Consider the following 72,089-nt stretch of genomic DNA (forward strand, 5'->3'; position numbering starts at 1 on the left):
CTGTGATAAACCATAATGGAAAAGAATATGAAAAAGAATACATGTAACTGAATCACTTTGCTAAAAAGCAGAAATTAACACAACACTGTAAATCAACTATACTTCAGTTAAAAAAAAGAAGTGGTCTGCTAGTGAACTTTCAGATTTCTCTGAGCATGCCTTTATTTCACCCTTGTTCTTCTTCTAGATTTATTTTCACTGAGTATATCATTTCATGATCTCTATTTCCATTATTGTTATTGAAACCTGATAATCCTTTGAAAGTGTTTTGTGTTTTCTATCAAAAATTTCCCCTTTATTAACCTCTTTTATATTTTCCACTTTATTGTCTCTCTGTACTGCATTCTGGATTTCTTCAGGTTTATCTTTTTTTTTTAAATGATGTAATCGGAATATTTATTTATTTAAATTTATTTATTTATTTTTGGCTGCGTTGGGTCCTCGTTGCTGCGCAGGCTTTCTCTTGTTGCGGCGAGCAGGGGCTACTCTTCGTTGCGGTGCACAGGCTTCTCATTGCAGTGGCTTCTCTTGTTGTGGAACATGGGCTCTAGGCACACGGGCTTCAATAGTTGTGGCTCGTGGGCTCTGGAGTGCAGGCTCAGCAGTTGTGGTGCATAAGCTTAGTTGCTCCACTAATCTTAACCACTGGATTCTTAACCACTGTGTCACCAGGGAAGTCCCACGTTTATCTTTTATTGTATCATTTTTTTCTTCAATGGGGTCTATTTGCTTTTGTCTATTCCTTGAATTCTAATTTCAGTTACTGTATATTTTCACTTCTGTAACTTCTGATGCTAATACAAAATGTCTGTTTGCTCTTTTCCTCATTTTTAAGCTTTCATTGAACATATTAAATATAATTATTTTATATTTTACATCTGATAATGCCAAGATGTGAACCATTTGTAGGTCTGATTCTACTGATTCTCTTACATTGTGCCCTGTTTCCTCAGATGGCTTGTAAATTTTTATTTTAAGCAACTCATTTTCATTATAACTTTACCAACAGGAATTCTTTGACAATGATGATTTGTGCTGCTTCTGTCAGGCCCCTGGGAGTAGTAACAATCCAGGATCATTTTAAATTCTTAGAATAGAATTCAAATGCAAAGCATAGAAGGTGAGGAAGTGGAAAAAGGTAAGAAAAGCAAAGAGAGAAAAGAATAGGGCAGAGGGGACTTCCCTGGTGGTCCAGTGGTTAAGAATCCACCTTCCAATGCAGGGGATACGGGTTCAATCCCTGGTCAGGGAACTAAGATACCACATACCACAGGGCAACTAAGCCTGTGTGCCACAACTGGAGAGCCTGTGTGCTGCAACTAGAGTCCATGTGCTCTGGAACCCACGTGCCACAATTAGAGAGAAGCCTGCTCGCCGCAACGAAGGATCCCCCATGCTGCAACTAAGACCCAAGGCAGCCAAAAATAAATAAATAAATATTAAAACAAAACAAAACAAACAAAAAATAAAATAAAATTCTTAGCTTGAGGTCTAGTGTGAATTCAGGCTGCAAACCAGTGTGAGGGCTGGTTTGTGGTAACAAGTTTTCAGTAGAGATTTTTTATTTTTCCTGTTAGCAGCAATATTATAGAAAGATAATGTTCTTTGTTGGGAAAGAATTTCTAGATCACTCTTACACCTAGAAGGTATATACCCCTATGGAAAAGGGCTATTACTGGAGAAGACTGCTAAATGTTTTACTTTGATGGCTCTGGGTTTTGCTTCCTGATCCCTGAGCCCCCAAAAGGCCAGGAGAACCGAAGCTCACTTGATTTGGTAAATACCCTCAAGGCAATAGCCAGCTTCAGTACTCAGCTTACCTCACTGGGTTTCCAATTAGTGTTCAGTCTAAATATTCTTTACTTTTGTGCCAGAGCACTGATGTATTTTGTCCAGCATTTTAAGTTGTTTTCAGCAGAAAGGCTAGTCCGGGTACTTAGTTCCCCATGCCGCTGGAAACGGATGTTTACATTAGTTTCTGATGGCAGTATCTCTAACGTACATTACTCCGTACTTTAGAGCACTGGTTCTTAAGTTTCTTCTGCCTCCACACACTTGAGGAATTTCACTTACTCCTATCACTAAGAGTTGCTTGTTATGACAGTGATTTCCAACTGGCAGTAGGTAGAAGACATTTCCTTGGAGGTGAAAGGTGGTAATCAAAAATTGTGTGTACATTTTTTTTTCAAGAGGGTACTTCTTCTCATCCCTTTAAAAAATCATACTTTAAATATAGGAAAGGTATTTTAACCCCTTAACTATGATTCAGGCTATTATAAACAAAGATTTGGTAAAGAATAATACTTACAGGGATTGCTCAAGTATATAGGACTATTTGCCACTTTCTCAGTGTTTCTCAATAAGTGTGTGCCATGGATAAACTCTGGGGGCCACAAGTTTTGCAAATTTTCATTTTGTGTTTTCATTTCAATAACAATATAAAGAAAAAACCGAAAGACTTAAAAATAAACTTACTTCAGAAACTAAAGTCAGTGATTCTAAAAATGGGATATATAATTATTTTCTTTAAAAGGGATCCATATATTATTCCAGTTACAAATACTGCTTCACACTCAAAGGTCTCACATTTGCTATGCTTGAGTTACTGGATTAATCTTCCTAGTTCTATATCCTAGGCCTCAGTTGTACTGTAGTCACTGTACCTGATTATACAGGTATATGATCCCTTACTTAAAATCCTTGAGGGCAGATATATTTCAGAATTCAGAATATTCTGGATGTTAGAAAGGGACTACAATGCACATGTGATATGTTATACAGTGTGTCAGTGAAGTCTGAGGCAGGACCCCATAATAAAAATGTTAATGTTTCTGCAGAAAAATGGATATTCACAGTAAGAAGGGAGTAAATAAAGACCATCAATAGTCTTATATCAGTTCAGATCATGTTTTAACACTACATGGGTTAAAGAGAAAACTTATGGCTTTTGGAGCATTTTGGATTTCTAAAACATGGAAATACAATTATAGAAGCATTATCTGCTATAGACTGGAAAGCCAGATAAATTTCATTAGAATTTCATATAAGATATGATAATGGTAAAGAGTTCACCTTAAGGTGCATGAATTTAATGCATCAACTTTGTAATTTTTTCCCCAAATACTTAGGAACCCTTTTTTGTCTACTTGTAGTTTAATAGTTGAGGATACAGAATAAGCAATCTCCTGATAACCAGGAAATGTATTATATTATAAATTCTAAAATGTCAGAAATATCTAAATGTATATAGGAATTTAAAGTATATTCCAAAGCTAACATATAAGCTATATTGGATGATTATAATATCTCTACATCTGGTAATGTGGATAAAAGATAGAGAAAGCGAAGTATAAGAGATACACTATTCAGAATAATCTCTCCTTGTCCTTTTCTAAGACGCTTCAAGAAGAAACCTTTTACTCCTACTACACTCATGGCTCCGTTGTCACAGGTGTTAGATTCTATGGTAAAAGTGTACAACTATAAAATGAAAGGCTTCTTCCTTGAGAAAGGAATATATATATATAATACTAGAAGGTACTATACAGAAAGTTGGGGAGGCAGTACATTTGAAGTTAAAATTGTGAAAGATAAGGCAATTTCATATTATAAAGTCATAAAAGTGAAATCTAAATCATTATTATTAACATTAGAATCACATCTGGTGGCAGTGAAGCAGAGGGTTAAAGAGCATGAGCTGTGAAGAGATATTGCCTGGGTTCAAATCCCAGGTCTGCCATTCAACAGGCTATAAGACCTATCAATGAAGAATTCTAACAGTACCTACTTTCATAAGATTGTTAGTACAAATTAAATGAGAATAAATATAAAGGACTTAGAACAAAGGTAGAGAATAAGTACACAACAAATACTAGCCAATGAGATGGTAATTATTATTACTGTTATTAATTTTTCAATTATTATTAGCTTTCTTCCTCTAGTAGTAGATTTATAAATGTTATATCTCTCGAATACAAAAATATTAGGGTATAAAATCAGTAACTATACTTTGTGTTTTGAAGAAATTAAAAAAAAAATTCTAGTATTAAGGATGGGCCTGCTTTATGACCAATGACACCCTCTGGTGAGGCAGAAATTAGGACTTCTCAGAAGCGTGCTGCAATAACAGTTTCATCATTTTCTTTATGATGTGAATTTCACTTCCTTATTCTGTTTCCATGAACTTTATGTATGTCAGTCTTTTACCAATCATACCACATGACAGAACCTTTCTTCAAATCTTTCTAGTTTAATAATCTAAAAGCATTTAAACCATACAAATTTTCAGAACTTTTTTTAGTTTTTTGTTATTAATGGCCCCAAAAGATTTTAAGTTCCTTTATTAACAGCTGCCTAATGCTAACATTTTAACAAAAGAATTTATATAAAAAAAATAACTACATTACCTCTGAAATAAAATATGTTGAGTTTTCACTAGTAATGATATTCTCAATAACAAAAAGATACAGTGGCAAATATAATGCTATAATCAAAACAGGACAGGAATATAAATATCTACATATATAGTTATATTTATTTGTATCTGACTAGTTCAGAATCTATCATGAATCTACAGAATTCTTACCAAGTTAAAATATTCAAAATAATTTCTTTAAGATATTACTTATATTACTTATACTGTAAATTTCAGGATAACATCTACAGTACCTTAAAAATAGACTCATGTATATAAAATTTAACAACCCCAAAAAATCAGGCTCTCAGTCCAGCAGTTCTCATGAACATAAAAGTTTTTTAATGTGTACCTTAGTAATATAAATCCATAGCAAATAAGAAATAATTGCAATTAATTCAGTTCTACTAATGTGTTTAATACTTTTAAAAAGTGTTTTTCAAATTATATTATTGAATTTCTTCATGTTACACTTTTCAACTTTAACTGTTTTTATCTTACCTGTATCATAGTTCTTAGAACCCTAAATCCGTCAGTTATTGTTTGCAAGATACTTTTTTAATTGTTACAAATTTAGATTTAATCCATAATATTATTTAAGAATTCCTTTTAGGAAATGAAAAAATAGCACTGAAAAAAGACATCAAAATAAAATAATAGTTAATTTTTGATATCTCAAAGGAAATTTATTCCGATTTATTTCTTCCCTGCACCTTTGAGCCAATCATTGAATATTTCTGTCCTCATTACACAGAAAGGATAAATGAGGAAAATCAATTTTGCTGTTTCTAAAAAAATTTTACTACACTGGACTAAAAAGGAAGCATGCCATCTGTTATGTTCTACTAGAATTGGAAAGCAGTTGAAACCAGCTCTTGAGCAATCGTACTGAGAAGCCCCAAAGAAGACTTAAAGCATGGGATGATTAATCTGGAACTATATGGCAGCATCTGACCTACAGATACAGTTGTTTCTCACCATCTTCACCCTACTAGTCTAGCTTCCTATTTAAAATCAGTCTCATTATAAATACTTTAAACATCTAAATTCCTGAAGCACATGACAAATGAGTATATTTGGTTATATTTAATTATATATATTTACAATTTCTAATTATGCTTTTTTACATGGTCTTAAGACATCTGGAAACTTTATTTCTATTGACTTGCTATTTTACCTCTCACCAAGAACTTAATGTCATCAGTAAATTAAACAATCTTAGAAGTGTGAAAAGAGTAACCCCCTTCTCAGATTTGTTGCTTTCCTATCCAATCACTTTAAAGTAACCAATATAAAAAGCCGCATAGCACAGGGAGATCAGCTCGGTGCTTGGTGACCGCCTGGAGGGGTGGGATAGGGAGGGTGGGAGGGAGGGAGACGCAAGAGGGAAGGGATGTGGGAACAGATGTATATGTATGACCGATTCACTTTGTTATAAAGCAGAAACTAAAAAAAAAAAAAACAAACCAAAAACCATTTGACAGGCTAAGACAACCCTAGCAAGGGGAAACAGGCTGTCATTCACTTAGCTCATATGACTAAACAATGTTTTCCATAGGAAAAAAAAAATCTACTACAGAGTTAAGGCATACATAGAAATCCAAAATGTTTGTGAATTTTATCAGAACTGCCTGGCAATTACTTCAATTCTTTACTGTAATTTGAGCTTTGTCTCTGATTAAGATTTACTATATAATAAAAGGAATTTCCGTTCAATTTCCCCCTCCTTTCCTCACCTTCACCTCCTTAGGAATAAACCATTTTTATTAATTAATTATAAAACGTACCATAACTCAAGACTGGAAGCCACAGTACTATATATTTTTTTCTTTTTCTTTTAAATTATTTATTTATTTATTTATGGCTGTGTTGGGTCTTCGTTTCCGTGCGAGGCTTTCTCTAGTTGTGGCAAGCGGAGGCCACTCTTCATCGCGGTGCGCGGGCCTCTCACTATCATGACCTCTCTTGTTGCGGAGCACAGGCTCCAGACGCGCAGGCTCAGTAATTGTGGCTCACGGGCCCAGTTGCTCCGTGGCATGTGGGATCTTCCCAGACCAGGGCTCGAACCCGTGTCCCCTGCATTGGCAGGCAGATTCTCAACCACTGTGACACCAGGGAAGCCCGTCAGTACTATACTTCTTAGATTTATTCAGCAGTATAATAAGCTTATAATAAGCTCAACAAAATATTTTAGCAGTTTACAGATACTAATTATTTTCAAAATCTTAGGAGTTCCTCATTTTTAAATAAGGAAAACAATTTTCTTGTTAATTTATCACACTGGTAGTGATAATAGTGTAACACTTATTGAGCACATACTATTTGCAAGGCTTTGTGTAACAAATTTAACGCTAGAACTTTAAAGATATTCTATTAACTCAAATTATCTGATAACTTTGGTAACCCTGAGGTAAGAAAATTAAGCCATATAAAAGGAACTCACAACCTTTCCTACAATACATTCTTTGTTTTAAGGTTCTCTATTATAAATACTGTCCATCGCATAAAATCCAATATTGAGATTAGAGGGTAGATTCAAATCCCAAAAGTACTACTGCAAAAAGATGTATGTTTGATTATAATGCTACATGATGTCATGTATCCAGGACAACTGAAGCATTATGAGCTCTTAGGGATAAAACTGCCTCTTGGTCATAGATTTAGGTGACACAGCATGTGATCCATTGTCTCTAAACAAGAAATGTGTGCAGCTGCATTTTCCAGTCAAGAAAGGGAAAGGGAGGGAAGGACGCAGAATACAAAAGGGTCAAAGATTTGTCTCATAGAGAAACAGTTTTTCAAATAGCGGTAAAAAAATAAAATAAAATTGAGTGTGTGTGGCGGGGGGTGGGGGGCGCTTCCCTGGTGGCGCAGTGGTTGAGAGTCCGCCTGCCGATGCAGGGGACATGGGTTCGTGCCCCAGTCCGGGAAGATCCACATGCTGCGGAGCGGCTAGGCCTGTGAGCCATGGCCGCTGAAGCCTGCGCGTCCGGAGCCTGTGCTCCGCAACGGGAGAGGCCACAACAGTGAGAGGCCCGCATACCACAAAAAAAAAAAAAAAAAAATTGAGTGGGGGAAAAAAACTTTCCCCAACTCGTGCTAAAAGCAGAAAACACTAAAATTGGGGAGAGGAGTGGGATCTGTTGTGGTAATCTTCCACTGAATCCACTTTTCTCCTAAGTTAACTTGCCCAAATACATTGTGTAAACCATGGTTCAAATGCCATGTCTACCTAAACAATTTTGTGCTACTTGCATACAGTATATAGAGGTTCCCTACATACTGTTACAGCACTTGTCTCCCCCCACCCTCCAAAAAAGTCTCAGTTGTTCATTTGTTTCTTGCAGAAGTTAAAATGAAGCAATAGCTTTACAAGTTAAAAAAAAAATTGCTTCTAACCAGTAAACAAACATGATATTTTCCGTATAAAGACCAAATACTTTTTTTTTTTAACAATGAATTCCCTAGCACATAACCCTGCCTTTCATGCAGAGAAATACTGGTTTCAAAAAATAGTACCACAAGAGATCTAAATTGAGTGAAAACTGTTTTCTCTGTCGAGAAAAATAGCTATTTCTAATAAATGTTTTTTAAAAGTTGATGACAAAATAATTTGTAAACTTCTATTAGTATCTAAAACATAGCAGTAGTTTACCTTACATGTTATTAAACATAGTGATAGAAAAAAAGCACTACTAGCTTTCAGAGTAAATCTAGCTGAGAAAACCCATCTTCTTAATCTTTGGGACTGCAATCAATGCCATATCTGAACCAAAATGTGTTAAAGGCTGAAAAAAACTGACAGTACAGAAAAACAAACAAACAAACCACAAATGGAGAGAAATGTCCTTACCATCTAGAATTAGAAGTAATGTCACCTGTGCTACAAACCATATAGTGACCAGTTAGCCAAACAGCACTTTGGTTTTTTGATAGCCTTGTAACTGTACTTGAAAAGTTATTTTGAAAGGAACAAAGTTACAGAAACCTGAAAATCAACAGATCTAATGTCCTAAAGTACAAAGATAAATTTTGTTGGCATGTGAATACAAACAGGTGGTATTCTTTATCACCAAAATTTATTTATGTGTAATATGGTTTTCAGTGCCTTGAACATAAGCTATAATTAGTCAGCCATGCAGTAAATCTACAGTGAATTGTTCCACTGAAAATAAGAATCTTTTAAAAGCACATTCATGATCAAAATAAATTTAATAAAGGCAGACAGTGATATCTTACCTTACTAATAACCCCCATATCAAATTTGGAAACCAAGATTAAAGCTTAAGATGGTTGATTTAATATACTGATTTTATATGTACTTCTAAAAACAATACAAAAGCATGATTAACTTAACACAGAATTAAGTCTTCTTTAAAACAGGACTAAACTAACCCTATATGAACACTTACTTAAGTAAAATATATTTATGCTAAAAATTATTAAAGGTATATATTATTGGTATTTCCCTGGTGGCACAGTGGTTAAGAATCTGCCTGCCAATGCAGGGAACATGGGTTTGAGCCCTGGTCTAGGAAGATCCCACATGGCGCAGAGCAACTAAGCCCGTGTGCCATAACTACTGAGCCTGCGCTCTAGAGCCTGCAAGCCACAACTACTGAGCCCGCATGCCACAAGTACTGAAGCCCGTGTGCCTGCAGCCCGTGATCCGCAACAAGAGAAGCCACCACAACAAGAGAAGTCTCCACTCGCCGTAACTAGAGAAAGCCCACCCGCAGCAAAGAAGACCCAACACAGACAAAAATAAATAAATAAATTTATTTTTTAGAAAGTATATGTTATTAAATAGACTATCTCCAGAGCATTTTAGAAAGTAGTAATACTTATCTGTAATAATCATTCAAGTTTCTAAATAAACTTACATGGAATATAAAACCCGAATTCTAAGTAGCCACGTCAACTGCAGCTATTTACAGCTAGTTGTCACTACTAGTAGATAGAATCAGCAACTGAGTGGATGTTAGTTCCATTTGATAATACTATAGAGAATACTGAAAGAGAATATGGCTGTTTTTCTTCTTGGAGGTAGATCAATGTTTGTGGTGATGTGTGTGTGTGTGTATTTTTTGTTTTGACCTGTTGAGTTGGAGATACTTGTGAGATACTTAAGTAGAGTGGGCGTTTGGGATATATGTGATCTAAAGTTCAGGAGAGAGGTTTGGTCTGGAGATAGATTTTGGAGTTGTTAAACCTGAAATCTGCCCATCTTTCTCCACCTTCACAGTCACAACTATAGTCCAGGTCAACATCATCTCTCATCTAGACCACTGCAATGGTAGTCTACATGAATGGTACCCCCTACGGTTTGTGTTCTACACAAACATACACAGTGGCTCTGATACCATCTTCCTAAATTAGTCCCCCTGCATCTATGCCTGATGCTCCTAATTTGTTCTCTATAATATAGCATAATCTTAAAAAATGCAAAACTGAAAATGTCCCTTTCTTGCTTAATCCATCAAAGGGACCCTTAGGTCAAAGTCCAAAGGCCTTAACATGGTGTACGAGACTCTGCCTAACTTAGCCCCTGTCTAACATCTCTGGCCTTATCTTTTGCCACTCTCCCTTGTTCTCCCCACTTGAGATGTCTGAATAGGCCATGCTTTCTCCTCCTCCCTCAGGGTCTTTACAAATGCTACTATCTTTGCCTAAAATACTCTTCATTTCATTCTTACTTGTATGTACATTTCACCTAGTCCTGGCTAATGGCTATCATTCGTATTTCAGCTTAAAAATCTTGAGAGACTTTCTCTAACATCCCAGACTACAGAGGGCCCCAAGTTCTTTTCTTCCATAATTGCCTATACTTTTTAATAACATTTGGCACACCTGAGATGGCTCAATACGCATCTTTCCTAACTGACTGAAAGCTCCATAATGGCAGACAAAACAGTTGTCTGTTTTGTTTACTGCTCAAATATTTACTGTCTAACAGATCTTGGTTCCAGCTCTGCTACTACATAACTGTGACATCTATAAACTGAGATGGTTGAACTTTTGTTCTACAATAATCTAAGTGCTATTAAAAACTGAAATTCAGGGCTTCCCTGGTGGTGCAGTGGTTGAGAGTCCGCCTGCCGATGCAGAGGACATGGGTTCGTGCCCCGGTCCGGGAAGATCCCACGTGCCGCAGAGCGGCTAGGCCCGTGAGCCACGGCCGCTGAGCCTGCGCGTCCGGAGCCTGTGCTCCGCAACGGGAGAGGCCACAACAGTGAGAGGCCCGCGTACTGCAAAAAAAACCAAAAAAAACAAAAAACAAAACCCTGAAATTCAAATATTACTAGCTTTCCTGTAGATATATACATGGTAAGACCTACCTTTCCTACTTGTATGTACATTTCCAACATGTGTGAGTGTGTGTATAAATTATGTACACATAATTTATGTAAATGAGAGCTAGTACTTTCTTACATAAAAAAATTCATTGAATGCTTATTGATACCAGGTGTTTTACTAGTATTAACTCTTTTAATCTTTGTAACAACTCTACCAGGCAACTGCTATTATCAGTGTCCATTTTATGTGGAAACAGATGCAGAGAGATTAAATAGTGTGCCCACATCACAAATCTTGAAGTGGCACAACTGGGATATAAGCTCAGGGAATAATGTGACTCCAGAGCTCATGTTCTTCACTAGTATACTAGCTGTCATCCTACCTAGATTGCTTCATAAGAACAACAACAAAAAAAGCTACATACTATCGTCAATATATCTGACTCAGTATCTATCAATACATCCTCAACCTAATGCTCTTCCATATGAAGTTAGTCCAAACTAGACAAACCTGTTCAAATACTTCCTGCACATTTCTCTATATGCTTGCTCCCGCTATTCTAAACATCAGGATTGTCTACCCTCCCTACCATCAATCAGTCAAAACCCTAATATTTAAGGCCTCATTTAATGACAACTCCTGCATGTCATTCCCACCTGAACTTCTCTTAGGGATTTTCAATCTCTCTCACAATGTTCCAATTGCATTTATATGTCCTCTTTTTACAGTAGTTATTTGTGTCAACAGCTCAAAAGAAACAATTGACATGAAATCACTTTATAAACACTAAAGTTCTATATTATAAAGTATTTAATCCAGACTAAATAAAAAACCAGAGGAGACTAGGAAACAATGGGTTCAACACACCTAAGCAGAATACTTCAAGCAAGTACAACCTGGCTCTAACTTGCTGCGAACTAGACGAGAAACACAAAGGTAAAATTATACTGAAATTATACTGCATGATAAGTTTTTTTCAATTAAACAAAGGAGATATTTTAATCAAACTATATGGAACAAAAAGTTGAAGGGTGAAATATGATATTCATTAAAAAAATATTTACTGAGCAATTAACTTTCAAGTAAAGAATATTATGTTAGATACTATGTTCCATTCTGCTCTGTGATCTTTTCACTTCCTAAATTTCAGTTCTCTACTTCAGAAATATTTGGCAAATAGTTTTATCACAAAAGGAAACTTTAAACATCAATTATTTTAATTCCATCTGAACAACATGTTCTTTTGAAGTTGCAATTAAAGAATGCCTAATGCTAATCCATGTGTATGAAGAACTACTAAAGGAAAAGTTTGAAAAAAACAGAGATAATGAGTTGTTAAAGGTACTGACACACCATTAATAAGACTCCATTATGACTATAAAATCCACCTCACTCAATCCCACTCATTGGGGAAAGTTCCTACTCTGTGTTCCCACAGTACTAGAATTCATGTCTAGAAGGGTATGTCTCACACTGCAATTATTTACTTTCATGCATCTGATTCTTGTTATTAAACCCAATTTTTTCTCCGTAATTTAAGAATGGTCCTAGGTGTACACAATGTAGGTTAGCTTCTGAATATTGGAAAAAGCTAAAGCATTAAAAGTCAAAGCACTAACACTTGTATATGTGCAACAGAAAGACAATCCCATGACCCTTTCACAACTTCCCAAAGGATCTTTAATAGATTCTTAAAGGCTCTCTTAACTATGAAGAAATAATCAGGGCAAAACAACAGGTTCAGAATTTTGTGACATCTATATACAATCAGTGGACGGCATTAAGTGGCAACAATTTCAGAAGAAATTAAAGTTTTTTGTCAAGATTTTAGGAAAAAAAGACGTGACCACTCCCTGAATTAAAATTATCAGGAAGATGATTTTGGGAAGATGGCAGCTGTCGTGGCAGCAAATTTTTGATTCCTTGCAAATCTTCACATAAAAACAGGCAGAGCAGCTACAGAGTAAACCCCAAACCCATGGGTAATAACTACAATAAAACTATTTAACAAAGTCTCCCTGCAAACCTCAAAATACAAGGACGTAAACAAACCACCAACAGCCCACAGACTTATTTTCTATCAGTGTCTAAGTGAGAGAAAATAGAGGGAAGCAATGAGGTGTCTGAGGGACTTGAGAACAGAAGCACAAAACAGCCAAAAGGTATTCCCTGGAAAGTACTGAGAGACAGTTTGTGAACAGAAGCTGAAGCTATTCCAAAAGTGGGTAAGTGCAAGGGGTCTACAGTAAGACCTACAGGCATGGAACAATCTAGTCCCTTTGTGCTCTCAAAACTTGGCCTTTGGGGCTCTCTTCCAAGACAGACCCTAGACTTAAGAGGAAGTACTGGGAATAGAAACAAAATTGAGGATAGGGAAAAATAAGATTAAGGAAAGAGGGTCCAGATATAAGTGCCAGAAAGAGTAGAAAGAGCCAGAAAATCTCTGAAAGCCATCCACCATTTTTTAAACGATGGATAAAAACAAAAAACAGAGGACTGTGAAGTTAAAAGAGCTATCGGAACCAAGCCTCCTCCTACAAGTTCAAGAAAACTAGTTTCATAAAAAGAAATGATGAAAAGTGTTGAGGGTTGAATATCATACAAAGTTACAATAAGGAAAGAGAAACAGAAAAATAGTTAAACTCAGGACTTCCCCAGTGGTCCAGTGGATAAGACCCCACGCTCCCAATGCAGGGGGCCTGGGTTCGATCCCTGGCCAGGGAACTAGATCCCACATGCATGCCACAACTAAGAGTTCTCATGCTACAACTAAGAAGCCCGCATGCCGCAACTAAGAAGTCCGCATGCAACTAAGAAGCCTGCATGTTGCAACAAGGATCCCGCGTGCTACAGCTAAGACCCAGCACAGCCTAAATACATAAATAAAATAAATATTAAAAAAAAAAGAAAAATAGTTAAACTCAGAGAAGCAGGGCAGAGGGGGAAATGGGAGTGTTCCATGGGTAAAAGTTTCCATTTCACGAGGTGAATATGTTTTAGAGATCTGCTGTACAACATATTTCCTATAGTTAACAATACTGTATTGTACACTTAAAATTTTAAGAGGGTAGATCTCGTGTTAAATGTTCTTACCACAGTAAAAATAAATAAGTAAATAAAATAAAGATATAAAAGAAAAAACAGGGAATAAAATATCCTACAATGAAAGCATGCCAGAAAGATATGCTCACAGGAGAGACAAAAATGAGCTTCTATTTCAAAAAGAGCTTAAAAAAATTACGTAAGACATGAAAAAAAATCAGAATTAGAACAGCTCAGGAAAGTGGCAGGTGTGTGTGTGTGTGTGGTGGTGGTGGTGTGATGAATGGGAGATTGGGATTGACATGTATACACTAATATGTAAAAAACAGATAACTAATAAGAACCTGCTGTATAAAAAAATAAATAAAATTAAAAAATTAAAAAAGGAAAAGCTCAGAAATAAAGTGACAGAGCTCAAGAAAGAATTTGAAATAAAAGGAAAAAAAAACCATTTCAGAAATGAAGACTTAAAGGACTACAAGAAAAAATAAGCATATAAGATAAAGCCTTAAGAGAAACAAAGGGTAAAAAGGAAGAAAACTTAATCAGAAAGAAATAAAGAGGAAGGGAGAGAGGAAGGGTGCAAGCAGGCTAACCACACTGTCTAAGGACACATACTTGGGTAATAAAACCAAAAAGAAACTTAAGGGATTTTCAAAAAAGTTAGAATAGTGATTAGTTTTTTTGTTTGTTTGTTTGTTTTCCGGTACGCGGGCCTCTCACCGTTGTGGCCTCTCCCGTTGCGGAGCACAGGCTCCGGATGCGCAGGCTCAGCGGCCATGGCTCATGGGCCCAGCCGCTCCGCGGCATGTGGGATCTTCCCGGACCGGGGCACGAACCCGTGTCCCCTGCATCGGCAGGCGGACTCTCAACCACTGCGCCACCAGGGAAGCCCTAGTGGTTAGTTTTTGAAGGAAGGGAGTTATATTTTGGAAGAGGCACTCGAAAGGGCTTCTAAGGTGGCTGGCAAAATTCTATTCCTTAACCTTGAAGATGGTTACATGAGGGTTGGCCTTAGAATAATTCACTAAGCTGCACATTTCTTGTGTGGTTTTCTGCATCTACATTTTACTTTACAGTAAAAAGCATTTTAAAAATTTAGAAAATAAAAAACCATAAATGGTATTAATTTAAAACTACTTCTAGCTATCAGTAGAAAACATAGTAACAAAAAGCTCTTGGAATAATCTTCAAAATGACTTAAAAAAATTACACGGCAAACCAAGAGACAAGTTTCCCACAGTGTTTCATCCCGATGTTTGGCAAACAGGACAATGAATTAAAAGTCCACCATCTTATTATACAGAACATACCTGTTCTGTTTTTCACGTGTAACACATGGTTTAAAAGTGTTTGACATTTACTCATTCTTAGAATAAATTGCAACTAATACTTAAAATTTGTAAAAGATTTTTTTCAGTTAAGAGGTACTCTAAAACTGCCAAGAAAACTCACCTTTGAGACAAACAAACGTGGTCTTCTTAAAAATAAATATAATTAAATTCAACAAGCATTCACTCAGCACATGTTATTACGAGGTGTTTACAATTTAGTTGAAGAGATATGTAACACATATAAGAGGAAGCTATATATAGTAAGTGTTTTGAGAAAGGTACAAAGTAATATGGGTTCAGAAGAAGAAAAGGGCATCCCACCTGCATTAAAATTCTAAGCAGACGCATCTCATATTCCTCCAATCCATCTTCTACAATACTGGCAGAATGATCTTTCAAAGACGCCAAATCCCCCTTTTAAAATACTTCACAAAATAACAGTACACAGCAGACAATTCAAAAGCCTAACAAGAACCAGGCAGGCAACAAACAAGTGAAGCTGGTCTGCTGTAAGACAACAGAGAATGATGGAGACTGCCAAAAGAGGGCAGCTGCTTATAAGCTTCACCCAATCAACCCATGAAACCAATGCTGCCACGATGTTCAATTTTTCAAGGGACAAAAGAACTCTAGATTTTTGTGTGAAATGTACCAATATTTAAATGTTGGCAAATATGCAAAAAAAATTTTTTTAATATTCCAGGCCAAACAAAACACAGCTGTAGGTAAAGGTTGCAAACTGTGGCTTACAGAAATGGTCTGTTATTAATATTATAATAGAGGGTCCCTACTGTCCTCAAAATTGAATAATGGCTGTCTTCCAATTCAAAGGAAAAAAATGAACAATTTTCTCTTATAAAGTTTTCTTCAAACTTTAGCACCTGCTACCATTAGTCTGCTAGCAATAGCAAAAATGCAAGAAAAAGTAGAAAAGAACATTTGATCGTAGCCTCAAAACGGCTTAATCTTTTTTTGGTTGTGATTGTTTTTATCAAAAGTTGTGCTCATACCCACCATTTTATACTACATAACGTGCTATATGGTCAAATTTTCTATTCCTAAAATTGTTTCTAGATTGTATGATAGAATCAAATATACAAATGTATCTGTTCTTTAGCAAAAGAATGCCATGAGACTCCAGAAAAACCATGGGCCTAATAAAATCTACAATCTTTAGTACGGTGGCCTACAAATTCCACAAAAAATCTGGCTCCTGTTTGCACCTATTTCACACCACCCCAAGCTTCCTGAATATACAATGCTCTTTAACTTCTTCATGCTTTTAGATGTATTTTAGGCTCTCCACCCCATGTTTCAGAGAGACTCAAAGTCATCTCTCTAGGAGCCTTCCTTGAATTATACAATTTTTTCCAATCATGCTTCCTTAGCATCCTATTTAGAGCCCTATTATAGAACTTACTTGCTATTTCTGATTATTCATAATTATTTGCTTATCTTTCCAACTCAGCCACTAGACAAGCAGTTTTCAAACTTTTGATGCTATCCCACAATAAGAAGTATATTTTTGTAAGAGATCCATGATACACTTACATATGTAACGGAAACAAAATGAAATAGCACTTTTACCCTTACCACATATAACACACTGAAATTTTCTATTTGATTGTATTTAAGAGATGTTGGTCACAATTTACTATATTGATTCTCTATCATCCACTTAAGAAATATTGTACTAGAATATAAATCCTTGTAGGCAGAACAAAAATACATTCATTTTTATGCTCTACTGCAGACCATAACATTTAGTAAGCAAATGTTTAAATGAATGAAAATAGCAGCATCCTGTACTAGAAAAGTAAAAGACTAATAAGGTTTTGAAGTCAAGCAGACCCATCACCTACCAACTTTCTTATGCAATCTCTGACAAATGACTTAACCCCCTTACATCCCAAGGAATAACACCACTTACTTAATTCACTATGACAATAAAGTAGTGGCATTCATGTCACAGAATAGGCATTCTATAAATATTAGTTTGCTCTCTTTACCCTGTATTCTTCCTTACTTTTTCCGGGGAAAGAAGTATCTCATCCTGGCAAATATCCATTTTTCAAAGACTTCAGGTCACAGCACAAAGAATATGAAATTTAAAAATCTGACAGACCTGGGCTCAAACACCCAGGTCTGCATTTACATAACTTCTGTTTCTTTATAATAAAATATGTCCTGCACAGTTGTTTTGGAGAATTAAATTATATACTCATGTGTCTAGTATAATGCCATGCCAGAACATAGTAGGCACCTGATAAAAGGTAGTAATTGTTGCCATGATTATTAATAAATGTTGCTCAATCAGCATAGAGGTAGAATTTAAATTGAACTTTTAAGGATGGAGGAGTTGGACAGAGGCATAGGGCAGGCAGAAGGAACAGTAAAATCTCAATTTACAAGAAATCTCTTCCTGTTTTCCTGTATTTCCTCTTTTAAGATAAACAAACCACAAGGATGTAAGTTTATCTATTTCCTCAACTCTCTACCTCCAAGGTTATATAAAAACTCAAAATAACTGTTCTCTGTGTCAAAATTCTAATTTAAATATTAAATTATGCTCAGTGGGCTGAGCACTATAAAATGTGAAAAGTGTAAATGTATTAATAATACATTTTAGGGAGAATTTCAATAAGAGTCCAAAGTAACAGTGCTTTTAGTTAACCCAGTTAAGTAGAAAAAATTAACTGAAATTCTTATTCAACACGTCTTTCAAACCACTTCTTAGAAAAAAACCTCTAAGTAGCAAAAGCACCAAATGCCTCTGAAATACAATCAAGAAGCCAAGAATTTTCTTATACAACCTGCAAACTTTGTAAGATACGAAGATAATTAACAATAATTAAACTATTCTGCTAATTAAACAGTAATACACCTACTTGGAGTGAATCAAAGTAATTTTCCCTTATCCATGTTCCCTTAACCATCCAAGATGGTTATTTTAATGGTATATATATTTAATCTTTTTGATAACAGCATATTTTCTAAATGGCTACTTAAGAACTTTATTTAGCCTTTTAGGCTTACAGTAATACTATGCTTACAACTGTCAGTGAAATAATACCTATGTAGGTGAGGGGATAAATTCTATTTATTTTATGTTCACATCAGGCAGACTCCAAAAGAGTAGAAATGATGTCTCTTGCTCACCACTATATCCTTAGCACTTAAATACAGAAGATGCTCAATGAATATTTGTCCAAGTTTAATGTTTATTTATGGACAAGAAAATTAGGTTGAGGGAAATAAAAAAATACATGAATTAAAATTAGGTCAAGGCCTTGAGCGTGAGCTGTGTGTGCTTGGAAACTTGATTCCAAAGAGTATGATTGGGTGGGGAGTGAAACCCAACAAAGACCTCAAACAGGTGATCAACGTTTGTTAACATTATATCAATTTTATGTTCTTAGTATATACCCTTAATACGCTGTGAAGAAAATGGCACTTCACCTCTGTTGTCTTCCTCCCTAAAACTCTAACCCCAGTCTAATCATGAGGAAAATGTTAGATAAATCTCAACTGAGGGACATTCTATAAGATTTCTCACTAGTACTCCTAAAAATTGTCACAATCATTAGAAATAAGAAAAATTTGAGAAACTAGAATTCTGGAACAGAAAAAGGACACTAGGGAAAAACTAATGGAATCTGAATAAAGTATGCAATTTAGTTAATAGTAAAGTAGCAATTTTGTTTCCTTAGTTGTGACAACTGTACCACTGTAAGATGTTAACAATAGGGTAAACTGGGTGAGGTATACTCTACTATCTTGCTACTTTTCTGTAACTGTAAAACTATTCTAAAATTAAATGTTTATTTAAATTTAAAAAGTTAGGGTAAGGGGAATAAGAAATATATGAATCAAAATCCTTTGGAAGTGAATGATGATAAACATTCTTTTGGTTCTTATATATTTGGTAGCACTCATTCATAGAGTGGAAATTAAGTTACTGAACAAGTCTACAGTATTAATTATGTAGTCACATATGACCAAAGCAGATGCCCCTTATTCTTGTTTCCCAAAGCATCATTCTTAGGCCTCAACACTTCAATTACTAACTCTATAACAAAAAATTGTAACATTAGCTGTCACCTCTATATTGAATGGATTATCTCACAGCTCTAATCTCTAGTCATTAAAGGTTATATTCACCTTGATATCTCCCACTCACCTAACACTCCAACTAAACTCACCATCTTCTTGATTATGCTCCCCTGCCAAACCTCCTTCTCAAAGTTACTAATTTGTCCTTTAATAGATCTCTTTCCTTCCCATAGTCAATAATTAGTCCTGCACACTGCTGTCAAATGAACCTTCCTCAAATAAGGATTTTATCCTATCATGCCGAAGCTTAAATGCCACTTTTTTTTTTGGCATTAAACCATGCTTAAATTCAAAAGTGATGTTTTCAAGCCCATCCATAATTGGTTATTCCTTTGTACCCTTCACTTATAAAGAAAGACCTTTCCATCCATCTCTCCACCTCATAAGTGCTGCCTTTCCTTTACTCAGAAAATAATCAAATACTCACTAAGCATATAACATATACCTGAGGTGGGGGGAAAAAGACTCCTCTGGGTGGTCAAAGACTATAATTTTCTTGGGGTGATAAAACCTAAAAAGATAAAAAAGAATATGGGAATTTGTCTTATTCAAGGCTGTAGCCTCAGTTACTGTAACAATGCCTGGCACATGGTAGGTGCTCAAAAAATATTTATTAAATAAAAACAAGGCAGTATAAAATGCTACAACCCAACAGAATAATATGCTATTAGAGAAAAGAATTTCAGTTGGAGAGGTGGAAGACAGGTCTAAAATTCTATGATTCTAAGGCTAGCAGGGCAATCAAGATTTTAACCAAGCCTCAAGTTTGAGAAGATCTTCAACAGTTAAGAGGATGTGTGCAGGTGCATTTCCAACAGAAAAATGTTGTATCAGCAAATGTTAAAAGTAGTAAATTGTTATACCATGTTGAAGTAGTGAATAATGAACAGTTCCTGTACGTCAGTGGAAGATAAGAAGGGAGAAGACTGGGACCAAAGTTTGAAAAATCTTGAGAAGAAATTTGGTATTATGCTTGATATAAGGTGTTTTGGTTGTTAGAGTGATATAACCTTTAGGAAAATTAATCTAATGGGAGTGACATGAAGGTTAGACTTTTGAAAACAAAAGCCTTACTTTCTTCAAGAAGCCTCCCCTGTCTATATCATCTCACATTGTAAACTTTTTTTCACATATATTAATCATGTCTCTTCAACCCAAGAATAGGGATCAAATATTAGAACACTTTTTCTTCCCTAAGAAATCAGCAAAGGGACTTCCCTGGTGGTCCAGTGGTAAAGAATCTGCCTTCCAATGCAGGGGACCCAGGTTTGATCCCTGGTCAGGGAACTGAGATCCCACATGCCGTCGGGTAACTAAGCCAGTGTGCCACAACTAGAGAGAGAAAACCCGAACACCACACTAGAGAGAAGCCTGCGGGCCGCAACGAAGACCTCACACAGCCAAAAATTAAAAATTAAAAAAAAAAAAAATCAGCAAAGAATTGGGCCCTCAAACCTCTGTTTTTGGAGGACTTTTCTGCATTTATGCAAGACCCACTTACTAAAATGACAACAATCTAAAAGCAAGGCACACACATACAAGCTGCCATAAGAACAAGATTAATCCTTGTTTGGATGGCACTTTTTAAAGTTTTATTTGATAGTCGGATCCCATAACAAATAATGTAGCTATCTCCCAGCATATGTTTTCAGTGCTTCCTGCTTTATATAAGTATTTCTTCACCTCATTTAGTTTTCTTTCTCAACTATGCACTGCTTTCAGTGGTCAGCACACATATTCATTTCTCAATTGCATTATCTTTTCAGCACCTAAGCCTCTCCAATCTTTTTAACTATTAGCTTCACTGAATTAGAATTAGAATTAAAATTCTAATGGTACTACTGTAACTTCTCCACACAGTTCTTTTAAATATTCTAAGTGTTTTCTGTGGTTTAGCACTCTTCAAGTAAAACTGATTCAAATAAAAACATGTTACAGAAATAATTCAAATTCACCAAAACATTTACAAAATGAAACATGATGCACTAATAACCAATGATTGTATGTAGTTCTTAAATTCTAAAAATTCCAAACTCTCCAAAAGTTTATCTTCAACCTTTTTTTATCTTTAGAATAATTTATTTAAAATTATTTCATTTTATTTATTTTACTTTTTATTAATTTTTTGATCTTCAGCCCTTGACCTTTTACTTTTATACATTCTAAAACTTTAATTTCATTCCCTTAATATCTGTTGATGTTAACATTTATATGAACTGTTAATACTTTTCCTTAAAAAAGCTTAAGTGCCCATGCACAGATCAAACAAGTATTTGTTTATCCCTAAACAAGTATTTTCACTGGTGATATATTTATATCTTTTCAGATCACAATTTTTATGTAAAAAGAGAAAAACTGAGATTTTTATGAAACTATCAAAAAGAAATCCTGCAGAATGTGATTATTTCTGATTACATCAGAAACTTTCATTAACGACTCTGAAATTCAAACGATCTTTTTCCAAAGTTGAGAAACTCCATAATGTACTCTTCTATTCCCCATCACTCCTTAATGGTACCTAACACTGCTGCTTAGATTTTAAAGATAAATCATCAAAACAGCAGAAAGCAAAAATGTCAATATATACCTTACAAGGACTGCCTGAAAACAAAGTCTTCCATTCGGTTGGAACAGAGATAGACATGAACGGTTCAGCTTTTTCCACTTCCCCATCTCAGAAAACACCAAAATACATGTGGATGCAAAGCTACTGCATGGTTACAAAGCCCCCTGGCTACCAGTGAAGCCTCAGCCCTAGCTGCGCTAGGGCGCTCAGTTACACTCAACGGGCCACGTGGCTGTCACAATCAGAAGACAAGATTAACAGCGTAAACCAACCTGGAAATAATAACCTCCTCCCACAACCTCGGAGTTGGGGTAGAAGAAATAAAGTATGTGTCATTTCTTTGCACGCTAAGACTTTTTTCTGTAAGGAGAAAACCAAGTACAGAGGCTGCTTTAAAGAGGCTTTAAAGCAGAAATCAGGTCCAGGAAGATCCCGAGAGTACGCCCCCAGTGAATTAAGACACGCCAGCTCCCGTAAGCTGCGATGGGAACAGAGGCATTCTGCAAAGGGGCAATGGGGTGGAGTTGGGTAAGATGGAGCACTACGCACATGGGCCGCTTTCCCCTGACTCCCACGTCCTCCCGGGTTCCAGCCTCGCTGCTGTTGCGATGGGGCGAACTGAGAAGGCTGAAGGGCCTCGCACACGCCCACACGACCTTTCACCTTCCCGGTAAGGGCAGAGATAACCAAGGGCCCAAGAGAAGCAGCGAACAGGAAGTGTCCATATTGCAGCGCTGAAACACTAACTCCCATCCCACCAAGACAGCCACCCTCGGAGGCCCCCCGGGCGCCCGCTGGAGGAGGGGCCAGAGGGTGCCTGGGTCGGCCACCCCCACATCCGGGACCCGCCCCTGCCCACCCCCAACGCCCAGCCGCCCCGCTGCTCGAAGTTCACTGCCGGCCGCGCCCGGAGCCTCCCCGGGCACTATTTGGCCGGGCCCAGCCTGTCCGCCCGGGGCCGGGCGAGGGCTCCACGCCCCGCACGTCTCGCTGCACTTTATGCCGGGGGCGGGGGGAGGGGTGCGTGTGTGCTGCAAAGACTCCCGACGGGCTTGGGGCGCTTCCCCCAACGGCAGATTCGTCCCGAGTCGAGCCCTAAGCGTCCTCGGGGCCACCTCCGAGCCTTTCTGAAGAGCCGGCACCCCTTGCCGCGGTTTCCGCCGCGCGACACCCGGTCCCGGGCGGTCATTACACCCCTCAGGAAAAACTCCTAACTCCTCACGGGGCCGCACTACCCTCAGTTCGCCACCCCGCCGGGAGCCCACACGCCACCCAAGGCGCGCGCAGGGGAGACCCCCGCGCCAGCGCCAATCCCTCACGGGACAAAAATGTCCGGGCCCGTCACGGGACAGCCGCCTCAGCGCCCCACGCCCGGCGCCCGCCGCACGCGCTGCCCGGAGCGCGGACGCCGGGCGGCGACGGCTGGGGAGGGCGCCGCTCCTCCCGGGACTCACCGTCAGCTCGGCCGCCGCAGCGGAGGGGTGAGGAACGAGCAGGGGAAGACACAATATGGCAGAGCACCGCAGCTGCTCCCGGCGGCTTCCAGTAACCGCCTCCGGGAAGACGCGGCAACGAGTAAGCACCGGCAGCTGCGGTGGCGGCCGCGGCAGTACCACATCCCCCTCCGGCTCTCTTCCTCCCCTCCCTCCGCCCTCCCCCGCTGCCATGGCAACGCGGCGCCAAGGAGATGAGCCCCGCCCCTCCCTCCGGTCCCCGCCTCCAGCGACCCCTTGGAAGGGGGGCTCCGCCCGTCCCTCCCTGTCCCCTCCCACCTCCTACCGGGGGGCCAGGCCTGGGACCCGGTAGGCTGCCCAGGCGGCGGGTGTGGGTGGAAGGGGGATGCGGTGTCCGGAAGGGCGGGGCTCGCACGGAAAGCAGGGCGGAGACGTTGTGGGCCAGTCGGGTTTCGGGCTGAGGAGGGGCTGAGGAAGGCGGGAAAATGGAAAGGGCTCGCTTGCCCCGCGAAAGACCTATAGGAATGCGGCGGGGCGCGGCGAGGCCGCTGAGTGGCCGAGATGGGGCGGAGGCGGGACGAGGCTGGGCGGAGCGACGGGTGGCCGCCCGGCTGGTCCGTTTGCGGAGCCTGTGCTGCGACTGCAGCGACGTTCCTCAAAAGCCCGAGCTGTTGTGGGTTTCCTCAGGAGCTTTCCGCCATTGGCCAGGCTTTGAAAGAGCTTTAGGAACGATAAAGAACTAATAGAAACTTAAAGTAGTATCACCCTCGCTTGACTGAAATTTTATGTGGAAACTAAGCTCAACGTGTCTGAGATAAAAAAGAAAAAAAAAAGACTTAGGAATCAGATCCAAAATTTAATAAGCATATACTGGGCGCTCACTAAGTGATATGGGCTGGGCTAAGTTCTTTACATGCATTGTCGTAACCATAGTGCTAAAATAGCATTGCCAGATAAAATACAGGTGTGCCCAGCTAAATCTGAATTTCAGCATAAGAATGTTCCATTTGGGAAATACTTCCTAGTTTATTTTGGGTTTTTTTTTTTTTTTTTTGCTAAATCTGCCAACCCTATCCTAACTCTTACTAATTCCAACTTTACAGATGAGGAAACTGAGGCATAGAAAAATAACCTGTCAAATAGAGGGTAAGTGACAAAACTAAGGCTCCATTTTACTGCTATCATTTTGATCCTGATAATTAAATCTCTGAATTTCTATGTCTATATCTTCAAAAACTAGAGTAGTGATACCTATCTCACAAATGTGTTGAATAGATTTTTTTTTAAGGGTATATGAAAGAGACCTGGACAGTGACTGAGGCATAGTAGGTGCTAACAAGTTCATTTCCTTCCTGAAAAATGAATGTTAACTGTATATGTGCCAGGCTCTAAGTATAAAGTGGGCAGAATATGAAACAAGCTGCCTACTGACAATTAAACAAGTCAAGCTATGGGGGTGACAGAGATACAGAAGAATTATAGGAATCGCAATATATAATAACAAAAATGGAAGTTTCATCCCCTCATTCCACAGATGAAAACACTGTTTATACGATTTGTCCAGTCATCTACTAGTTCCATTTGTTTTTCATTACCCTGTCCTGGAGGGCCTCGTAGCTGCATTCAGAGAGACCACAAGGTAAATTGTACAATGTGCTTCAGTTGAAGCAAGAGTTGCTTCATTTGAAACAAGAGTTGCTTCACTTTCTCCCTTAAGCTCAATCACTGTTACCCCCCTCATGTGGACAAAGTCAAGGAGGTTTCTAGAGGAACAGTGTAGCAGAAAGGGAAAAGAGGTAAGAAGGAAGAAAGTTTGAGAGAAGGTGGCTTCTGGAGAGCGACAGTCTCCTCAGACCTCAGTCTTGTTTTATCTCTGCTGGTCATTGTCATGGTGGCCACTAACATAGGTCTTCATCTCCTTATAGATTATTGCATTAGTGTCTTACTCGATATATGGAACTTTAGTTTCTGTTTTTCCTTCTAATCTATTTTAAACTCAGGTGACAAAACAGTCCTCCTCAATTCCAGAAGAATTGCAGAATTTGAGAACTGGAAGTTATATATACTTTAGACATATATCATCTAGGAGCCCAATCTATCATGGATGGGAAAACAAATCCAGAAAAGTGGTAACTTGTCCATGGTCAAATAATGAATCTACTGCATCCGCATCCACTAAGCTTTCTCTGCTGGTCCTCTCTACTGACTGATTCACCCCAGAGAGCCTGGCACATTTAAATAATCTCTGCGGTAAGGCTCAGGTCTCTTAGGAAATCTGTCACACAGTTCAGAGTCCAGGGGCACTTTTATACTTAGAGGCTATTTTAGAGGGCTTTGAATACCTACCAAGGAAAAGCTCTGATTAAAAATAATGATGTTTCACAGTGAGTAGCTTTTTCCCAGGAGTTTACAGGAGTAAAAAGTCTAGGAAACCAGAGCCTAACTCTTTAGGAAAAAAAGGATCCTGGCGTTTAAGATCTCCTGCAAAGCTTGTATTCTTTTTTTTTTTTTTTTTAATTATTTATTTATTTATTTATTATTTGTTTTTGGCTGCGTTGGGTCTTCGTTGATGCGCACAGGCTTTCTCTAGTTGTGGCGAGCGGGGGCTACTCTTCGTTGTGGTGTGTGGGCTTCTCATTGTGGTGGCTTCTCTTTTTGCCAAGCACGGGCTCTAGGCATGTGAGCTTCAGTAGTTGAGGCATGCGGGCTCAGTAGTTGTGGCTCGCGGGCTCTAGAGCACAGGCTCAGTAGTTGTGGCACACGGGCTTAGTCGCTCCACAGCATGTGGGATCTTCCCGGACCAGGGCTGGAACCTGTGTGCCCTGCATTGGCAGGTGGATTCTTAACCACTGCACCACCAAGGAAGTTCCGAAGCTTGTATTCTTCTTTCTCCAAAATACTTTAAAAGAACGTACTCATTAGTAAACTTTACTACAAGACAAATGCATTAGAAAATATATTGTTTAAAATACCCTCATGTTTAGGTTGAAAAATGATAGGAACTCAAATATACATGTTTAAATTTTAAATGTATTTATCATTGTATCATGTGTATTTAACAAAATACTTTTTGATCATGAATTGATGCGTCCAAAAGTAACCAGTTTACCAACACGGAATCTAGACTTCAAGCCCCTTGAGGTCAGTGATCATGTCTTTTTCATCCTTATAATGTAATTTCTTAGAATAGCTTTCGGAACCAAGATGATGTTCAATAGTATTTGTCAATAAAAGAAGTAACTTTCCTCACGTGATATCAGAACTAGGATACAACATTCCTAAATACTGAGCTGCCACTTAGACTCAAAAGATTGTGAATGAAAGTCTTAATTCTTTTTTCCTTTAAGCATCGTTTTCAAATTCCTTCTTAAAAACAACTACCTAGGGCTTCCCTGGTGGCGCAATGGTTGGGAGTCTGGCTGCCGATGCGGGGGTTGCGGGTTCGTGCTCCGGTCCGGGAGGATCCCGCGTGCCGTGGAGTGGCTGGGCCCGTGAGCCGTGGCTGCTGGGCCTGCGCATCCAGAGCCTGTGCTCCGCAATGGAAGAGGCCACAACGGTGAGAGACCCGCGTACTGCAAAAACAACAACAACAACAACAACAAGAAACACAACTACCTATGTTCAATCATAGCTACATTTGTATAAGCCCTGGTATTGGGATTAATTTGGACCAATCCTCCTACTGAGGAGACTAGAAAAACTCAACAAAATATTTAAAAATCAATTCAAAGGCATCAGAGAGCTAACAAGATAGGAATTACCAGGCCATGGATCTGAGGAATGATGGAGGCCCAGGGACGTCCATTTATCAAATCCATAGAAGGTTGCTGAGAGGATGAGCAGGGATGAGGGACAGTGATTGGAATTCGAGGTGTGCTAAGGAGGCAGCAGGAGAGCTCTGTTGAAACTCCCTTGCTTTGTACTAGGAATCCAAATGGCTACATCCTAGAAGTAAATAGGTGACATCTCATTTTCAAAACATCTCAATCCTGAGAGTGGATTAGGATAATTCCCTTGAGCTAATACCCACAAGCCCTTGGTGGAGGCAAACTAAAATCCTTCCTGGAGTAAAGTAATATCATGCTAGGCCTGAAGTGATTTCTACTAACAATTTTGCAAATACAAAGTCTAGTGTACAATTAAAAGTAAGTCATAAAAGGAAAGAAAATCAACAGAAACAACATAGAACAAAAACAGACCCAAAAGGAGTTCAGAGAGTGAAATTATCAAACATAGATTTAAAAATAACAATGCTTACTATATATAAATAAATAAAACACAAGATTAATAATTTAGGCAGATAAATAGAAACTTGAAAAAAGAATCAGATGAAAATTTTAGAACCCAAAACTTCACTAACTGAAAATAACTCAGTGATGGGTATAATAACATATTAGACACAGGTATAAAATTAGGGAACTAAAAGATAAGTCAGAATAAAATGCTCAGAATGAAGCACAAAGAATAAAAAGGATGGAAAATACAGAACACAGGGAAAGCATGTAGACGATACAGTGATAAAGTTTAATATGCACGTGAATGGAATTCCAGAAGGAAAGAAAAGACAGTATTGGGCAGAAATAATATATTTTTTAAGACTTTAAGACTTTATTTTTATTCATTTATTTATTTTTACTATACTATCCTTGTTGGTTATGTACTTTATTATTATTCCTATTTATTTGTTTATTTTTTTACATCTTTATTGGAGTATACTTGCTTTACAATGGTGTGTTAGTTTCTGCTTTATAACAAAGTGAATCAGTTGTACATATACATATGTTCCCATATCTCTTCCCTCTTGCGTCTCTCTCCCTCCCAGCCTCCCTATCCCACCCCTCTAGGTGGTCACAAAGCACCGAGCTGATCTCCCTGTGCTATGCGGCTGCTTCCCACTAGCTATCTATTTTATGTTTGGTAGTGTATATATGTCCATGCCACTCTCTCGCTTAGTCACCGCTTACACTTCCCCCTCCCCATATCCTCAAGTCCATTCTCTAGTAGGTCTGTGTCTTTACTCCTGTCTTACCCCTAGGTTCTTCATGACATTTTATTTTTCTTAAATTCCATATATATGTGTTAGCATACGGTATTTGTTTTTCTCTTTCTGACTTACTTCACTCTGTATGATAGACTCTAGGTCCATCCACCTCATTACAAATACCTCAATTTCATTTCTATTTATGGCTGAGTAATATTCCACTGTATATATGTGCCACATCTTCTTTATCCATTCATCCAATGATGGACACTAAGGTTGTTTCCATCTCCTGACTATTGTAAATAGAGCTGCAATGAACATTTTGGTACATGACTCTTTTTCAATTATGGTTTTCTCAGGGTATATGCCCAGTAGTGGGACTGCTGGGTCATATGGTAGTTCTATTTGTAGTTTTTTAAGGAACCTCCATACTGTTCTCCATAGTGGCTGTACCAATTCACATTCCCACCAGCAGTGCAAGAGTGTTCCCTTTTCTCCAAACCCTCTCCACATTTACTGTTTCTAGATTTTTTGATGATGGCCATTCTGACTGGTGTGAGATGATATCTTATTGTAGTTTTGATTTGCATTTCTCTAATGATGAATGATGTTGAGCATTCTTTCATGTGTTTGTTGGCAGTCTGTATATCTTCTTTGGAGAAATGTCTATTTAGGTCTTCTGCCCATTTTTGGATTGGGTTGCTTCTTTTTTTGTTATTGACCTGCATGAGCTCCTTGTAAATTTTGGAGATTAATCCTTTGTCAGTTGCTTCCTTTGCAAATATTTTCTCCCATTCTGAGGTTTGTCTTTTGGTCTTGTTTACGGTTTCCTTTGCTGTGCAAAAGCTTTGAAGTTTCATTAGGGTCCCATTTGTTTATTTTTGTATTTATTTCCATTTCTCTAGGAGGTGGGTCCAAAAGGATCTTGCTGTGATTTATGTCATAGAGTGTTCTGCCTATGTTTTCCTCTAAGAGTTTGATAGTTTCTGGCCTTACATTTAGGTCTTTAATCCATTTTGAGCTTATTTTTGTGTACGGTGTTAGGGAGTGATCTAATCTCATACTTTTACATGTAGCTGTCCAGTTTTCCCAGCACCACTTATTGAAGAGGCTGTCCTTTCTCCACTGTACATTCCTGCATCCTTTATCAAACATAAGGTGACCATATGTGCATGGGTTTATCTCTGGGCTTTCTATCCTGTTCCATTGATCTATCTTTCTGTTTTTGTGCCAGTACCATACTGTCTTGATTACTGTAGCTTTGTACTATACTCTGAAGTCAGGGAGCCTGATTCTTCCAGCTCCGTTTTTCATTCTCCAGATTGCTTTGGCTATTCGGGGTCTTTTGTGTTTCCATACAAATTGTGAAATTTTTTGTTCTAGTTCTGTGAAAAATGCCAGTGGTAGTATGATAGGGATTGCATTGAATCTGTAGATTGCTTTGGGTAGTATAGTCATTTTCACAATGTTGATTCTTCCAATCCAAGAACATGGTATATCTCTCCATCTAATTGTATCATCTTTAATTTCCTTCATTAGTGTCTTATAATTTTCTGCATACAGGTCTTTTGTCTCCTTAGGGAGGTTTCTTCCTAGATATTTTATTCTTTTTGTTGCAATGGTAAATGGGAGTGTTTTCTTGATTTCCCTTTCAGATTTTTCATCATTAGTGTATAGGAATGCCAGAGATTTCTGTGCATTAATTTTGTACCCTGCTACTTTACCAAATTCATTGATTAGCTCCAGTAGTTTCCTGGTAGCATCTTTAGGATTCTCTATCTATAGTATCATGTCATCTGCAGACAGTGACAGCTTTACTTCTTCTTTTCCGATTTGGATTCCTTTTATTTCCTTTTCTTCTCTGATTGCTATGGCTAAAACTACCAAAACTATGTTGAATAAGAGTGGTGAGACTGGGCAGCCTTGTCTTGTTCCTGATCTTAGTGGAAATGCTTTCAGTTTTTCACCATTGAGGATGATGTTGGCTGTGAGTTTGTCATATATGGCCTTTATTATGTTGAGGAAAGTTCCCTCTATGCCTACGTTCTGGAGGGTTTTTATCATAAATGGGTGTTGAATTTTGTCGAAAGCTTTCTCTGCATCTATTGAGATGATCATATGGTTTTTCTCCTTCAGTTTGTTAATATGGTATATCACATTGATTGATTTGCGTATATTGAAGAATCCTTGCATTCCTGGAATAAACCCCACTTGATCATGGTGTATGATCCTTTTAATGTGCTGTTGGATTCTGTTTGCTAGTATTTTGTTGAGGATTTTTGCATCTATGTTCATCAGTGATATTGGCCTGTAGTTTTCTTTCTTTGTGACATCCTTGACTGGTTTTGGTATCAAGGTGATGTTGGCCTCATAGAATGAGTTTGGGAGTGTTCCTTCCTCTGATATATTTTGGAAGAGTTTGAGAAGGATGGGTGTTAGCTCTTCTCTAAATGTTTGATAGAATTCGCCTGTGAAGCCATCTGGTCCTGGGCTTTTGTTTGTTGGAAGATTTTTAGTCACAGTTTCAATTTCAGTGCTTGTGATTGGTCTGTTCATATTTTCTATTTCTTCCTGATTCAGTCTTGGCAGGTTGTGCATTTCTAAGAATTTGTCCATTTCTTCCAGGTTGTCCATTTTATTGGCATAGAGTTGCTTATAGTAATCTCTCATGATCTTTTGTATTTCTGTAGTGTCAGTTGTTACTTCTCCTTTTTCATTTCTAATTCTATTGATTTGAGTCTTCTCCTTTTTTTCTTGATGAGTCTGGCTAATGGTTTATCAATTTTGTTTATCTTCTCAAAGAACAAACTTTTACTTTTATTGATCTTTTGCTATCGTTTCCTTCATTTCTTTTTCAGTTATTTCTGCTCTGATCTTTATGATTTCTTCCCTTCTGCTAACTTAGAGGTTTCTTTATTCTTCTTTCTCTAACTGCTTTAGAGAAAGCTTAGGTTGTTTATTTGACATGTTTCCTGTTTCTTAAGGTAGGATTCTATTGCTATAAACTTCCCTCTTAGAACTGCTTTTGCTGCATCCCAGAGGTTTTGGGTCATCGTGCCTCCATTGTCATTTGTTTCTAGGTATTTTTTTATTTCCTCTTTGATTTCTTCAGTGACCACTTCGTTATTAAGTAGTGTATTGTTTAGCCTCCATGTGTTTGTATTTTTTACAGATCTTTTCCTGTAATTGATATCTAGTCTCGTAGCGCTGTGGTCGGAAAAGATACTTGATACGATTTCAATTATCTCAAATTTACCAAGGCTTGATTTTTGACCCAAGATGTGATCTATCCTGGAGAATGTTCCATGAGCACTTGAGAAAAATGTGTATTCTGTTGTTTTTGGATGGAATGTCCTATAAATATCAATTAAGTCCATCTTGTTTAATGTATTATTTAAAGCTTTTGTTTCCTTATTTATTTTCATTTTGGATGATCTGTCCATTGGTAAAAGTGGGGTGTTAAAGTCCCCTACTATGAATATGTTACTGTCGATTTCCCCTTTTATGGCTGTTAGTATTTGCCTTATGTATTGAGGTGCTCCTATGTTGTGTGCTTAAATATTTACAATTGTTATATCTTCTTCTTGGATCGATCCCTTGATCATTATGTAGTGTCCTTCTTTGTCTCTTCTAATAGTCTTTATTTTAAAGTCTATTTTGTCTGATATGAGAATTGCTACTCCAGCTTTCTTTTGGTTTCCATTTGCATGGAATATCTTTTTCCATCCCCTTACTTTCTGTCTGTATGTGTCTCTAGGTCTGAAGTGGGTCTCTTGTAGACAGCATATATATGGGTCTTGTTTCTGTATCCATTCAGCCAGTCTGTGTCTTTTGGTGGGAGCATTTAATCCATTTACATTTAAGGTAATTATCGATATGTATGTTCTTATTCCTATTTTCTTAACTGTTTTGTGTTTGTTATTGCAGGTCTTTTCCTTCTGTTGTGTTTCTTGCCTAGAGAAGTTCCTTTAGCATTTGTTGTAAAGCTGGTTTGGTGGTGCTGAACTGTCTCAGCTTTTGCTTGTCTGTAAAGGTTTTAATTTTCCATCAAATCTGAATGAGATCCTTACTGGGTAGAGTAATCTTGTTTGTAGGTTTCTCTCATTCATCAATTTAAATATGTCCTGCCAGTCCCTTCTGGCTTGCAGAGTTTCTGCTGAAAGATCAGCTGTTAACCTTATGGGGATTCCCTTGTGTGTTATTTGTTGTTTTTCCCTTGCTGCTTTCAATGTTTTCTTTGTATTTAATTTTTGACAGTTTGATTAATATGTGTCTTGGCATGTTTCTCCTTGGATTTATCCTGTATGGGACTCTCTGTGCTTCCTGGACTTGATTAACTATTTCCTTTCCCATATTAGGGAAGTTTTCAACTATAATCTCTTCAAATATTTTCTCAGTCCCTTTCTTTTTCTCTTCTTCTTCTGGAACCCCTATAATTCGAATGTTGGTGAGTTTAATGTTGTCCCAGAGGTCTCTGAGACTGTCCTCAGTTCTTTTTCATTTTTTTTTCTTTATTCTGCTCTGCAGTAGTTATTTCCACTATTTTATCTTCCATGTCCCTTATCCGTCCTTCTGCCTCAGTTATTCTGCTATTGATCCCTTCCAGAGTATTTTTCATTTCATTTATTGTGTTGTTCATCCTTGCTTGTTTCATCTTTAGTTCTTCTAGGTCCTTGTTAAATGTTTCTTGCATTTTCGCTCTTCCATTTCCAAGGTTTTGGATCATCTTTACTATCATTATTCTGAATTCTTTTTCAGGTATACTGCCTATTTCCTCTTCATTTGTTAGGTCTGGTGGGTTTTTATCTTGCTCCTTCATCTGCTGTGTGTTTTTCTGTCTTCTCATTTTGCTTATCTTACTGTGTTTGGGGTCTCTTTTCTGCAGGCTGCAGGTTCGTAGTTCCCGTTGTTTTTGGTTTCTGTCCCCAGTGGCTAAAGTTGGTTCAGTGGGTTGTGTAGGTTTCCTGGTGGAGGGGACTAGTGCCTGTGTTCTGGTGGATGAGGCTGGATGTTGTGTTTCTTGTGGGCAGGTCCACATCTGGTGGTGTGTTTTGGGGTGTCTGTGGACTTATTATGATTTTAGGCAGCCTCTCTGCTAATGGGTGGGGTTGTGTTCCTGTCTTGCTAGTTGTTTGGCATAGGGTGTCCAGCACTGTAGCTTGCTGGTCGTTGAGTGGAGCTGGGTCTTAGCATTGAGATGGAGATACCTCGGATAGCTTTTGCCATGTGAAGTCTTTGGTGCACCAGTGTCCTGAACTGGTGGGGCTCGGTGCTCTTTGGTGGATCAGTGTCCTCAACTCGGTTCTCCCACCTCAGAGGCACAGGCCTGACACCCATCTGGAGCACCAAGACCCTGTCAGCCAAATGGCTCAGAAGAAAAGGGAGAAAAAATAAAGAGAGAAAGAAAAAAATAAAATAAATTGAAGTTGTTTTTTAAAAAAATTTTTAATAAAAAAATTTTAAAGTAATAAAAAGAAAACAAAGAAAGAAAAAAAGAAGAGAGCAACCAAACCAAAAAAGAAATCCACCAATGATAAGCAGCAGTAAAACTATACTAAAGCAAACAAACAAACAAAAAAACAAGAAATATGGACAGACAGGACCCTAGGATAAATGGTAAAAGTAAAGCTATACAGACAAAATCATACAAAGAAGCATACACATACACACTCACAAAAACAGAAAAAGGAAAATATACATATATCTATACATAAAGAAAAAAGAGAGCGACTAAATCAATAAACAAATCTACCAATTATAGTAAACTCTAAATACTAAAGTAAGATAAACATAAAACCAAACACAAATTAGTTGCAGAAAGCAAACCCCACGTCTACAGCTGCTCCCTAAGTCCACCACCTCAATTTTGGGATAATTCATTGTCTATGCAGGTATTCCAGAGATGCAGGGTACATCAAGTTGATTGTGGGGCTTTAATCTGCTGCTCCTGAGGCTGCTGGGAGATATTTCCCTTTCTCTTCTTTGTTCGCACAGCTCCTGGGGTTCAGCTTTGGAGTTGGCCACGCCTCTGCGTGTAGGTCTTCTGAGGGCGTCTGTTCTTCGCTCATACAGAACACGGTTAAAGGAACAGCTGATTAGGGGGCTCTGGCTCACTCAATCTGGAGGGAGGGAGGGATACAGAATGTGGAGTGAGCCTGCGGCGGCAGAGGCAGACATGACATTGCAACAGCCTGAGGTGCGCCTTGTGTTCTCCCGGGTCAGTTGTCCCTGGATAACAAGACCCTGGCAGTGGTTAGTTACACAGGCTCCTGCGAGGGGAGGTGTGGAGAGTGGCCTCTGCTTGCACACATGCTTCTTGGTGGATGCACCAGCAGCCTTAGCGTTTCATGCTCGTCTCTGGAGTCTGTGCTGATAGCTGTGGCTCATGCCCGTCTCTGGAGCTCGTTTAGGTGGTGCTCTGAATCACCTCTCCTTGTGCACCCCGAAACAATGGTCTCTTGCCTCTTAGGCGGGTCCAGACTTTTTCCTGGACTCCCTCCCAGCTAGCTGTGGTGCACCAGCCCCCTTCAGGCTGTGTTGATGTGGCCAACCCCAGTCCTCTCCCTGGGATCTGACCTCCGAAGCCAGAGCCTCAGTTCCCAGCCACCACCCATCCTGGCGGGTGAGCAGACAAGCCTCTCAGTCTGGTGAGTGCTGGTTGGCACCGATCGTCTGTGCAGGAATCTCTCTGCTTTGTCCTCTGCACCTCTATTGCTGCGCTCTCCTCCATGGCTCCAAATCTTCCCCGCCGCCACCCCTCATCTCCGCAAGTGAAGGGGCTTCCTAGTGTGTGGAAACTTTTCCTCCTTCACAGCTCCCTCCCAGAGGTTCAGGTCCTGTCCCTATTCTTTTGTCTCTGTTTTTTCTTTTGCCCTACCCAGGTACGTGGGGAGTTTCTTGCCTTTTGGGAAGTCTCAGGTCTTCTACCAGCATTCAGTAGGTGTTTTGTAGGAGTTGTTCCACATGTAGATGTTTTTCTGATGTATTTGTGGGGAGGAAGGTGATCTCCACATATTACTCCTTCACCATCTTGAAGGTCTCCCTTGGTTTCCTATTGGTGTGCAAGAAACTACCCCCAAATTTAATAACTTTACCACCATTTTACCAATATTTCATGATGCTATGGGTCAGGAACTTGCATAGGATGCAAAGGGAATGGCTTATCTCATCTCTGGGTGATTTTCTGCTGGGGCTAAAGCATCCCAGATAGATTTACTCTCATGTCTGGCACATCAGTTAGCATGGCTCCAATGGTGAGTGTTAGCTGGACCAGCTTGACTGAGATCATATGTATAGGGCATTGGTTCTCACCGTTGATTGGATTCTTTGATTTTTGTACAAATAGTTTCATGACTTCTTCCTTTCCATGTGCCTCTCCATGTAGTCTCTCCAGGGAGATAGGCAGACTTCTTATATACACACTCAGGGCTTCCAAAAGGGTTAGGCTTGGAACTAGCACATTGTCACTTCTGCCACATTCTACTGTATAGCAAATTACAGGTCCATCCCAGAGTCAAGGGGAGGGAAGTATTTAAGGACATAAATATTAGGAGGTGTGATGAACCTGGGGCCACTGGTCCATGTAACCAGCTAGCACAGACTATCAGATTGGACAAAAATTCAAAATCCAACTACATGCTGTTTACAAGGGACATATCTAAACTATAAAAATACAAAAAGTTCAAAAGAAAAGAGATGGAAAAAACTAAACCATGCAATACTACCAAAAGAAAGCTGGAATAGATTAAGTAGGCTCTAAAACAAAAAGTAGTGCTAGAGATAAAGGGAGACTCTTCATAATGGTAAAGATTTAATTGGCCAGGAAGATTTTTAAAATTCTAAATTTGTATTGTTCTAATAACATAACCTCATGGTACATAAAGCAAAAATTACAAAATGACAAGGAAGAATAAAAATTGACAATTTTAGTGAGAGATGTTAACGTATTCTGTTACTGATAAAATAGGCAGAGAAAAAGTTCAGTAAGAATATAGGTTTGAACAACACTTCTAGCGAAGTTGAATGTAACAGCATATTGAGTCCATTTCTATAATCCTTTACATATGAACAAATTCAACACTTATTTTATTTCTGTTTGGGCTCATGAAGCTGGAAGAGACATCCAAGGATCCCTTTTGGAACATATCACCTGTTTGGAACACATTTGTATTTTACAGATCTGTTTACCAATGTGTACCTTTACCTCATTCATTAAGTAAGCATATTCAGTTCCTACTATGTGCCAGGCACTGTACTTAGCACAGAGATGAAAGCTATAGTTAAAATTATGGACCAGAGAGGGCAGACAGCAGAAGCAAGAAGAACTACAATCCAGCAGGCTGTTGAACAAAAACCACATTCACAGAAAGACAGACAAGATGAAAAAGGCAAAGGGCTATATACCAGATGAAGGAACAAGATAAAACCCCAGAAAACCAACTAAATAAAATGGAGATAGGCAATATTCCAGAAAAAGGATTCACAATAATGATAATGAAGATGATCCAGGACCTCGGAAAAAGAATGGAGGCAAAGATCGAGGAGATGCAAGAAATGTTTAACAAAGATCTAGAAGAATTAAAGAACAAACAAACAGAGATGAACAATACAATAACTGAAATGAAAACTACACTAGAAGGAATCAATAGCAGAATAACTGAGGCAGAAGACTGGATAAGTAACCTGGAAGACAGAATGGTGGAATTCACTGCTGCAGAACAGAATAAAGAAAAAAGAATGAAAAGAAATGAAGACAGCCTAAGAAATCTATGGGACAACATTAAAGGCAACAACATTCGCATTATAGGGGTCCCAGAAGAAGAGAGAGAGAAAGGGACTGAGAAAATATTTGAAGAGATTACAGTCAAAAACTTTTCTAACATGGGAAAAGAAATACCCACCCAAGTCCAGGAAGTGCAGAGAGTCCCATACAGGATAAACCCAAGGAGAAACACGCCGAGACACATAGTAATCAAATTGGCAAAAATTAAAGACAAAGAAAAATTATTGAAAGCAGCAAGGGAAAAATGACAAATAACATACAAGGGAATTCCCATAAGGTTTCCAGGTGATTTCTCAGCAGAAACTCTACAAGCCAGAAGGGAGTGGCATGATATACTTAAAGTGATGGAAGGGAATAACCTACAACCAAGATTACTCTACCCAGCAAGGATCTCATTCAGATTCGATGGAGAAATCAAAAGCTTTACAGACAAGCAAAAGCTAAGAGACTTCAGCACCACCAAACCAGCTCTACAACAAATGCTAAAGGAACTTCTCTAAGTGGGAAACACAAAAGAAGAAAAGAACCTACAAAAACAAACCCAAAACAATTAAGAAAATGGTAATAGGAGCATACATATCCATAATTACCTTAAACATGAATGGATTGAATGTTCCAACCAAAAGACACAGGCATGCTGAATGGATACAAAAACAAGACCCATATATATGCTGTCTACAAGAGACCCACTTCAGACCTAGGGACACATATGGACTGAAAGTGAAGGGATGGAAAAAGATATTCCATGCAAATGAAAATCAAAAGAAAACTGGAGTAGCAATACTCATATCAGATAAAATAGACTTTAATATAAAGAATGTTACAAGAGACAAGGGAGGACACTACATAATAATCAAGGGATCAATCCAAGAAGAAGATATACAATTATAAATATATATGCACCCAACATAGGAGCACCTCAATACATAAGGCAACTGCTAACAGCTCTGAAAGAGGAAATTGACAGTAACACAATCATAATGGGGGACTTTAACACCTCACTTACACCAATGGACAGATCATCCAAACAGAAAACAAGATGGACTTCATTGATATTTATAGGACATTCCATCCCAAAACAGCTGATTACACTTTCTTCTCAAGTTCGCATGGAACATTCTCCAGGAAAGATCACATCTTGGGTCACAAATCAAGCCTCAGTAAATTTAAGAAAACAGAAATCATATCAAGCATCTTTTCTGACCACAACGCTATGAGATTAGAAATTAATTACCGGTAAAAAATGTAAAAAACACAAACACATGGAGGCTAAACAATACATTACTACATAACCAAGAGATCACTGAAGAAATCAAAGAGGAAATCAAAAAATACCTAGAGACAAATGACAATGAAAACACGACAATCCAAAACCTATGGGATTCAGAAAAGCAGTTCTAAGAGAGAAGTTTATAGCTCTACAAGCCTACCTCAAGAAACAAGAAAAATCTCAAATAAACAATCTAACCTTACACCTAAAAGAACTAGAGAAAGAAGAGCAAACAAAACCTAAAGTTAGCAGAAGGAAAGAAATCATAAAGATCAGATCAGAAATAAATGAAGTACAAATAAAGAAAACAATAGCAAAGATCAATAAAACTAAAAGCTGGTTCATTGAGAAGATAAACAATTGATAAACCATTAGCCAGACTCATCAAGAAAAAGAGGGAGAGAACTGAAATCATTAAATTAGAAATGAAAAAGGAAAAGTTACAACAGACAGGGCAGAAGTACAAAGCACGCTAAGAGACTACTAAAAGCAACTCTATGCCAATAAAATGGACAACCTGGAAGAAATGGACAAATTCTTAGAAAAGTGTAACCTTCCAAGCCTGAACCAGGAAGAAATAGAAAATATGAAAAGACAAATCACAGGTAATGAAATTGAAACTGTGATTTAAAATCTTCCAACAAACAAAAGTCCAGGACCAGATGGCTTCACAGGTGAGTTCTATCAAACATTTAGAGAAGAGCTAACACCCATCCTTCTCAAACTCTTCCAAAAAATTACAGAGGAAGGACACTCCCAAACTCATGCTATGAGGCCACCACCACCCTGATACCCAAACCAGACAAAGATACTACAAAAAAAGAAAATTACAGACCAATATCACTGATGAATATAGATGCAAAAATCCTCAACAAAATACTAGCAAACAAAATCCAACAACACATTAAAAGGATAATACACCATGATCAAGTGGGATTTATCCCAGGGATGCAAAGATTCTTCAATATATGCAAATCAATCAATGTGATACACCATATTAACAAACTGAAGAATAAAAACCGTGTGATCATCTCCATAGATGCAGAAAAATCTTTTAACAAAATTCAATACCCAGTTATGATAAAAAAAACTCTCCAGAAAGTGGGCATAGAGGGAAACTACTTCAATATAATAAAGGCCATATACAACAAACCCACAGCAAACATCATTCTAAATGGTGAAAGACTGAAAGCATTTCCTCTAGGATCAGGAACAATACAAGGATGTCCACTCTCGCCACTATTATTCAGCATAGTTTTGGAAGTCCAAGCCACGGCAACCAGAGAAGAAAAAGAAATAAAAGGAGTACAAATTGGAAAAGAAGAAGTAAAACTGTTACTGTTTGCAGATGACATGATACTATACATAGAGAATGCTAAAGATGCCACCAGAAAACTACTAGAGCTAATCAATGATTTTGGTAAAGTTGCAGGATACAAAATTAACGCACAGAAATCTCTTGAATTCCTATATACTAATGATGAAAAATCTGAAGAAGAAATTAAGGAAACACTCCCATTTACCCTTGCAACAAAAAGAATAAAATACCTAGGAATAAACCTACCTAGGGAGACAAAAGCCCTGTATGCAGAAAACTATAAGACACTGATGAAAGAAATTAAAGATGATATCAACAGGTGGAGAGATATACCATGTTCTTGGAGTGGAAGAATCAATATTGTGAAAATGACTATACTACCCAAAGCAATTTACAGATTCAATGCAATCCCCATCAAATTACCAGTGGCATTTTTCACAGAACTAGAACAAAAAAATTTTTAAATTTGTATGGAAACACAAAAGACCCCAAATAGCCAAAGCAGTCTTGATGGAAAAAAACGGAGCTGGAGGAATCAGGCTCCCTGACTTCAGACTATATTACAAAGCTACAGTAATCAAGTCAATATGGTACTGGCACAAAAACAGAAATATAGATCAATGGAACAGGCTAGAAAGCCCAGAACTAAACCCACACACATATGGTTAACTAATCTATGGCAAAGGAGGCAAGGATATACAATGGAAAAAAGACAGTCTCTTCAATAAGTGGTACTGGGAAAACTGGACAGCAAATGTAAAAGAATGAAATTAGAACACTCCCTAACACTATACACAAAAATAAGCTCAAAATTGATTAGAGACCTAAATATAAGACCAGACACCATAAAGCTCTTAGAGGAAAACATAGGAAGAACACCCTTTGACATAAATCACAGCAAGATCTTTTTTATCCACCTCCTAGAGTAATGGAAATAAAAGCAAAAATAAACAAATGGGACCTAATGAAACTTCAAAGCTTTTGCAAAGCAAAGTAAACTACAAACAAGACGAAAAGACAAGCATCAGATTGGGAAAAAATATTTGCAAATGAATCGACGGACAAAGGATTAATCTCCAAAATATATAAACAGCTCATGCAGCTCAATATTTAAAAAACAAACAACCCAAGGACTTCCCTGGTGGCACAGTGGTTAAGAATCTGCCTGCCAATGCAGGGGACACAGGTTCGAGCCCTGCTCCGGGAATATCCCACATGCCATGGAACAACTAAGCCGGTGCACCACAACTACTGAGCCTGAGCTCTAGAGCCCGCAAGCCACAACTACTGAACCCGTGTGCCACAACTACTGAAGCCCACGTGCCTAGAGCCCGTGCTCCGCAACAAGAGAAGCCACCACAATGAGAAGCCCATGCACTGCAACAAAGAGTAGCCCCGCTCGACGCAACCAGAGAAAAGCCCGCACATAGCAACGAAGACCCAATGCAGCCAAACATAAATAAATAAATAAATTAGAAAAACAAAGAAAAGAAACCAAAAATGAAACAAAAAACAACCCAATCAAAAATGGGCAGAATACCTAAATAGACATTTCTCCAAAGAAGACACACAGATGGCCAAGAAGCACATGAAAAGCTACTCAACATCACTAATTATTAGAGAAATGCAAATCAAAACTACAATGAGGTATCACCTCACACCACTTAGAATGGGCATCATCAGAAAATCTACAAACAACAAAGGCTGGAGAGGGTGTGGAGAAAAGGGAACCCTCTTGCACTGTTGGTGGTTATGTAAATTGATACAGCCACTATGGAGAACAGTATGGAGGTTCCCTAAAAATCTAAAAATAGAATTACCATATGACCCAGCAATCCCACTACTGGTCTTATACCCAGAGAAAACCATAATTCAAAAAGACACATGCACCCCAGTGTTCATTGCAGCACTATTTACTGTAACCAGGTCATGGAAGCAACCTAAATGCCCATCGACAGATGAATGGATAAAGAAGTTGTGGTACATATATACAGTGGAATATTACTCAGCCATAAAAGGAACAAAATTGGGTCATATGTAGAGATGTGGATGGATCTAGAGACTGTCATATGGAGTGAAGTAAGTCAGAAAGAGAAAAACAAGTATCGTATATTAATGCATATATGTGGAACCTAGAAAATGGTACAGATGAACCGGTTTGCAGAGCAGAAATTGAGACACGGAAGTAGAGAACAAACGTATGAACACCAAGCGGGGAAAGTGGTGGAGGTGGTGGTGTGATGAATTGGGCGATTGGGATTGACATGTATATACTGATGTGTATTAAATGGGTGACTAATAAGAAAAAATATGAATAAATACATTTTGTGAGGATGGCCAAAAAAAAAAAAAAAGTTACAGACCAGCAAATCAGAAAATATAATGTGGTATTGTAAGTGCAGCGATAGAGCTTTACATAAGGAGCAGTGGGAACTGAGTCCTAACTCAGCCACAGATGATACCTGAGCAAAATATGACAAAAGAAAAGACTATAGAATAGAAGTGGCAGTGTGGGAGTGGGCAGTGGCCCTGCACCTAGCAAAGCCTGGTTGTGTGAGAAGTGACTGTTCAAGTCCAAGAATTGCCAGTTATTTGGAATGGCTAGAGTATAAAAGGTTGATCGAGTTCGGGGTTATCTAGTTGCAAGAAACAGAATTCATGCCTGCTGGCTAAAGGGAAGGAGGAACGAATGTAAAAATAGGCAGGGATTACGTGAGACACAACTGTGGGAAGCACAGCCAACTTTACAAGAACTCCCCTTCCCCCACTTCTCTCTCTCATCTTATGGTCTCTAGTCTTGGTGTTTCTTCATATGCCTGCTTCATTCGCTCTGCAGATTGGCTTTTCTGCTTGTTTTTTGCTTGCATGTGGCCTATGACTGTCCCAAATAGTGATCCCAGCTATCCACCACTGGCCCCCACCCAGTTTGCCCAACTTTCCTGCTTAGCAACCCACAGTTTTTACTTAACTCAGCCTCAGGGTCGCAATTCCAAATTCCCAGGGGTTGTAGTCTGACTGGTATTATTTCAACAAGCATGTAGATCAGGGGTCAGCAAACTACAGCCTGGGGGCAGGGTGGTGTGGGGGGAATCTGGCCTGACTTCCACTTCTATAAATAAAGTTGTAACAGAACACAGCCAAACACGTTCATTTACATATTGTCTATGGCTGCTTTGGCATTTACGAGGACAGAGTTGAGTAGTTGCAGCTGAGAACCTATGGACCACAAATCCCCAAATATGTACTATCTAGATCTTTTAAGAAAAAGTTTGCTGACCCCTGCATCAGACAGTTGGATGTGGAGTCATAGGGCTGTGTAGAGGCTTGAGAAGGGCAGGGTCAGCTCTGGTAACAAAGTTCTGAAAGGGGATAACCATGCCCCCCCCCCCCCTGCAGAAAAAGGATAATGTGAAGCAAAGGCAGCCTAGGAAGTATTTTGAGAAAAGAACTGTTTGAATGTTCTAACACAGGAAAGAAGATAATCAGTCTAAGTATGCGCTAAATTTTTTACACAAAGTGTGGGAGAGTGCAAGACAGTTACTCCTTAATCTGGAGAAGTTCATTAAGATGCTAAATTTAGGAAGGCATGTCATAGAAACTACCTATAAATAACTCACTTGTGGCAAATTTCCCTGACCCTCCATAGTTAGCTGTTGCTGAGATGAACTGGCTGAGGCACAATGTTCACTGTACAAGCAAAGATTTTTAAATGCGTGTCCAGAAGGTTAAACATTTACCTTTCAAAAGAGGGAGAGAGAGAAGAGGCACTGAGAGGATGAGACAAATAGATCACTGTGGGGAAGACCTTTCATAAGCAGTCTTTTGGGTTGAGTAGAAAAACTATTAAAGTTTAAACAATCTTAGAGCTCATTCTAGGCCTTGCTACTCAAAGTGTGAGCTGAGCTCACTCAGCAGCACTGGCATCACCAGGGAGTTTATTAGAAATTCAGACTCTCAGGCCCCACCCCAGACCCACTGATTAAGAATCTGCATTTTTAAAGATTGCACAGATGATTCATCCACACATTAACGTATGAGAAGCACTGAATTAGAACAGTAGTTTTCAGACCATTCTAAGTAGAACAGTTGTGGTTTTCTTTTAGTGAAATCTTATATGGAGCTCAACTCTATCAATCAAAGTGGACCTTCTCTGGTTGAAGATGGGTGGATACTGACAGGCAGAGAAGCACTGGAAAAGCCCAGGCATTTCCATCCAATGTTCCTCCAGAACACAGTTTGAAAACCACTGATTTAACAGAATGAGTGGAAGTAAAATTAGAATCTTCAGGGCCAGACTCTGTCAAACTCCCAGGCCCTCTTCCACTTCCACCTCATTGAGAACGTCTACTACAATGAATCCCTGTTAGTGATAGGATATGTCCTGCCTTGAGAGAGCTGGAATTTTTTTTTTCTTGTTTAATTTAATTTTTACTTCTTATCAGAGTAAATTTGATTGCAATGTTCTGTTTGTTCTAGGTGTACAGAATCTGATTCATTCATACATATACGTATATCTAATCAGGTTTACATTCTTTCCCATGTTGGTCATTACAGAGTGTTGAGTAGACCTCCCTTGGCATGCAGTAGGTCCTTCTTCATTATATATTTTATATGTATTATTAAATATATATTAACCCCAACATCCTAATTTTTCCATTACTTTCACCTTTTTCTAAGTCTGTATGGGTCTTTCTCTGTGGAAATATGTTCATGGGTATCAGTTTTTAGATAACACCAGTAAATGATATCATCGGATATTTTCTTTCTCTTTCTGACTTACTTTACATAGTATGATTATCTCTAGGCTCATCTGTGGTGCTGCAAAAGACATTGTTTCCTCTTTTCCATGAGTAATATTCCATTGTGTATGTGTACCACTTCTTCTTTGTCCATTCATCTGTACATGGACATTTTGGTTGCATCCATGTCTGACTATAGTAAATATCGCTGCAGTGCACATTTGGGTGCCTGTGTCTTGCTGAATTCTGGTCTTCTCGGGTTATAGACCCATTAGTGGTTTGGCAGAATCATATGGTAGCTCAATTGTTAACTTTTAAAGGCACCTTCATTCTGTTCTGATTAGTGGCTGTTACCAGTTTACATCCCAGCAGCAGCACAGGAGGGTACCCACTCTCGGAAATGCATTCAGCATTTATTGTCTGCAGACATTTTTTTCTGATGGCCATTCAAACTAGTGTGAGGTGATACCTTTTTGTAGGTTAAATTTGCATGTCTCTAATAATTCTTTTTTTTTTTTTACATCTTTATTGGACTATAATTGCTTTACAATGGTGTGTTAGTTTCTGCTTTATAACAAAGTGAATAAGTTATACATATACATATGTTCCCATATCTCTTCCCTCTTGCGTCTCCCTCCCTCCCACCCTCCCTATCCCACCCCTCTAGGTGGTCACAAAGCACAGAGCTGATCTCCCTGTGCTATGCGACTGCTTCCCACTAGCTAAGAGAGAGCTGGAATTTTTAAAGACTTGAAAATCACTGATCTAGATCCCTTCTCTCAGCTTAAAGATGGGGAAACTCAGGCTCAGAATGTGACCAATGAAACTCCATTAAAATATGGCCACATTTAAAACTACACTGATTGCTAACAAAAGAGGCTGCTATGGGCTGATGTCTGTGTCCCCCCTAATTCATCTATTTGACCCCTAATGCCCAATGTGATGGTTTTAGGAGGTGAGAAATTTGACACATGATTAGGTCATGAGAGTAGAGCCCTAAGGAATGGGATTAAGTACCCTTATAAAAGACCCCTCAGAGCTCCCTTGCCCCTTCTGCCATGTCAGATTACAGTGAGAAGATGGTAGTCTGTGAACCAGGATTCTCACCGACACCGAACTGTGTGACTTCCCAGACTCCAGAACCGTGAGAAGTAAATGTTGTTTTGTAAGCCACCCAGTCTATCATATTTTGTTGTTGCAGCTGAAATGAACTAAGACAGAGGCAAATCTGAAGCTTCAGTAATTCTCAGGAACAAGAAAGTTCTAAAATGCCATTTTCCTTTTTATTTAGCAGTGAAGTGAAGAGACAGTGTGTGCAGTTTTTAAAAGCCCTAGATTTAGACAGGCTCAGGTTTGAATCCTGGCTCTGCTACTTCCCAACCCACACAAAATAGTTCAACATTTTCTAAACCTCTTCATGTCTAACATTATTTTTAAATAAACAACTGAAAAGTCAACCTACTTCAATTTTAGAAATTGCCTAAAAGGATTGCACGTGTGAAGCTAGAGAAAACTGTTTTCTTTTCCACTGATGGAAGAGTAAAACAGATTTATCTGCAGCACCAGGCTATCTAATAAATAGTTTCTTCAAAATTAAATACTGCAGTTGTGAAAATGATTCTTGATAAGTGAGGCAAATGTTTAGGGAAGGCAGAGAGTATTAAAGAGATTCCAAATTATATTATAGCAAATGCAACTTTTTGATCCACAGCAGTGTTGCATTTGGAGTCAGGCATTTTTAGTAACTATGGTCCATTGCCTCACTCTGTCTTTCTGATTGTGCAACTCCCAAACCTTGGAGTCATCCTGGCACCTCTGTTTCTCTCATAACTTCAAAATATGTCTAGAATCTGACCCCTTCTCCCTATCTCTACTGCCACCACATTGATCAAGACTTCAGTCATCTCTCACTGAATGACTTTAATAGCCTCCCAACTCCCTGCATCTACTCTTGCCCCCATGCAGTATTTTCTTACCACAGCAGTCAGAGTGATCCTCTTAAAATCTGTCAGTTCATGTTACTCCTCAGCTCACAACTAATCACTGGCTTCCCCATTTCACTCAGAATAATGCTGAAGTCCTTATAGTCCACAAAGTCTTTCATAATCTAACCCTACCACTACCACCACCATTGGCCTCCCTGCTCTTTCTTTACAATGCCAGGTACACCCCTGCCCTATGACCATTGCTCTTTGCCTGAAATGTTCTTCTCCCAGATATCTACTTAGCTAACTCTCCCACCTCCGTTAAGTTTTTGCTTAAATTTTACTTTCTCAGTGAGGCTTGCCTTGACCTCCTAATTTTATACTGAAAATTCTCCCAACCATATCCCAGGAATCCCAATCCTCTTTCCCTTGTACTTTATTTTACAACACACTAGATAGCTTATTTATTTTATTTTGCTTAAGTCTGCACCCGCCCCACCCCCACACATACCAGAATGTAAGCTTCAGAGGGGCAGCAGTCTCTGTTTTGTTCACTGATGTATTCTAAGCATCTAGAACACTGCTTGGCATATAGTACACACTCAACAAATATTTGTTGAAATAATTTGTTTTGTGGTTACTAGCTTTGTGTGTGTTTGTTGCACTGTCTTATTTGGACAAAGACTAAACTAAATTGACAATAATTTAATAAATCTAATTGCATGAGTTGCAGGTTTCCCGTTTTCTTTTTACTTCTCTTTGTTTTCAATTTCTTCTTCATGCTATGATAAAATCCCCAAATATCTCAATACGACTCTATTTTAAGCTGACATTCATATTTCCTCACCTAAGAACCCATGTTCCTCATGTCATTTTAATATATATCTATGCCATTTCCATTTCCTTTCTAGTACTCTACCATACCCTATCTATGCACAGAACAGAACGTATATGTCCAAAAATTCATTATTTTTAGGGCTGCCTAGTCTTATGTATTGGCTGAGAGACACTCACCCTGAGGCCAGTAGTCTGGATTGGGATTATTGCTGTAAAGAACGGAGAGAATAGGAGCAATGGTGCATAGAGGAAGATCTGGGGGTTGGCCCTTCATGTGAAAATGTTGACTCTCTGTTACCCCTTTCCCCGTGGGACAAGGAAAAGAAGACAAATTGGAATGGGGACATTAATAAAATTGTGTGCTATATGCCGTGGTATATACAGCCCTCCCTTGGCACCTTTACAAAATTTTCAGTAGAATCTACGTTGCTTATAAGTATTTGAAGTGTGGGTTTTCCTTGGAAGGGACTTGAATATGTTCTCATTCCTACTTCAAGGTTGACATGGGGCCAAAATGGAGGCTTCCATGGCAGGGCTACATAAGGAAACTTTTAGGTGTAGGATTAGCAGAACTAATAAAGATCTATTAAAGTAATTAAGAGAAGTGTTAGGAAAAGAACCATAAAAATGGCAAAAATTCATACAGTTAGAGCCCTCCTTTTGGTTTAGGAGTCTGTCTCCCCAAAATATCTGTTTTAAATGTTTAAATGTTGCCTAGGCAGGGAGATTTTGGTAGGGTCCATCCCACTTTTCATTAACACACTTGTTGAGGTTAATTAGCTTCTTTGATAAAAAGTGAACAGAGCCTTGAAAGAAAAGGCAAAAGGAAAATATTCATAGTTATGATGACCTGCCCTCCTCTTTGCCCTTACCTAGAGTGGCAACTGGGTCATGGGGAAATGATGGAGGTTTCATTCTACCAGCATGCACCTGCAACATCTTGGGGCAGGCATGACAGTGGCCACCCCTACTCCAGGCTGGCAGCACCACAGTGCATTTGGTGGGTGTTTTGGCAGGGGCAAGCTCTCGGTACCCCCATCAAGGTACCAAGTGCCTCTTGGAGTGGAGGTTGCAATCCTTTGGGGATTTCCCGTCTGCCACGGGTTAAGGTGGTGGGCCACGGGAAGGGAGGTTGACTTCTTGCCCCTGTCCAGGGCACAGTGCATAGTTCCTGCAGCTGGCAAGAGGTGAACTTGCTCTTAGAGAAAAACATAGGCAGAACACTCCATGACATAAATCACAGCAAGATCCTTTTTGACCCACCTCCTAGAGAAATTGAAATAAAAACAAAAATAAACAAATGGGATGTGATGAAACTTAAAATCTTTTGCACAGCAAAGGAAAACATAAATAAGACAAAAAGACAACCCTCAGAATGAGAGAAAATATTTGCAAATGAAGCAACTGACAAAGGATTAATCTCCAAAATTTACAAGCAGCTCATGCAGCTCAATATCAAAAAAACAAACAACCCAATCCAAAAATGGGCAGAAAACCTAAATAGACATTTCTCCAAAGATATACAGATTGCCAGCAGCACATGAAAGAATGCTCAACATCATTAATCATTAGAGAAATGCAAGTGAAAACTACAATGAGATATCACCTCACACCTGTCAGCATGGCCATAATAAAAAAAATCTAGAAACAATAAATGCTGGGGAGGGTGTGGAGAAAAGGGAACCCTCTTGCACTGTTGGTGGGAATGTAAATTGATACAGCCACTATGGAGAACAGTATGGAGTTTCCTTAAAAACCTAAAAACAGAACTACCATACCACCCAGCAATCCCACTACTGGACATATACCCTGAGAAAACCATAATTCAAAAAGAGTCATGTACCACAATGTTCATTGCAGTACTATTTACAATAGCCAGGACATGGAAGCAATCTAAGTGTCCATCGGCAGATGAATGGATAAAGAAGATGTGGCACATAGATACAATGGGATATTACTCAGCCATGAAGAGAAACGAAATTGAGTTATTTGTAGTGAGGTGGATGGACCTCGAGTCTGTCATACAGAGAGAAGTAAGTCAGAAAGAGAAAAACAAATACTGTATGCTAACATATATGTATGCAATCTAAAAAAAAAAAATGGTCATGAAGAACCTAGGGGCAAGATGGGAATAAAGACGCAGACCTACTTGAGAATGGACTTGAAGACTCAGGGAGTGGGAAGGGTAAGCTGGGACAAAGTGAGAGAGTGGCATGGACATATATACACTACCAAATGTAAAATAGATAGCTAGTAGGAAGCAGCTGCATAGCACAGGGAGATCAGCTCAGTGCTTTGTGACCACCTAGAGGGGTGGGATAGAGGATGGGAGGGAGGGAGATGCAAGAGGGAAGAGATATGGGGATATATGTATATGTATAACTGATTCACTTTGTTATAAAGCAGAAACTAACACACCATTGTAAAGCAATTATACTCCAATAAAGATGTTAAAAAAAAAAAAGGTGAACTTGACAGCTGGTGGATGGTGAGTACACACATTTGTGGAATGGTGCCCTGGGGTGCCTTTGAGAGGCACCTTGAAAGTATCCCCGTGCAAGGAAACAGGACATTAAGTAGCAAATACAAAACACCATGATGAGTTGAGAGAGAAGGAGAAAGAAGAATGTTTTATATTTTGGTATCTTTAATATTACAGTACTTTGGCAATGTTTCTGCTTTTTGAACAAGGCACTATATTTTCATTTTTTACTGGGCCCTGCAGATAATGTGGCCAGTCGTGTCTGTATGCATTCCACTTCTTTTCCTTTCTAAGTAACAGGTTATAACATCAGACATGGTGATGTGTCTTTCATTCGTGAAAATAAGCCAATTTTTACAACACATATTATTAATCTTCAGTTACCTTTGATGGGTTTAGCAAAGGGGAATCAGTTTTTCCCATACCCATAAGAATCACCGTATCGTTAAATTCACTTTATTATATGATTTAAAATTAATAAGCAGGGGAGAAAATTTAGTAGTTGTCAGTAATATTTCATTTTAAATTGCAGTAATTTCTTTTCTGGATGGTCTTGATATCCAGCAACCATGATAAAATGTTGCTTCTGTATAGATATTATATGACATAGGAGAATTTATTTTCAGTTCTGAGGCATACAAGTCTTCTAAGAATAAAATAAGCATTAAAAATGATTGAGGGGACTTCCCTGGTGGAGCAGTGGTTAGGAGTCTGCTTGCCAGTGCAGGGGACACAGGTTCGATCCCTGGTCCGGGAGGATCCCACATGATGCGGAGCAACTAAGCCCACGAGCCACAACTACTGAGTCTGTGCACCACAACTACTGAAGCCCACGTGCTAGAGCCCATGCTCTGCAACAAGAGAAGCCACTGCAATAAGAAGCCCACACACCAAAACAAAGAGTAGTCCCTGCTCGCTGCAACTAAAGAAAGTCCATGTGCAGCAACAGACCCAACGCAGCGGAAAAATTTAAAAAATTGAATCTTTGAAATGTGCATTTGCTGTCTCTTCTTTTGTTAGGGAAGTGGTATAGCTTAGTAGAAAGAACCCAGGATTCTGAGATAGAAGAAGAAAATGGACAAGTTATTTAACTTTTCTGGTTCTTAGTTTTATCTTTGTTAAATAAAGACCTTCAAGTAACTAGAAAATTTCTCAGGTTTCTTCCAACCCTGGAATCCAATGAAGTTTGAATAGCATGCTTTAAACACACACATACAAACACACACACACACACAAACACACACACACACACACTTTATTTATTTGAATGAATACTACTACTATTAAACTTTTTTTTTTTTTTTTTTTTTTTTGCGGTACGCGGGCCTCTCACTGTTGGGGCCCCTCCCGCTGCGGAGCACAGGCTCCGGACGCGCAGGCCCAGCGGCCATGGCTCACGGGCCCAGCCGCTCCGCGGCATGTGGGATCCTCCCGGACCGCGGCACGAATCCCTGTCCCCGGCATCGGCAGGCGGACTCTCAACCACTGCGCCACCAGGGAAGCCCTAAACTATTTTTAATAACTATGGGTCTTGGAGCATATTTGCATGAAATGAATAGAAACGTACTGAATTTACTCAAGTAAAAATTCTTTTTTCTTTTTGAGAAGTTGTGTCATGTAGAACAAAAATGTAAAAAATATACATGTGTGAATACATATTAAAAATAACTATAAAGTAACCACCACCCAGACTAAGAAATAGAAAACTTCCATACCTTAGAAGCCCCTTGTTTGCACCTCTCTGAACACATCTCTCTCCCTCCCCTGCAGAGGTAACTGTTATACTGCTTTTTTGAGAAAACCATTCTCTTGTTATTCTTTACAGATTTTACCATCTATATAGGTGTTGTTAAATCATATGTTATTTTTAAAAGAGTTGTATTATAAAAATAACATTTTGCAGTTCCCAAAGAAACCAGGAACAACTAAGCCATAGGAAGGACAGGAATCAATACATTTTGGCACTCTCAGTATCAAGATTTAGAGACCTTTGTTCTAGTGCTCTACCAATTAATGTGCCTCAGCTATTAAAGTATTGAGATAGAAAATCTTATTGGCTGAAATGGCTTTTTTCTCCTTAGTCAGATGTCTACCTCTGATCCAATCAACTGTGGCTGGGGAGATGGCAACATAGTAGAAAAAGGGCAGCCACAACAGTCCCAGTCATTTATTCAAAGGTTATATACACTGTTCAGGAAATAGCTAGATACAATGAATAATTCAGTCAATGATGATGTCACTTTATTTATTTATTTATTTATTATTTTTTGCCTGTGTTGGGTCTTCATTGCTGTGCACGGGCTTCTCTAGTTGCAGCAAGTGGAGGCTACTCTTCGTTGCAGTGCGTGGGCTTCTCATTGCAGTGGCTCCTCTTGTTGCAGAGCACAGGCTCTAGGCGCGCAGGCGTCAGTAGTCACAGCATACAGGCTCAGTAGTTGCAGTGCGTGGGCTCTAGGATGTGTGGGCTTCAGTAGTTGTGGCTCGCGAGTTCTAGAGCGCAGGCTCAGTAGCTGTGGCACATGGGCTTAATTGCTCCGCGGCACATGGGGTCTTCCTGGACCGGGGATTGAACTTGTGTCCCCTGCATTGGCAGGCAGATTCTTGACCACTGTACCACCAGGGAAGTCCCGATGTCACTTTAAACAAGTCTGAACTACCATTGGCTTTATTTTCTCATCAATAAATACTGTATTTCACATTCTGTTATAAAATATCTTCAGATCTCTAAGAGAAAAAAATGCTAGCCTTAATTCCATTAATTGGGCATAGGAAATAATTTTCCTTTTTATTATTTTATTTAATTATTACTAGATGTTTCTTGGGTGTCTGTGTTGCCCCTTAATGGAGAAATTCATTGAATCTCACCCACTGCTGCTCTGCATTGGGCTTGTGCTCTCTAGCCAGGCCCATATCTTCTTCTTTTCCCAAACCAATTAAGAATATCAAATGCCACTTGTTCGATAACAAATGTGATGGAATTAAATGCATTCTTTTCTTTTTACCATATAATTTTAAACATAAGTTGTGTATTAGGGATGCAGATAATTGATTCTACCCATCCTCTATTTCTAAAAGATTCTGACTCTTGCCTCCATCACAGTAGAGCCCTTGCTGGCCTGTTTGTACAATGTGATCCCACCCCTCCCCTGGACTTAGGCAAGTAAGCGAAGGGCAGACACTTGGCTGGCCCAAGGAGATGCACCCTGTTTTGTAGCTAAACCAATCAAATCCTCCTTTTTGAACATTTGAGAGAGGAGACACAGAAACCTAGGGAGTGGTTAGCTGCATCATTTTCATAGGGGAGCTGGAAAAGGTGACTGCCCTGTTCCCACCCTTGCTTTCTCATTGAATTCTGTAAGATCAGTATTTCTTAAATCACACATCAAGAGTATGATAAACACTTGAACTAATTTGAGTAGGTTACTTGAAATAAAACTTGTTCTAAAACAAATAGAAAAAAATTTAAAATACTTTTTCCTTTTAAAAAAACTAAGTTATTTCCTAAAACAGTAGTTCTCAAATTTGAGCGTGCATCAGAATCAGCTGGAGGCTTGTTAAAGCACAGATTGCTGGGTCCCATCCCAGAATTTCTGATTCAATATATCTGGGATGGGGGTGGGGCTTTATAATTCACATTTCTAACAAGCTCCCAGATGATGCTGATATTCCTGGTCCAAGGACCACTCCTTGAGAAACAATGCCCTAGAAATAATCATCTAAGATGACCTTAGCTAACATGACTTTTTTTTTTAAACCAAAAATTAAGATTCTTCAGAAGAGTGCAATAGTTGTGAGTTCATACCCTGGATGAAGCCAGATAACCTAGATGCAAATCCTTGCTCTGCCACTTACAAAGTGGGTAAACTTGGGCAAGATACTTAACCTTTCTCTGCCTCTTCATCTGTAAAGTAGATAGTCTAATAGATAATACCAGTAGACAGCCTAGCACTATACAATTCCAGGAATCCCATTCATATAGACTACAACATGAATAGCATCACCTAGAATTGTGCAAAGGGTTCATCCTGTTAGGAGTACTTACCTCATGGAGTTGTGATGATTAAGATCATTGTGAGGATTAAAAGAAGCGGAATGCATATGAAGGGTTTAGAACAGTGCCAGCACATGGTAAGGATTCATTAGGTACTAACTATTAGAAAATGGTCCACATCTTGGCTATGCAAAGAAAATACTGAACACATTGTCATGGTAACTGTATCTTTAGTTAAGAATTAAAGGAGTTCAGGTACCACTGTGCAGGAGTAGTAGATTAAAAAAAATTTTTTTTAAGAGACGTGTGCTTTGGAGAGCAAGTAAGTGGCAAAAGAATGACCCTAATTCTTCCAGGACACAAAACTATCCTTTACCCTATACACATATCTAGCATAAAATAAAAGAAAACAAATAGGCACTGCTATCCCTAAATTATATTTTAATTCCTGAAACATTAATTCTCTGATTATCAAGAGGTAGTTAGTATAGATTGGACCCTAATGGTTTTTAAAATTAAGTCAATTCATTTCTCCAACATACTGTATTCTGACTTAAAATATTACTGAAGGGCATAGGTGATAAATTGCACAATTTTATTTGATAAGATAAGAGACTGCTTTAAGCAAGGAAATTTTTTAAAAACCAAAGTTGTATTTGGAACTGTAGGAATAGTACAAGCCAGGTGAACTTGGTGCCATAAGAAGAGTCCTTTTTATTTATTATTTTTATTTTAAAAAAAATTTGACTGTTGGGTATGGCATGCAGGATCTTAGTTCCCTGACCAGGGATCGAACCCGTGCCCCCTGCAGTGGAAGTGCAAAGTCTTCACCACTGGACCGCCAGGGAAGTCCCTAAGAAAAGTCCTTTGAGACATGCATGTGAATGTTCATGGCAATATTATTCATAAGAGCCAAAACCTAGAAACAATCCAAATGTCCATCAACTGGTGAATGGATAAACAAAATGTGATATATTGGTTATCTATTGCTATGACCAAATCACCCCAAAACGTAGTGGCTAAAAACAACAAATGTTTATTTTCTCACCATTCTTGTGAGAAATCAAAGGGTCAGGAATCTGGATCTTGCTTTGTTGGTAACTCTAGCTTAGTCTCTCCTAAGGTTGCAGTCAAGGTGCTGGCCAGGGCTGCAGTCTCATCTGAAGACTCAACTGCAGAGGAGGGGTATCTGCTTCCATGCTCACTCATGTGGTGTTAGCAGGCCACAGGTTCTCATTGGCTATTGGCCAGAAACATCAGTTCCTTGCTATGTGGACCTCGCTATGTGGGCTGCTCACAACATGGAAGCTCAGAATGAGGGATTCAAGAAAGAGAGAGAATGAGAGCCCCCAAGATGGAAACCATAGTCTTTTTATTTTAAATTCTAACCTAATTAGATTTTAACCTAATCTCAGGAGTGACAGCCCACTACATTCTGTTCATTAGGAGTGAGTTGCTAGGTCCAGCCCATACTCAATGGGAAAGAATTACACAGGGGCATGAAAACCAAGAGGCAGGGATCATTGAGGGCCATCTTAGAAGCTGCAACCAATGTGGTACATCCATACAATGGTACTATTCAGCAATAAAAAGGAACAAACTACAGGGATATGCTACAAATGGATGAACCTCAAACACTTTAGGCTAAGTATAAGAAGTCAGGCATAAAAGACCACGTTCTGTATGTTTCTATTATTTGACATTCTGAAAACACAAAATTATAGAAACAGAAAGTAGGTTAGTGGTTACTTAAGGCTGTGAGGGTGGGGAAAAGGGAATTTTTGGTGGGTGATGGACATGTTATAACAATGGATTGTGGTGATGGCTACACAACTCTATATATTTACTAAAAATCATTAAATAAATACTTACAAAAAAGATGGCATGGGATACAAAGCAACTAGCCTGTACGTTTCCAAAAATGTCAATATCATGAAAGGCAGAAGGTATTATGTCAGATTAAAAGAAACTAAAAAGGCATGACAACCAACTGTAATGCATGATCCTGGATTGGATCCTGAATGTGGCAGTGGAGGGCATGGGAGAGATGCCATAAGGACATAAGGAAAATTGGAGAAATTACATATGGCCTGTAGATTAGATAAGAGTATTGTATCAATATTAAACGTTCCAAATAATTGTCCTGTGGTTATGTAGGAGAATGCCTTTGTTCTTAATAAATATATGCTCTTTAGGGTGAAGTTGAATGTTTTCTGCAACTACCTCTCAACTGGTTCAGGAAAAAAAATTGTATGTATAAAGAGAATGTGGAAGAGTGAGAGCAGGGGCTTCCCTGGTGGCACAGTGGTTAAGAATCTGCTTGCCAATGCAGGGGACACAGGTTCGATCCCTGGTTCGGGAAGATCCCACATGCCGCGGAGCAACTAAACCCGTGCACCACAACGACTGAACCTGCACTCTAGAGCCCACGAGCCACAGCGACTGAAGCCTGCACGCCAAGATCCCCTGCTCCGCAACAAGGGAAGCCACCGCAATGAGAAGCCCGGGCACCACAACAAAGAGTAGCCCCCACTTGCCGCAACTAGAGAAAGCCCGTGGCAACAATGAACACCCAATGCAGCCAAAAATAAATAAATAAAATTTTTTTAAAAATGAGAGCAAATGTAATTAATTGTTAACAATTGGTGAATCTGGGTGAAGGGTACATGAGAATTCTTTGTACTGTTCTTGCAACTCTTTTGTAAATTTAAAATTATTTCAAAATAAAAAGTTTAAAAAAATAAAACAAATCTTTGAATGAAATTCTCCCTCTGTCCCTTAGCTTCCAGCCAGGAGCAAATACAATTACCAGTACAAACAGAAAAACCAACAGAAGAAAAAAGAAAACAGATGATTTTTGATCTATTACTTATCAGGTACTATTTTTCTTTGTTTTATTTAATTATTTTAACGCACTTGGAGCAGTGGTTCTTGACCTCATCTGTACATTACAATCACCTAGGGAGTTTTAAGACTCCCTATACCCTGGCAAAAACCATACCGATGAAGTTAAAAGCTCTGGGGATCGGACCCCGTCATCAGTATTTTTAAAGTTCTCCAGGTGATTCCATTGTGCAGCCAAGGTTCAGACCACTGCCTTGGACATAAAGCTTTATCATCTCCCTCTTAGAATCGTAAAAGTTGAGGCCCAGGGAGATTTTGTAACTTGCCCAGCTTGCAAAAGTGGAAGAGAGGGTAGATGGACATGGGTACACAGAAAAGAAGCGGCATCCATGTGACCCCATTTTCAGGCTCTTACCACCTCACCTTCTGACCCTCTTGGGTCTTCACCTGGCTTTCCCGAGCGTGGTCTTCAGACAAGGAGCTGAGTTGGATGCTGCAAAATACAATCAGACTTGCTGTGGATTTTAAGGAACTTATAAAATGAACACAAATATATAAAAGGTAGTGAATATTTATAGAAAAATTGTATAAAAGCACATAACTGCTTTGTGAGAGGGTGAAATCTGGTGATGGGAGTAGGTTCAATCCAGAAAGTCTTCTTTGATAAGTGGTCAAGAAAGAGAAATTTACATCTCTAGACATTCCTTCTCATGATAACATATCTCCTTTCAAAACAGACAAAACAGACCTTTTTACTTTAATTGTTAAATAAGAAATTTCGAAAAGACTTCACTCCAAATTTAGAATAGTTACATATGCTTCCTTTAAGCCATGCTTCTCAATAACCTGTAAATCACTAGGAAGAATTATGTCTCATTTTAATTTAGTCCCATCTATTAATTTTGCATATCGCTGAACAGATAATATTCATGTAATAAACCTTAATTGTTGCTTCTCCTAGGTTTCCCAAACATTTAGAAAATAAACCTTTTCAAGTGCTATTTAAGCTGAAGAGGAGGAAATTTGACCCACAGTTTATCACTTAGCTCATTAGCATACTAATATGACTACAATTTGCATTTGACTAGGGGGTTGTTTTTTCACTCTTGTAATCTTGTTGGCAGAATATCACAATTTTTCGTTGACTTTTAAAACAAATTGTCTATCTACACTAGGGAAATAAGGTGATGTTAATACAAGAGGCTTGGAAGTGAATTAATTGCTCTGAAACAATTCCATGTTGGTTTAGGCTCTTAGGTGGTGTTATTTGCACGGCTCTCGCTAATGCTAATGATCAATTCACATTGGCATTTAAACAAAATCAACCCTAAGACATTTCTCACACTTCCTAATGAATGATTCCTTTTTTCTTAGTCTCAAGTTATCTAGTCCTGCGGTGATCTAGGATAGCTCTTTTACTTTGATAAGTAAAAGTGTGGCTGAGACTTTCCAATAGCTTTTTCAGGTAACTAATTCAGAATGAACTAGCTCTTTTCTAGCTGCTTACCCTTCAAAGAATTTACTTTATGGATACACATAGGAAGGAAATTAACTGCACTGTGTTGAGGCAATCTTACTGGTATCAAGATTTTTTTAAAAAATAAATTTATTTATTTACTTTTGGCTGCATTGGGTCTTCGTTGCTGCACATGGGCTTTCTCTAGTTGAGGTGAGTGGGGGCTACTCTTCACTGTGGTGCGTGGGCTTCTCCTTGCAGTGTCTTCTCTTGTTGCGGAACATGAGCTCTAGGAGCACGGGCTTCAGTAGTTGCAGCATGTGGGCTCGGTAGTTGTGGCTCATGGGCTCTAGAGCACAGGCTCAGTTGTTGTGGTGCATAGGCTTAGTTGTTCCATGGCCTGTGGGATCTTTCCAGACCAGGGCTCGAACCCATGTCCCCCGTATTGGCAGGTGGATTCTTAACCACTGTGCCACCAGGGAAGTCCCTCGAGATTTTTATTATTAAAAAAAGTAATTAAATATTCTAAGTAATAACATGTTATTCTAAAATAGTCTAAAAATATTTTAGAAGGCCTGTAGTAAAAAGCACATTAACTGTGGAGAGAGGCAGGATATCTCTGGTGTAATGATGCCATTGCTTTTTGTATGTACTAAAGACTGAATGTGTCCCCTGAAAATTCATACACTGAAACCTAATCTCCAGTATGATGGTATTTTGGAGGTGGGGACTCAGGGAGGTAATTAGGTCATGAGGGTGAAGCCCTCATTAATGGGATTAGTGCCCTCATAAAAGAGACCTCCAGAGGGCTGCCTACCCTCTTTGGCCATGTGAGGACACAGCAATAATAATATGGTGGTCTATGAGACAGGAAGTGGGCTCTTACCAGACACTGAATCTACTAGCACCTAGATTTTGGAATTCCTAGCCTTCAGAACCATGAGAAATAAATTTCTGTTGTTCAAGCTACCCAGTCTATGGTATTCTGTTATAGCTGCTTGAATGGACTAAGACAGTATGTGTATAAGAAAACCAGTGTAAGGAGATAGATATAGATATAGATATATAGATGTAGGTATAGATATATATAGGTGTATTTATTGGACAATTGTATATATTTATTGGAAATTATATATATAATACATATGTATAAAATATACATGGAGAGAAACATTTCTTTCCTTTTAGGAGACAAGCAAATATTCATTAGGTCCCTTAGCCCAGCTGGTAAGATTGTTTTGGTTAGATGAAAGAGTGTCCATTTCAGTGCCCCACTATATACCTGGGTAACAGGTTTGCATCAGATTTCTCTCTCCTGGGACAAAGTGCCTAATACACTCCTTTACAGTGGACGAAGGACTTAAAATATCTGTCAGTTAGGAGTCTAAAATAATTAATTAGTAGTGATAGAATTTCTGGAATGAAGACAAGAGGGAGGAAGGAGAATAAGAAGAATGACACTAAGAGTTACCAAGCACCTGCTATATGCAGGACACTATGGTAAACACACTTAACCTATGTTGTCCTATTTCATCCTCTCAGCAGCTGTGAGACAGAGGTACCAACTTCCCCACCTGAAAAATGGTGGAGGTTTAATAACTTGCTGAACACGATAAAGTGGTAGAGTGGAGATTCACTTGTACAAAGAATTTGAAGAGTTCTATCCATTTCAAAGTCTGCTTTCTTTTCACTACATCATGCTGCTGTCAGAATGAAAGAAGGTTCAGGGACTCTCCTGGAAGTCCAGCAGTTAAGACTCTTCACTTCCACTGCAGGGGGCACAGGTTCGACCCCTGGTAGGGGAACTAAGATCCCACATGCTGCATGATGTGGCCAAAAAAAGGAAAAACAAAACAAAAACAAAAACAAACAAAAAAAAAGAAGGTTCAGTAAATTCTGATAAAAAAACAAATCTAAAAATTTGATACCCTGTGGAGGGAAACACAACAAGTTTTGGGAGTAGACATGGCAAAAAAGTCATATTGCTCAGGACACAGGGGGAGAAGACTAGAAGATAGCTAGAAATAGAGAACAGAAGGAGAGTGAAGACTTTTCAAAGACCCAGGACTAAGAATCGAATGTGCTTGGGTAACTGACCAGGCTAAAAACTCTCAGTATAGATTTCTTCTAAGTTGAACAAAGATGAACTGTGAACCTGTATATGCTTACCTCTATGTAGCTATGGTTTTCAAAGAATAGTTTATCACTTGTAGTGGATTCAAGAAGATTAGCCTGTATTTGTTGCTTTCATTGAGAATTTAGTAAGAGGAGGAATGTAAGAAAAATGAGGGCATTTCTCTAAGATATACACAGGGGAATGAAATTATTGGAGCCATAGGTGTGTGGATCTGCATCTTAACTGGTTATTACCAAAGTTGGGGAGGATAGCTGTTCCTAGAAAGTCACTCCAAGAATATAATCTGACCTCTCTAGGGGAGGAAAAGTGTTATTCAACCCAAATTCATGTGCCTAACATATGGTGAGGCCAAACCAACCAAAACATCGAAGTTTGGAGCAGAGAAAGGTTTATTGCAAGGGGAACAGGCTGCTTGTGCTCAAAAAGCCCAAACTCCGTGACGGTCTTTGGGGGAGAGTTTTTATAGGCAAAATTTGCGGGGAGGGCTACAGGGTGTATGACCTTCCTCTGATTGGTTGGTGGTAAGTTAACAGGGTGGTGTTCCAGGAATCTCAATCATCCCCCTTCTGATTCCAACCAGTCTGGATTCCCTGTGCTTATGCTCAGCCTGAAGTTACCATCCTCCACCTGGGGGGCCTTAGTTCCTATAGGAACTCAGAGATAAATATCAGATTGCTATACATATACCCCCCCCCAGGAGGAACCAGAACCCTGCCCCATAGGTGCACTATTGTTTCTTGACTGCCTTTCTTTTGTTTCTGCATTCCCTCACTTTCCTAATTAGTAACCATTTGAATCTGCCCTTTGGAACTCAGGGAAGGTCTAGGAGGTTGGAAGCCTTTTTCCCACAAACAAGAAATGTTGGACACAGAAAGTCTTTTGTACCAGGGAGGGCCCCACAGGGTCCTGCTTGGTTTCAAAAGGAAACTGACTTCAGTCTAACAACAATTCACCAATCTCTTCAAGAATCCATTATGAATGTGGCACTGGATTCTGGAAGGTGCTGATAAATCTTCAGAATGGCTCCTGCCTTTGAGGAGCTGATTATATGATGTGGAGCTAGAGCATAGACCTCTGAAACACTAAATACCCATCATAGATGGTGAGTATATGTGAGGCGCTGCCTCAGGAAGTCAGGGTTTGGAGAGGGGTGTTGATAAGGAAGGCCTCCTGAGGGACTGGAGCAGGGCCTTGAAGGCCAGGGAGGTGAGAAAAATTGGATCAGGGCAAAGAAGAGAAGGAAAGAGAACCAGGTGAGAATATCCAGGCTTGGATCTTCTGAGTCCTGATACATACATATAACATTCACACCCATATATATACAATATGTGCATGAGTGTGAGTATGGCTATATTTCTTTACACTTTAAGAGTATATTACACTTATATTAGTGGTAGGTATAAGTTAATACAACCACTCTGAAGAGCCATTTGGTAATATCCAGATAATTTGCAGCCTTTGTTCCAACAATTTTATTCCTAGGTATATATCCCAGAGAAATTCCCCCTTATGTGCTCAAGGGGATATGAATAGAATGGTCATTGCATGTTTTTAACAACAAGATATTAGAGCCAACTTACACATCAGTTTATAGGAAAATGAGTAAAAAGAATGCAGCATATTCATCCTGGAATATCTATGATACAACAGTTAAAATCAATGAAATGGAGCTATATACACAAACATGAATAAAACTCAAAAACAATGATATGGGATAAAAACAAATTGCAGAGTATATTCAGAATGATATTCATATAAAGTTTTAAAAACATGCAAAACAGTCCTATATGTCACATATATGTAGTAAAAATATACTACAATGCTACCTGTCAGTGTGGTAAAAAAATAAAAATAACCTTCATGATAGTGGTAACCCCTGACAGTGACAAAGTTTAATACAACTGGGAAAGGGCCTTCAACAATTTGTGTAATAATTTATTTTCTAAATGGTGTAATAGGTCCATGGGTGCTTATTTTGTTGATCTCTAACATTTTGTATGCCTGTAATGTTTCAACTTAAAAACATTAGAAGAGGTAAAAAGAAGACCAAAAAGATACACAGTGAAATGCTTAATAGTATTTGTTGAGATTATAATGCAGATTAAATTTTCTTCTTCATTTTCTATATTTTTTAAAATAAATATATCATTTTTATTTAAAGTTTTATAAATGAAAACAACTTTTAAAAACAGATGCATTACAGAGCCATGCTATTTTGCAAGGGCCTAGAATAGTAACTGGTGTATATTAAAGTCTCAATAAATATTTACTGAATGAATGAATGAATGAAATGAATGGATGAATAATTGAGACCTTAGCAATACAGGCCAGTAGGGAGGAAGAGAAAGTAGGAATGGTGGAGGCAGGCAAGTGCCTGAGGCAGATCCTATATGGTACAACGTACGGTGGCCATATTCCTATTCCTAAGGAGTAGAAGCAATTCAGGTATAATGAGGTTGGGCAGAGGCAGAAATGTTAACCTGATCACTTTTCCCCACTCTCAACTAACTATTCCTACCTTCCTTCTCTTTCTCACCTACCTGTGTTGCTGAGATTCATTCCTAGCACCTAAGCCTACCTATCACCATCTGTAGGACAAGTGGGAATGTTTGTATATAAATGGCATCCATGGTCTAAACAGCTAGCCTAGGTAACCTGGGTTGTATCTAGACATGGAATGGATAAAAGCCAGTTAATATGCACTAGTATTGTCTTAGTTTGGGCTGCTATAACAAAGTATCAAGGATTGGGTGGCTTATAAACAACAGAAATTTATTTCTCACACTTTTGGAGGATGGAACTCCAAGATCAGGGTGCCAGTGTGGAAAGGTTCTGGTGAGAGCCCTCTTCTGGGTTGCAGACTGCTGACTTCTTATTGTATCTTCATACAGCAGAAGGAGCAAGGGAGCTCTTTGGGGTCCCTTTTATAAGGGCATTGATCCCATTCATGAAAGCTCCACCCTCATGACCTAATTATCTCCCAAAGGTCCCACTGGCTAATGTTGTCACTTTAGGAGTTAGAATTTCAACATGAATTTTGGGGGGACACAAACATTCAGTCCATAATAAGCATCAAACCCTCAAAATATTATCTCAAATATTTCATTAAGCTGGGGCTGAGGCACCATAGAGAAATTATATGGATTCAGTAATACATTCCCTTGCTTTAAATGAGTCCATATTTTTATTTGTACCAAAGTTCTTATACACCCAAGCAGAATTATATACCACTTGGTAAGAGTCTGCTTATTAAACTGATGAACAAGGTAATTCTTTGGGCTTAGGCTATTTGAGGAAAATACAACATGAATCTGCACAGAAAATAGCAGTAATCTTCTAAGTACAGACAAGTCAATTGTATTTGTTGTGCGCTAACAGAAAGACTCCTGGGTTTTAGTAGATAGCCCACTATATAATCATCCTGGCTGACTAGGCTCAGATACTTTGTTTTGAAGGGAGTGCAGAAATCCTGCAGGTTTAATTGCCAATAAATCAGCATGACCTCCACTCCCTGGCACTCCTTTTCTACAATGATCTTTTCAACCAGAAAATGAAGAGATGGATTTTACAGTGTGTGTGTACTGCCTATGGTAAGATAACAGAATTATACTTGCCATTTTCTCTATTACAGGCTATGCTAGATAATGAAGGACTCTATTAATGACATGTTCTGTTTGCTTTTAGGTTATTTTCATCTTGTATTATAGTTACTTCTTTTTGTTATTATGGAGAGCTGTCTTTCTTTTTAAAAAAAGATCCTTCTATCATTAATTCAATATTTTACCATCACCAGAGATTTTATTCCCCAGTTAATTCACAAGAATTTGCATTAAAATATTCTGGATCACTCAAAAAGCTATTCACGAACTGATTGAATTGGATGTTACTCTTAGCTGATTTTCAGATTTGGTTTAAATAGCTATTTTAAATTAATATTTCCAATTCACGACTATAACCAATACAGACATTTTAACACTCATCCATACCCAATGTAACAGAAACCTGCTGTTTGCACTGTTGAATTGTTTGTATGTTGAAGTTTATTTTAGTTTGAATGAATAATATTCTGTGGTAGATATTTATATATTTAGATTTTTATATGAACACTATAAGAAAACATCAAAATTTAAAACTACTAAATAGTAGGTTCCACTTTGTGCTTAATTTTGGAGTGCTACTGCTACCTATTCTGAATTTAGGATGATGCTTTTCTTGCCTGACCACAGGGTGCTGGACCAGATGATTCCTTGAAGCTCTGTCTAGCTCTAAGATCTCTGATGCAACCTGCTGGGTCAGGACACCATCTTATTATGGGCTGTGTGCTGGACAATATTGTTGTGCTTTAAATATACATTTAAAAATGTTTTAAGAGTGAGAAGATTCTGGGATGATGGCAGCAGTGACATAGTTTTTTAATCTTTCCAGATCCCCATATTACAATACCTAGAGCCACTAGATAGCAAAACCAAAAACATTTGCCATAAAATTAGGTGATAAGGTATCCCCAGAAAACCCACACTACAAGCAAATGAGGACAAGCCACCAAAATCCACAAGACCTTCCATTTGTGTGGGAGAAAGCATAGGAAAGCAATAGGGCCTCTGATACACCTGAAAACAGGGTAGAAAAAATAGCCAATAGATATTTACTGGAAAAGCAAAAGACCAATTTGTGAATAGCAGTTGAAATTGGGAGGTGTTTCCCCTACTCCAATGGCAGATGAATGTGAGAGACCTGCAGGGAGGATGGAAGGAGTAGAACAGATTGGTCTCAATAAGCTTATGGAATTACCAGCTAGGGCTCCCTTCCAGAATAGAGCCTGACCCAGCCTTCTGAGAGTAGAATCAAAATTAATCAAGATAAAGACAACATAGACAAAGGAAAGAGAAGAACCACAGGCAGGAAATCTCAGGAAGCAAGCAGTTAACACTTTTTAACCCTTCATGGAAACAAAAGAGGGAGCTCTGTGAGGTTAGCAAAGCTACCCTGAACCATGCCTCCTTCTAAAAATTCAGAAATCTCTTTTCACATAAAAATCGACAATAAATTAGTTACTATACCAAAAAAGGGGGAGGAAAAATAAGGAGCAGAATGACATCACTTCAAACAGTGAAAGGACATCAGAAACATGTGTCCACAGAATACATCGAGACCATAAGCTTTAATTTGACAATAATCTAAAAGGTATTAAGAAAAATAATCTAAATGATATTGACATGAAAAAAAATCACATTTTATTTTAAACGTAAAATTAAAAATAAAAGAAAAATCACTTTAGAAATGAAGTCTTAACTAAAAAGAACACAAGAGAACATATAAATAATATCTTAAAGGAAATAAAAGGTGAGAAGAGTAAGAATTTTTCAAATGAAAAAGAAGTTAAAAGATTTGGAAACAATTCAAGAGAAAGTGACAAATTAAAGGCAACAAAGATCCAACATATAGATAAAAGGAAGTCCTCAAAAAAGAAATCAAAGTGAAGGAACAAGTCAAATGCTAAAAAACATAATTCAAGAAAACTTTGCTGAAATAATAAAGAAAAAAGAACTTAAATTACATGTTGAAAGAGTACACCATGTATCTGAGCGTATTCACCAGGACAACCCCAAGACATAATTTAGTAAAATTATTGGACTTTAAAGAAAAAAGGAAAAAATCCTTTAGGTATATAGGCAAAAGGAACATGGGATTTATATGACAAACACAATGAGATTATCATCAGACTTGTCAACACTTTATGCCAGACAGAAATGGAGTAACATATTTAAGGCACTCAAAGAAAACAAATGAGAATCAAGGATAAACTGCAAAGCTGACCATCAAGTATAAAAAGCACAGACAAGTGTTTATCAGCATGCAAGAACTCTGAGTATATCATTCTCATTTTCTCACTGAGGAGTCTATTAGACAACAAGCTTTGGACAATCAAACTGACTAAAGAGACATTGCTATTAGGCCTGCTAATGAGCATTAAACAAATAATTATGTGTATGACTAGGATTAAATAAGGATTAAAAGGGAGAGTATGGTATGTAATGGCTCTCTGACAATGTAGATACAGTACAACTATTAAAACTGGGAGGAGAATGGGGAGAGGAATATGGGAAAATTTTTTTTCTGTTCTCAGTAATTCTATTTGTGTTTTTCTGAGCCTGTGATGTATATAAAGCAGGGTAATATAAATAGCAGTTATGGAATATTTGAATTCTATTTTACCCTCTGCCCTTGAGTACCAGCATTTCCAGTGTGTAAGACTAAATATAGGAGGGGTTACATAGAAAAATCTACTGTCCTGAATTTGAATTGAAAATATCAATATTAACTTAGAGTTATTTTATGTTTAAAATATATGTTTTTCTGTAGCTGTGTGTTGTTTTATAATAGAAAGGTTTTTCATGTCTCCATCCACTGAAGAGGCCTAGAAACAGTGACAAATCCTGTAGTCATGAGCATACATAGCAGCCAGATTGTGATCTTGAAAATATCATTTCTCCCTAAAAGAAACCTGTGCTTCTCGGGGAAATGGCTGCTTTCAGCTCTTGGGTAGTGTATTAGTTTGCTAGGGCTGCTGTAACAAAATACCACAATTGAGTGACTTAAGCAAGAGAAATATATTGTCTCACAGTTCTGGAGCCTAGAAATCCGAAATCAAGGTATTGGCAGGGTTGGTTCCTTCTGAGGGTCATGAGGGAAGGATCTATTCCAGGCCTCCCCTCTTGGCTTGTGGATGGCCATCTTTTCCCTATGTTTCTTCACATTGTCTTACCTCTACATGTGTCTCTCTGTCCAAATTTCCCCCTTTTTTCATAAGGACACTAGTTAGATTAGATTAAGGCCCACTCTAATGACCTCACTTTAGCTTAATCACCTCTGTAAAGACCATATCTCCAAATAAAGTCACATTCTGAGGTACTGAGGTTAGGACTTCAACATAAAAAATGGGGGAGGGGGTGCGGTACAATTCAACCTATAGTAGGCAGTAAATATACAGGATAAACTTCAAGTGCCTTGTTATACTAGATAGTGAAGAAGTTATTAAGATTTACTGGGGTCATAGCCAAAGGCCTAGGAGCCAACCTAAAGAAAAGATTACAATTTTTAATATCTATTAAAGTAGTCAACCTCCTTAAAGTAGAGGTCAATAGAGAGCTAATTCACTGTCTTGAAAACTGACAGTGCAAAAGAATCAACTATTTATCCTACTTTTCCTATATGAACAGTGCCATTGTGTCTCTTAATAGTAAATGAGGGGAAGCATCTTTTTATAAAAGCATTCTGGCTAATAATTTTAAAAGAAATAACAGATTTAGAGTATCACCATTTTTCAACCCTCAACAAATTAATGGGTATAGTCACTGAGCATCAACATGCTGCTGACGTCACAAAAGGAGAGACAACCAGATGTGTGCCTCCCGGTGAAAGAAAACGTCATCAGCTATTGTCTTAGTCCACTGGGGCTAATATAACAAAATACCACAGACTGGATGGCTTATAAACAGCATAAATTTAGTGCTTACAATTCTGGAGGCTGCCAGCATGGTTGGGTGAGAACCCTCTTCTGGGTTGCAGACTTATCATTGTATCCTCACATGGTGGAAGGCCCTAGGGAGCTCTGTGGGATCTCTTTGATAAGAGTTCTAATCCCATTCATGAAGCCTCCTCCCTCATGACCTAATCACCTCCCTAAGGCCCCACCTATTAATACCATCATTTTGGAGGGTTAGGATTTCAACATATGAATTTAGGGGGGACACAAACATTCAGACCACAGCACCTAGTCTTCCCAGAGGAAGACTTGAATCTAATCATGCCTCTGGATCCAGCAACCAATATAAAGGAAATGAAGACAGAGAAACTTGTTGAACCATGGGTGTACAGTCAGCAGCATTTAGAGTGTAGGAGAGTGTACAGGTTAAGTGATCTGTGTTCTTTAACAGGGTGTAAAGAAAAGGATTGGAGGAGGAACCTATAGATTAAAAGAGACTTAAAACATTGCTTAGCAGATAAGACTAAATAATAGTCCAGGAATGTACACTTGGATGTCTTATTACACTGGGGTGATAATACTGTAAAGAAAGCCATGATTGCTATAATGCTCAGAATGGTGGCTACTTTTGTGGAGAGAGGAGGTTATCATTGGAATGAGTATATGGAGGGGCTTTTGGGTGGGGGTGAGGGTTGGCAGAGCTCTATTTCTTGGCTTGGATGGTGATTACAAAAGTGTTTGCTTTGTAATAACTCATTAAACTATATATTTGTTTTGTTTGTTTTTCTGTACCTGTTTTGTTTTTTCAATAAAAAGTTTGTCTTCTTTTTGTTTTTGTTTTGTTTTGTTTTAAGAGCAGTGCAAAACATAAAGAGCTTTAGTAGAGACTTGTGCTGTATGCTGATTTCATTTCAGGACACTTCTCAGTGTCTTCCAAAAAACCTAGTGTGACCACATTTTCCCATTAAATTCAGCAAAGCCTGTTCTTGGCTTAATAGACAAACGTACATTTCCGTCTGCAACCTGATTTAAGAACAGCATAGAAAGAAAGCAGTGAGAGGCCAGCAAAGTAAAAAAGAAACATGTTTTACCATCCAACCACATTTCTGCAAAAAGTAATATTAAGCAAAATTGGGAAAGCATAGGTAGGTATAAGTATGGCAGCATTAGTAGGGTGGTATCATAAAATCTCCCCGAGAAGCTGTAGAATCCTATATTGTTCAAGTTTACAGCTTCACTCCATTCGATTAGACAAACAAAATGACTTTTATCCATTTGATCCATTGATCTTTTGACTTTAAGCTACAAAGGAGACAAGTTTACAGGCCTTAAAGACAAATCAGTCTTTAAGTTGTCAGCAAAGATCTCTGAAAGCTAACTTTCCTGAAGTACTAATTAAAGCAAAGAACGAGAGTCCACTGTGTAACCAATAACACATTCCCTGTGACGAGTGAGAAGAGGGCCATGATATCCATATCAGACAGTGTGCAAGTATGTATTGAGCACAGGTTTTTCTATGGAGTCTCAGTTTCACACGGCGTTGGATCTCCAAATATACGGCCACCATACTTATTTTACAAAATTGTCCTTTGTCTTCTTTCCTCTAATCTTAATGAAAACAGGGCTGTACTTGCAAGTAGACCTGACAGATGAATTTAACACATTCTTACAAATTTAAGTTATTTTAACCAGCCCAAGGGAGTTCCCTGGCTGTCCAATGGTTAAGACTCCATGCTTCCACTGCAGGGGGCATGGGTTCGATCCCTGGTTGGGGAACCAGGATCCCACAAGCTGTGCAGCGTGGCAAATAAATAAATGAATGAATGAATGAATAAATGAACCAGCCCAAGAGGTTCTGAGGATGTGCCTCAAAACCCCCCAAGATGCCAATGGAGTTGGGGGGGTTAGTAAGCAGGCAGTTATTTAAATCCTATCAATTATTTGAGGCCCAGCTCAGCATCATCTCTCTGTTTTCCAAGCCATTTAGGAGCATTATAGACTGAACCACTCATAACCTAACTTTCAAGATTATTTTGTCAAAACAATAGTGGTTTAATTGCTACTATTGCGTATTGTCCTCCAACTACTTTATGATTGTTAATTTTGTGTCCCTATCTGGTTACAAGGCTTCCTAAAGGCAGCAATTATGTCTTATAATTTCCTGTATTCTCCACTGCATATGGAAAACACTCAGTACTCATGATCTCATTCACTGATCCTTTAATTCATCCATTTATTCAGTTAACAATATTTTTTGAGGGCCAACTATGTGCTGTCCTTTCTGCCAGGTTTATAGCTATAAGCAAGTTTGTGCTCCTATGAAACTTCCATTTTAATAGTTGGCCTAAGGAAAACCCGAGGTACTTCTTTCCCTCCCAGACTTTGGACTCTAAAATGACTAACTTTCCAGCAGTAGCAGGGGCTAATTCCCAGCCACCCCATTCTGCTGCTTAGCGGTAGGCAAACTAAAAGAAAGGAAAAACCAAAGCAGGTTCAGCATGTGTGAGTTCTTTCTAATTGCTCTCCCCTTCACTGAGGTGCATTCTTCAAAAGCCAAGTAGAACCTTTCAAAATCCTGGGGTGGGAGGGGTTTCACATAGTTTCTCTTTGACTCCTGTACTTTTCCCCATTACTTTCCCTCAGATATACACTATTTTATATATTTATGTACATATGTAGGCATATACACATATGTGTATGTGTATGTATGTACACGTGTGTGTATGTGCATAATAAGGTTTGTCTCTCATCCCCCCTTCTCTAGAGATGCTTTTAATTTTAAAGTAGTAATCACCCTAGTGCCCTTTGCCCTCTAGAGTGATTTCTCAAAGGCAGGGCAGTGCCAAAGCTGTAAACCTTTGCCTTGCCTTTGTGGTTCTCTTTTTGATGTTGGAGCTTTCTCACCACCTGCTCTTTTTGTCTAAGCAATTCCCAGGCTTCTATAATTCTGGGAACTTGGCTACTACTTAACCATTGTTATTTATTTCATCAATAGTGTTAAAGTGGCAAATTTTATAGTACTGTGACAACAGTAACATTGATTCTCAAAGAAGGTGTTTTCCTGGCTTTATTTGTTTTGATAAAATAATCTTGGACTGAAAAGAGAACTAAATACATTTGCCTCAGGCCAACTGTCCAAGCTTTATAATGCATAAAGCATAAAAATGATAAAACTCTGCCCTTAAAAAATAATTATAGTACAAATTGGTGCCATGCTGCAGATAATGGTAAAAATTAATTAATTGATATATAGATACATAGATACAAGTACTTTCTGAAGGAGGGAAAAAGTTAAAAAGTCACAGTGTCTAACTTCAATAAATATATAATCACCCCTGTATCCCAGTGCTGCTACCAAGCCAACATATAGTAAGCACAATAATACTTGTTGAATGAGTGAATTCAGTTCACTTCTTTTATCTACCACTCTCAGATCCCTAATACTTTTTTTTTTTTTTTTTTTTTTTTTTTTTTCACATTTTATTTATTTTTTTATTTTTTTATTTTTTTATTTTTATTTTTTGCTTTATCACAAATTTAATCAGTTATATGTATACATATGTTCCCATATCCCCTCCCTTTTGCGTCTCCCTCCCACCCTCCCTATCCCACCCCTCCAGGCGGTCACAAAGCACCGAGCTGATCTCCCTGTGCTATGCGGCTGCTTCCCACTAGCTATCTACCTTACGTTTGGTAGTGTATATATGTCCATGCCGCTCTTTCACTTTGTCACAGCTTACCCTTCCCCCTCCCCATATCCTCAAGTCCATTCTCTAGTAGGTCTGTGTCTTTATTCCTGTCTTACCCCTATGTTCTTCATGACCTTTTTTTTTCTTAAATTCCATATATATGTGTCAGCATACAGTATTTGTCTTTCTCTTTCTGACTTACTTCACTCTGTATGACAGACTCTAGGTCCATCCACCTCATTACAAATAGTTCAATTTCATTTCTTTTTATGGCTGAGTAATATTCCATTGTATGTATGTGCCACATCTTCTTTACCCATTCATCCGATGATGGACACTTAGGTTGTTTCCATCTCCGGGCTATTGTAAATAGGGCTGCTATGAACATTTTGGTACATGTCTCTTTTTGAATTATGGTTTTCTCAGGGTATATGCCCAGTAGTGGGATTGCAGGGTCATATGGTAGTTCTATTTGTAGTTTTTTAAGGAACCTCCATACCGTTCTCCATAGTGGCTGTACCAATTCACATTCCCACCAGCAGTGCAAGAGTGTTCCCTTTTTTCCACACCCTCTCCAGCATTTATTGTTTCTAGATTTTTTGATGATGGCCATTCTGACTGGCGTGAGATGATATCTCATTGTAGTTTTGATTTGCATTTCTCTAATTAGTAAAGATGTTGAGCATCCTTTCATGTGTTTGTTGGCAGTCTGTATATCTTCTGTGGAGAAATGTCTATTTAGGTCTTCTGCCCATTTTTGGATTGGGTTGTTTGTTTTTTTGTTATTGAGCTGCATGAGCTGCTTATAAATTTTGGAGATTAATCCTTTGTCAGTTGCTTCATTTGCAAATATTTTCTCCCATTCTGAGGGTTGTCTTTTGGTCTTGTTTATGGTTTCCTTTGCTGTGCAAAAGCTTTTAAGTTTCATTAGG

The sequence above is a fragment of the Hyperoodon ampullatus genome (assembly GCF_949752795.1).
Source record: "Hyperoodon ampullatus genome assembly, chromosome: 15".
NCBI classification, from domain to species: domain Eukaryota; kingdom Metazoa; phylum Chordata; class Mammalia; order Artiodactyla; family Ziphiidae; genus Hyperoodon; species Hyperoodon ampullatus.